Source organism: Aethalodelphis obliquidens, unplaced genomic scaffold (assembly GCF_003676395.1).
Source record: "Aethalodelphis obliquidens isolate GAN/ISIS:26980383/991018 unplaced genomic scaffold, ASM367639v1 scaffold17, whole genome shotgun sequence".
Classification (NCBI taxonomy): Eukaryota; Metazoa; Chordata; class Mammalia; order Artiodactyla; family Delphinidae; genus Aethalodelphis; species Aethalodelphis obliquidens.
Window position 1 is genome coordinate 10,162,368 of NW_020837961.1, and position 72,089 is coordinate 10,234,456.

The window sequence follows — 72,089 nt, forward strand, 5'->3', positions numbered from 1 at the left end:
AAAGAATAAAATACCTTGGAATAAACCTACCTAGGGAGACAAAAGACCTGTATGCAGAAAACTATAAGACACTGATGAAAGAAATTAAAGATCATACCAACAGATGGAGAGATATACCATGTTCTTGGATTGGAAGAATCAATATTGTGAAAGTGACTATACTACCCAAAGCAATCTACAGATTCAATGCAATCCCTATCAAATTACCAATGGCATATTTTATGGAACTAGAACAAATCTTCTTAAAATTTGTATGTAGACACAAAAGACTCCGACTAGCCAAAGCAGTCTTGAGGGAAAAACACGGACTTGAGGAATCAGACTCCCTGACTTCATACTATACTACAAAGCTGTAGTCATCAAGACAATATGATACTGGCACAAAAACACAAACATAGATCAATGGAACAAGATAGAAAGCCCAGAGATAAACCCACACACCTATGGTCAACTAATCTATGACAAAGGAGGCAAATATATACATAGAAAAGACAGTCTCTTCAATTAGTGGTGCTGGGAAAGCTGGACAGCTACATGTAAAAGAATAAATTAGAACACTCCCTAACACCATACACAAAAATAAACTTAAAATGGATTTGAGACCTAAATGTAAGATCGGACACTATAAAACTCTTAGAGGAAAACATAGGAATAACACTCTTTGACATAAATCACAGCAAGATCTTTTTTGATCCACCTCCTAGAGTAATGGAAATAAAAACAAAAATAAACAAATGAGACCTAATGAAACATCAAAGCTTTTGAACAGCAAAGGAAACCATGAACAAGACGAAAAGACAGCTCTCAGAATGGGAGAAAATATTTGCAAACGAATCAGTGGACAAGGATTAATCTCCAAATATATAAACAGATCATGCAGCTCAATGTTAAAGAAACAAACAACCCAATCCAAAAATGGGCAGAAGACCTAAATAGACATTTCTCCAAAGAAGACATACAGATGGCCAAGAAGCACATGAAAAGCTGCTCAACATCACTAATTATTAGAGAAATGCAAATCAAAACTACAATGAGGTATCACCTCACACCAGTTAGAATGGGCATCATCAGAAAATCTACAAACAATTGCTTGAGAGGATGTGGAGAAAATGAACCCTTTTGCACTGTTGGTGGAAATGTAAATTGATACAGCCACTATGGACAACAGTATGGAGATTCCTTAAAAAACTAAAAACAGAATTAGCATATGATCCAGCAATCCAACTACTGGGCATATACCCAGAGAAAACCATAATTCAAAAAGACATATGCACCCCAATGTTCATTGTAGCACTATTTACAATAGCCAGGAGATGGAAGCAACCTAAGTGTCCATCATTGGATGAATGGATAAAGAAGATGTGGCACATATATACAATGGAATATTACTCAGCCATAAAAAGAAACAAAATTGAGTTATTTGTAGTGAGGTGGATGGACCTAGAGTCTGTCATACAGAGTGAAGTAAGTCAGAAAGAGAATAACAAATATCATATATTAACGCATGTATGTGGAACCTAGAAAAATGGTACAGATGAACCAGTTTGCAGGGCAGAAGTTGAGACAGATGTAGGGAACAAATATATGGACACCAAAGTGGGAAAACTGCGGTGGGGTGGGGATGATGGTGTGCTGAATTGGGCAATTGGGATTGACATGTATACACTGATATGTATAAAATTGTTTTTTTATACTGCGGTGTTCTTATTAGTCATCAAACAAACAAAAAAACTTCCTTTGGGTTATTTGTATGGAAATATGTTAATATAAATGTTTCCGACATTACATGAAATTTCTAAAAATCTTATATGTTCTGGTATAATGTTATAAGTCATAATTTTAGTTATTACTTTAAATGTATATCTCAGAAATAACTAAATTTCCTTGTCAATTACATTATTATGAACTTTCATCAAATCTTTAACTGTGGTCATTTTTAAGTCTTTTGTCATTTACAGACAGTCCTCGGTGTACTCTGATGCTTTTGCAAATATGTTCCTATAAAAGGGTTTCATCTTCAAGGAATTCATGGAAAAGACTCTGAGAAGTACAGGTTTCTGGTAACTGACTATACTGCTGAACTGAATGAATAAGCATTTTCAGAACTCTAATGGAAAACTGATGAATTCATAAAAGTGCTAACAAAAGATCAAGATGAAAAAAAATTAATTACATGGGACTGAGTGAACTGATGAGGATGATTATAATTTTTGTGACTTTCTGTTTGAAAAACAAAAAAAATCCCACAAGTACTCAGAGGCAAAAAATGTACAAATCAATTTTCACTGCAAAGTAAAGGAGCTGTTACAGTGGAGGATTACTGGACTGAATGTCAGTATTATAACATAGTATGAGTGTGTTTCGTGTTTGGTAATTGCAATCATTGTTGCTTTTGTTGTGGTCATGCATTTACAATGCTTGGTGTCAGTCTATTTATCTCTTGTAAAAATAAAATACAGTGTGTGTGTGTGCGTGTGTGTGTGTGAAAAAAAAAAGATCCAGGTAGTATATCAGTCCATATAGATCAAAGTAATCAACTCATCAATGAGATAAAAATGTCTAGAGAAAGAACATTTCATATTAGATAAGCTATATCAGTAAGGGTGAAAAACATGGTAGTAGATTCTTCTCTGGACTATATAAATATTAAGGAGCTACTAGTAAATGCCAGGTACTATTGGGAGGAGTGGCTTCAGCGTTAAACAAGACAGGCAATGTCCCTGCCCTTATGAAACTTCTATTTTAGTTGGCTTGGGTGTGGAAGTAAGTATGGGTCAAAGTATCTATTCTTGAACATAAAACATACAGTATTCTGCATTTTATATTCTACTTACTTGATCTAGAGTCTCGTTAGTAAGAAACCATAAACCTTACTCAGGAGGCATGTTTCTTCTCAGTATGAATTACCCAAGAGTTACTACTTAGCTTCTCCTGATAATTCTGGCTCACCTTAACATAATTTCATATACATCTCTTATTTAAATTCAAATTATAATGTTATTTTCAGTAATCTTTATAATTTGTTAAAATACTATTTAATATTAGCCATTTTTCTAATGTAATACCATTTTTGTTCTACTAGCTATTGGAAATTGCTTAAGTATTTCTTTTCCTTTAGGAACAATTCTAGTTGTAAAACAATACTGTTTTTGGTTAAGTGGAGAACATTTGCAAAAAAATATATCTTAAAATCAAATAAAATAACCAATCATGTGCTAACTTCTAATCTATATAAGAAACTAGGAAGTTGTTGCCTGATAACATTTTTGGCAATTACCAGTATAGTTCACACACACGAAATAAAGTTCAGAAAAACATTACGAAATTCATTAAGCAGTGACTGAAACATTGCTCCCCTCCTCATTAATTCTATCATGTCACCCTGCCTTAATGAAAATTGGGCTATGCACATTGGCCTGATTACTGTATATATTCTTTGCATCAGCTATAAGACAATTTTTAAATGTAATAAAACCCCTAAAATCAGGATAAATCTTACAATCAATGTTTTCAACTGTGTTGCAGTTGCAGTGTTTTTACATTGCTCTGTGTGGATTTTATCATAGTTTCATATTGTCCTTTCTTCGATTGAGTTATATGCAGTATTAGCACTACATGTGGTGAGTTACCAATAAGAATATTTTCAAAAAGCTTTTACTATGATTTGGTATTATAGCAAATGTTATTTTGTATATGGAAAGCCAAGGAAAGAAAGAAAGAGTATAACTTTGATATTAATGAAAAAAATTTGTACTTGCATTGCCTTCAATTCCATACTCTCTTCTAAATTAAAAACCAAATGCTTTATGAAATCAAAAGAAGGAATATACCCACACGTACATGAAGCTGTATCATTGAGACAAATGCAAAAATACTATCAAACCTAAGAAAGGGAAGTGAAGACAGAAGAAATTTGAATGAGAGGCTGGTGTGACTGATGAATGGGTCACACCACTGGTAAGGAAAGAATGTGGTTTTTATTTGTTTTTGTTTGTTTGTTTTAGAAGATGTTGGGGGTAGGAGTTTATTAATTAATTTATTTTTGCTACGTTGGGTCTTCGTTTCTGTGCAAGGGCTTTCTCTAGTTGTGGCGAGCGAGGGCCACTCTTCATCGCGGTGCGCGGGCCTCTCACTATCGCGGCCTCTCTTATTGCGGAGCACAGGCTCCACACGCGCAGGCTCAGCAGTTGTGGCTAACGGGCCTAGTTGCTCCGCGGCATGTGGGATCCTCCCAGACCAGGGCTCGAACCCGTGTCCCCTGTATTAGCAGGCAGATTCCCAACGACTGCGCCACCAGGGAAGCCCTGTTTTTAATTAGCATCATAAGTTTTGTTTGTTTTTTCCTTCATAGTGGTATGTAAAATAATAATGTGTTTTAAAATCGTTCATCCTGAATTCAATGAAATGCAGATTATATACTCCAGTGAAGAAATGAGAGGAAAAATAATTATAGGGAAGTAAAGAACTGATTTTATTATAATCTTCAGTTTTGACAGATTAATCACTAAATTTGCCATCCATTCATCTTCTACTAGGAACCCAAAGGATAGGTAATAAAATAACTGTTTGAGGGGCTTCCCTGGTGGCACAGTGGTTGAGAATCTGCCTGCCAATGCAGGGGACACGGGTTTGAACCCTGGTCTGGGAAGATCCCAGATGCCGTGGAGCAACTAGGCCTGTGAGCCACAACTACTGAGCCTGCGCATCTGGAGCCTGTGCCCCGCAACGAGAGGCCGCGACAGTGAAAGGCACACACACCGCAGTGAAGAGTGGCTCCCGCTTGCCGCAACTAGAGAAAGCCCTCGCACAGAAATGGAGACCCAACACAGCCAAAAATAAATAAATTAATTAATTTATAAAAAATAAAAAAAATAACTGTTTGACAACTAAATTGTCTAAAAACTAACAATTATATTAGTTTGTGGAAATTTAATTCCAGCTTTAAGAAAAATGTGGCTAGGTATATGCACTGAAAGTTCCCTCTGGGGAAGTGATGTCAAGAGCTTCAGAAGGAATTAACATCAATTAGCAGCATGATGAAAAACTTATTTCCCTCTGGACTACTGCAACCAAATACAAATTTTGTGTGTGTGTGTATATATATATATATATGCAAAAATATATTTTTACATTTTGAATCAAAGGGATCTTTCCTATATTTGTCTATATAGAATTAAGTACATATTTAAATGTAGACTTTTAGAACTGGAAGATAATTGAATAAATGTTAGAGTTTCTTCAAGATCTAATTTTTATCTTCTATTTTTCTCATCTCTTTCAATAGGCTCGTAAATGAAGCCCAGAGAAATTAATTTCTTCATCAAAGTTCACACAGTTTGATAGCAGCACAGACAAGATTAGAGTCTTTGGCCCAAGGTTCAGTGTTCTTTCCATTATGCCAAATTATCCCCTAATATATTAGGTACATAAGTAGGATAATGAGTGTAGTGGATGCTGTGGTGTGCTCCCCAGTTCTCTCCTCCCCCACCCCAATCACACACACATACACTCACACACACATTTTCACAACTAAAGCCTTCATTTTCCCAGTTGGTAAAAAAGTTGGCAGCTAATAGCATTCAAGTAAGTTCCTTTACAAAAAAAAAAAAAAAAAAAAAAACCTGTTCATTCATGGTTACACCCCCTTCCCAGATATTGCCAATGTCCAATAACTTGTTGATATAAGAGTATAAGGCTCCCAACCACTTGCCTAACTTGGGGACAATTCTGAGGAGTCATCCCAGCTTCCGATTTCCCTGTGTGATTATCTGAGATAGATAGTTTAATTGCATAGAGTTTAACTTCTCCCTCTGACAGACACTGCTTTCTTCATTACTCCATGGGTGTTGACTTGAGAATACACTCTAGTAAACTTTTGTTTATTGTCTCAAATATTTGTCTCAGAATCTGTTCTAGGGAACCAAACCATAAAAATAAATGTAAAATTACTCAAGTATTCTGGAGTAAATTACTGTGCTTTTTTAAGTTGAGATAGAAGTATTCAAAGTGGTTTTACTTCTAAAGGATGAAGCAAGCATCACTCAGAGAAACTTCTAGGTGTATTCACTTTATTTTGTTACTATACTTATTGTTGCTGTCATCAAGATAACTATTCTTCAGGTATAATATTAGGCATTTTATACACAGCAGTTCATTAAGTCTTAAATATAATCCTGTATGTAGATACAGGTATGAATGTAAATCTTCGTTTCCCAGATGAGGAAATTGGAGATTTGGGAAGAGTAATTAACTTGCCATGGTCACTTAGCTAGAAATTGTCTGATTCTGGGTGATTCTCTCATTAGACCTCAAGCTGCCTAAATGCAAGAGCTGGTTCTCTTATGAACAATACTATTTCCTATCACATAATATAGCACCTTGCTGTCAGTAGAGGTCAATAAATATTTATCAAATCAGCAAAGGAACCTTTATTTGTCTGACCCCAAATCCATGCCATTAGCCCCATGTGCTATGCAGTCACCCATGTACACTGTGAGCCCTAGACTTAATGATGAACATCACAAAGAACTAAAAAAAAAAAAGGAAAAGTCTAAGATGTTAAAAGCAAACTATGCTGAACAAACAGGAATGGGTGATTTAAATATGCATTTAAAAAAATAGATCATTTCATTTTGTTTCCTTTTATAGTAGATGCATATGTACCTTGTAGGATCAGATGTTATACCAGAGAACACTGAGTCTGCCTGTGGGATTGAGTCATTTGATCCCTTTCAATATGTCTTATTAAAACTATATTCAATTTAATGTAATATATCCCAGGAGGGTTAAAATGATCGCATAAAGAAAATGATGAACATTTCCCCAAATCTAATGTTAAAGTAATGGAAATGAAGTTTCCACTCATCTCCTCAGCTTTCCTAGGCAGCATGTATATAAATAGAATAGAAAGGTTTATTATCAAGATGAATTTACCAATGGCTCTTCTGTTCTGAAACGAATTTTTTTCTCAGAGTATTTTATACCCATGTTTCTGACATTTGGATGTGATATTAGGCACAGTGTTTGAGGATCTTTCAATAACTGATTTAACAGTTAAGTAAGCATCTTATAGAAGTCAAGTCACAAAGATGAAAAGAAAAGAAAATCTCACATTTCTAAGTAGGTCCAAATACTTAGCCTATTTCTTTTACTCCCAAGAAAGTCCCTGAAACACCTTCTGTAAGTCATACAATGCTTCTTTCATACAAACAGGTAACCAGCCTTACTATCTCTACTGCAAATCAAGGGAAGAGTTAAAATGGCAAATTAGAAGTAATGGAGGGGGTCTGATATATGTAAGCACAAATTAAAAACTAGAATGGCAGCTTACTACAGACATTAAGACAATTTAAAGAAAGAAAACACATGGTTAGCAAAATATCTCAATCTGAAGTCACTGAGTATAAAGACACCCTAGAGATATCCCCTAATAGAACTTAGTTTTACAGAAAATTGGGGATATTCATCTCAGTAATGATAATCTTGAAGCCTCAATTTAAGTTACAGTATGGTTCTGCATGTACTTTATTTTAGAAAAATGTGATACGTTTTAGAAATATTCCCTTGGGAATACTGGGAGGCAGAATGAATCAGTGGTTAATCAAGCAGACTGTCTATCTTACACTATCTGTAGAGTACAAACTCACTGTGTTGTTTTCTAGCCTGTGTAATGGGACTGATAGAAGCTACCTCAAGAGACTCTTGTGAGGGATAAATAAGGGCATTAGAAAAATGCTTGGCATATAATACACACTCAATAAATATATTATCTCAAGCAGATAAGCTATTTTTCATCAAATATTTATCAAATGCTTAATATGTACCAGAGAATTGGGTCAGGAGGTTTAGATTGGAGATAGGAGAAGTAGACGACTTAAGGTTGCCTATTTGCAGTACATCAGCAAGGACTTGATTTAAAGGTATGTGAGGAAAAAGAGAAAGCAAAGGTGATTTATAGATGTTGGCCTGATAGTGGTACCATTAGAGAGAAGGAGGGTATTTGGGGAAGAATAGGTTGCAGACTCAAAATCAAGTTTATTTTTTTGGTTTTGTTTTATGTCAGATTAGGAATGTTAATTAGTCAAAGTGATGATGCCGGGTAAGTAAATTAGGGCTCAAAGTAGAGACCAGGTTTGGAGAAATGGTTTTCTAGGGAACAAACAATGAAAAGTTGGGTATTTAAAAACTATGCCATTTAGATGTCAGGTACACAGAAATTTTCATTGGCCCTTCAGCACATTTTGTACTAGCCTACTGCCATGTGCTCTATTCTCCTCTCTCTTACCTCTTCCCTTTTTTCCTCCTTCTTTGTAACAACAATAAATCCTTCATTTTTTGCCACCAGAGCAATAAGCCAACTAGTTAGTTTCTATCTCAATGTATTTTTCTAAACCAAGACAGTGCACTCTTCAAGAGGAATTCTGGTGCCAGTTTGTAATCTTTGCTTCCTCCACAACATGATTCAATAAGCTATGTCTTGCTCCTGTAATTAGAGTATAAACTTCTTGTGAGAAGGCAGATGGGCCTACACTCATGGACCTGATTTTGATTAATAAAGTGCATCCAAAAGTCTAAATGCTGAAATTTCTTTTAAGTGCCCTGTTCTCTGTAGGTCATTGGAGTGACTTTTTTACTTCCTTAAATTTCTAGGTTACCACTTGGCTGATACAAATCATGATATTGATCATTCTAAAACTCTCTGAGCGTAAACTCAAGTAAATATAGCATATTAAATCCAACAAAAATGTATGGATTCATACATAGATGTTCATTACTTATTAAAATAACATGTATTCTCAGAGAAAATTATAGAATTCAAACTTAGGAAATTAGATAAACACATTTCAAAAATGCCTTTTAATTCAACTCTGAAAAGAAATGAGCTATCAAGCCATGAAAAGACATCAAGAAACCTGAAATGCATATTACTAAGTGAAAGAGGCCAACCTGAAAATACTACGTACTGTATGAGTCCAACTCTGTGACACTCTGAAAAGGCAAAACTATGGAGATAGTAGTTGCCAGTGGTGGGGACAGGAGGGGAGAGATGAGTAGGCCGAGCACAGGGGATTTTTAGGGTAGGGAAAATACTCTGTATGACAATATAATAATGGATAAATGTCATTATTAAGTGTGTCCAAACCCATAGAATGTAGAACTCCAAGAGTGAACCCTGAGGTAAGCTGTGGACTTTGGGTAATTATGATGTGTCAGCATAGGTTCATCCTGGGTAAAAAGTAACACCATTCTGTTGAGTAATGTTGATAATGAGGGAGGTTATGAATGTGTGGAGGCAGGTCTATGAGAAATTTCTGTACCTTCCTCTCAATTTTGTTGCCAACTTAAAACTGCTCTTTAAAAAAGTATTTTAATAAATGCCTTTTAGAGTAAGTTATTCATTTAACTACTCTTTACAGTAGAATTGCACTGGTAAATATAATCTCATGGAAAAGAGAAAATAATTCTATTGGTATTTTTTAAGCCTTGTTGAAAACTTATGATTTTGGACACAAATGCGAAAGCAACACCCTGGTGTGTGTGCTATGAACGTATTTTTTAAAGACATCTTTTCTTTTCCATATCTTTACCTCAGGCTACATATCGAAATCGAATTGTGAACCAAAGTCTCAGCACAAGGGACAGAAAAGCAATGCATACTCCCACCGAGGACCGTTTTAGATACTCAGCAGCGGACCAGACAAGCCCCTACAAAAGCAAGACCTGTCAGCTCTCCAGTCTATGTTTAAGCAATTTTTTGAAGGACAAGGAACTAGTGGAAGTTATCAAACACTCCAGAGGAACTTACGAAACCCTCACGTCAGAGGTCACCCAGAATTTACGGGCCACTGTAGGGCAGAACTCTCTGAAACCAATAGCTAAGACCGAAGGGCTCTCCACGTTCTCAGAGAAACCAAAGGACCAAGCTGCTGTGGCCCGACAGCATTCAACCTTTACAGGCAGGTTTGGACAACCGCCAAGAGGGCCAATCTCTTTACACATGTACAGTAGAAAGAATGTTTTCCTCCATCACAATTTACACACAACTGAGCTGCAGGCTCTAGGCCAGCAGGATGGGTAATTAAATCACCCCATTCCTGTCTCTGGGTAGGATAAGACGGTTAGTGTTTCTCGTGCATAGCTCATGTTTAAATTTTCATGTATTTTTTATTACTTTTTATTTTTAGTTATAAACAAAGAACTTTACTTTTTTTTTTAGAATGAGGGTTCAAGCATGTTAATTGAATTAGGTTTAATAGCTTTGGAGACTTTATTATATATATGTATAATAAATGAGACCATCTTGCTGGTTTATATACAGGCCATAATTTATTTATCTTTTATTTTTATCAGTCACTGATATGCATTGAAGTTTCAGAAGATAATATCAAATAGCACTCTGTTCACTTAATGGTGTTACTGTGAAAATAGATGTGCAGAATAGATAAAGCGATTGTAAGGAATTTTAAATTACATAGTTAATAGAGAGAGAAAAGAGGGATTTTAAAGTCTTGTATTTGGTGGTGTATTTATTTGAAGAATGAAGCTTGCTTGCATATAACCTAGAGATGCGTTTGTCTCTCTGTTACATACAATCAAGCTTATCTTGCCATACGATTAAGGGGGAAAGTGGTATTTCTTTTATCCTCTAAGTGTTTAGTTCACACTAGTTCACAAAGGATTTCAGACTGAGTAATTGCTAGCCAAATAGAGAATGACAGCTCTGATCTTCGAAACAACTTGCTTTTAGTTTTTGCTACTGATGTCGAAGTACTATGACATAACACAGTGAGGTGGTAATGTTGCCTGAATTTTGTCAAATGATGCGTAAAACATGACATGCTACACTCTTTGAGTCACTGTCATGGTTATATCACCATATTTTTTAAAAATTTGAGGAATAGAACATTCTAAGAAAATTATTTTACTTCACTTTCCTTATATTTTTTAATTTTTCACTTCTTTTTTTAATGTATGTCCAATTTTGCTTTATATACATTATTAACCCACATCAATTACTCTACATTATGAATTGAGGAAGAGAAAGTCAGTTTCTTGGTAGCCCAGTTTACACTATTTTGACTATTCAGTCATCTAGATTTAGAGGAAAAAGTAAAATATATGTAAACTTCGGCAGTTTGATCTTAGAAATAAATGTCTAATAGGAATACTTCACTCGTTTGATGGCAAATATTTCTCTTTAACAAACAAGGCCTAATATGTCTTATACATAAGTGCACGTGAGATAAATAATTCCTTTATGTTTAATTAATCATAGAGCTGTATGCAGCTATAGAAATAAATAATTTTAAAATGACCAGTAGGAATCAGGGCTGCAGCTTTCTTATACGAAGATAAAAGCTAATAACTGAATCCATATTAGGCACAGTCCATGCAAATTGAAATTGTCATACCTACTGCATGATCTGTTTCCCTTGTGCTGACAGAATCCATGAAATGAATAAAGGGAAACTGAGATAGCAGTTTTAGCATGATCTGACTAACTCGCTTAAATTAAAGCTATGTGTGAAATGCATCTCCTAAAGCAAAAGTGCATTTGAGCTCTATGCTTTGGGAAAAAGACATTAGATATCCCCCCACTAGCTTTAACTATTAAACTTTAACCACTTTTCAAACTTCGATTAGAATTGATAAGAGTAAAGAGTTTAGTGGATATGCTGGATTTGTAATTTTGGTTTTCCAAAGGAAAACACATGTGCATCAAGACAAATGTTTGCCAAATGTTTTCTTTTTTGTGTGTGTTTGTAATTCTGCCAAAAGAGAATAATGCACACTGCAATTTGCTTCGCTTAATGAGACTGCTATCTAAAATTCCCACTATACTTTAGAAGTTATAATATTCATGCAGACAGACATTTTGGGCTGGATGGTATTTAAGAAATGATAGAAAAATTATGATTATTAATTGTGGTATTCAGCTTCATTTGTCCTAAAAGTTGGTGTGTGTTACTAGAGTATTTGAAGTCTGTAAATAAATCAGAACGGTCAAATAATCAAGGATTTTTTCCCAGGATATGGAAGAACTATGTATCACAAATAATGTTTTTGATTTGGACTTTTGGAGCTTATAGTTTTGCTTTCCTGGAAGATAGACTTTTGAATTATACTTTGTAAAAAATAATCTATTTAAGAAAATCTGTCATTTAATAGACATTTTAAGAGATGTTTTAAATGCTAGTATTTTCTTGAAAAATCTTTTTTAAAGCTGAAACATTCAAAAAGAAAACCTGGGTTAAACAGTTCAATTTTAAAAGGAGGGGTATTTTTTGGAAATATCATCTTAAAGCTGTTTTGTATCAGTATTTTCAGCATTGTTATAATATTATTTGTAATACTAAGTGTAACTCAGGCCTGGAGAAGGTGTAAGCCCACTATGCTAATATACATCAGTAACTGTAAAACAGGGGTTCTTTGTAAGTTCCTCTTGTGTATATAGAGTACTTATGTGGGCATTCTTTCAGCAAATTGATTTCTTTGTACTAAAATCTCTAGTTTTCTAAGACAGTTCCATGTATAAAAATGATTTATACATTTCTCCAAGGCGGTACATATCCAAAGACATGACACCAGGGGGAAAAAGTGCTTGTTTTTCTGATGGAAGCAGTTGTCTTTTCTTTCCCTTCCTGTTTCTTCTGTGCATGTGTATGTGTAGCTAAGCCTAAGTAACTCTGTAAAATTTCTGCTGCAAATCTTCTTTTCTGAATTTAGAACGTGTTTTAAAGGACACTTAAGAAGAGATATTCCTTCAGGAAAAGCTGTTTCCACCTGAAATAAACTGTTCTCATTTTTGTAATTATTGGAACATGCAACTGTATTTCTATGAAGTCATTGATTTTTTTTCAAATAACTTTATATGCTAACAGAGTCACAGCAAAATTACTCTCTCTCCAAACTCTTTTTTTCTTCTTTGGAGCACCATAGTCTTTGTGCAAATGACACCATGAAACTGTAGCTGCAGTGCTAAAGGTGTGAATCTACCAATATCAATATGCTCAGGGTAAGGACCTAGGGCCACATATCATTCAAGTTGTTTTTATTATTTATTGATTGAGATATAAATAAAATAGCCAGCCACTAGTCAACAATAAACATTTGTAGACATGCCCACACTTACTTAAAATGTTTACCAAGATTTTCTTAAGCAATCTGGGTTTATGACCTGTGTTTTACACCCTGTATTTCCCAAGATTTCAACCTAGCCTATTGTCATTAATTTTCTGAGTGTTACTGAATTCAAAGTAATTAACTGAATTCAAAGAAATTTTCACATTTTATTTTATTACCTTGTGTGTGTTTAACAGAGATAACACTTCCCCTAAAAAGAGTTAATATTTTCTTTTTATTATCATGTATTTAAAGATAAGGTAAATGATCAAGATAAATGATCATATTCCACTCGTCCTCCCAAGACCTTTCTTAGTAACTTAGTTGCTGATGAATAGCAGAAGCAGTTTATTGAATGGTGACATTCATTATCACCTTTCTCATTATTAAGAAGTAGTAAGTAACCCACTGTAGTGGGTAACTTGGAATACTGGCTATGGTCTTATAGTCTAAATTTTGTTCTACTTTTCCACTTTTAGAACTTTATATTCCAAATACCTGTAGAAGTAGGAAGTGCTTCAAAACAGCACTGACAACTCCATTAAATCACCTGTAGATCAACGTGGAAAAAGAAAGGGGGATGCCTGTAGAGATGCTGTCTGTGATTGCCATTCTTATCCCTGAATCACATTCCCCACAGCCGGAGGCTTTTCCCTGGTGATGTATCCATTTAAATATAGTACTGATTCATTTGTTCTAAGGATTTTGATTGCATTTTGGAACTTGACTCTATTTAGGCTTTATTATCAAATCCTTTTATATATTTTCTTTTTTTACCCCAAGAAATAATTCACTCACACATAATATTTCTTTGGTAATTTACTCCTCCTGGAATTTAAACTCTTTTTTTCTTGTTCTTTTTCCATGTGCTAATTTTGTCATGCCAACACTAGGCTATATCTATACACATGGCAGGGATGATAGAAAATATCAACTAGTTACGTTCTTACAAAAAGTTGAATTGAGAAAATATAAACTAGTTGGGTTCTTACAAAAAGTTGAATTGCACTGTAGTATAAGAGCAAACAGCCAACTATCAACCAACTAAACAAAGCCCTCTTCTCTAACAATATACATTAGCATTGCCAAATTTTTATTTTTCAAATCTCAATCTGTGCCAAGTTCTTTCACCAATAGAATCACAAACATATCCACCAACTATTTATTGACAATAAATTTGATCTTGCTCAGAACCCACCTGCTCAGTACCAAGTAGTGTAGCCCAAAAATATGTCAGAGATCTCATTTTCCAGGTGTGTTATCTATGGAAAAGGATGAAGGCAGTTCACCCTATTTCAGACCTGAAATTTTTCCCATAGAAATTAAGACAATGAAAATTCTTACTAATACAAAGTGGGTTTCATCTACCTAACTAATCTAGAAGTGGGATATCATGGTTCCTTTTAGAGAACTTTCAATCTAGCCCCATTAACTTCACCACTTTAACAAACATACTTTTCCTCTTGAACATAAAATTCAAGAAAAAGAATTTTCTACATCTTAACATCCTTTCCAAACATTACCTCATTGCTTTGTTAAGCTCAGGTTGCTGTTACAAAATACCATAGAGTGGGTGGCTTAAACAATAGACAGTTATTTTCTACAGCTCTATAAGCTGGAAGTCTAAGATAAAGGTGCCAGCTGATTCAGTTCCTGGTTTAGATAGCTTCGTTATTCTGTTTTCTCACATGGCAGAGAATAAACAAGCTGTGGTCTTATAAGGTTGCTAATCCCATCATGGGGCCCCTCCCTCATCTAAACCTAATTACTTTCCAAAATCCCTACTTCCATGTTCCATCACATTGGGGTTAGGGCTTCAACATATGTTTGGGGGGAACACAAATGTCCAGTCCATAGCATTCATTTTCATCCTAGTAAGTTTGCTATTGTTTTACTCACTTCACAGATGAGATCAGAAACGTTAGGTAACTTGCCAGGGACACACAGCAGGTATGTTTAACTAAACTGGATTTCATATCCCTTGATCTTTCCATTTATACTATGCTTATCTCCAGAGTTAGGCTTCCTCCCAAGGAGGCAGAGTGATTCAAGCAAATATGTGCTGTCTCAATTTGCTATACTCCTCTTAAAATTCTATTGCTATTGCTAGGAAAGAAAATCTGAACAATGATCTATTTTAGCAAACCAGAAAACTACTCATTCCAAAGCTTTTCTTAGAACAATTATTGATGTTTAGATCAATAAGTATAGAATCCTGAGAGGAAAGCACTTACTATATATTTCAAGGTTACTTCTAGAAAATCTGACACCCTAATTTTCTTTCCTTGAAGGCAATTGGGAAAAATAGAAATAATTGCATGCTGTATTTTTTAAAGTAGAGAGCCAATGAAGTGTCTAGCATAAGGAAAACATACAATAAGTGAAAAATAACCTAGTTATCAGATTATCTTACTAATTCTTTCCTTCATTTTCTGAGGATATTGATATAAACATCATTGAATTTGATGTGTTTGTGTTGCCTTATATACATTTTTTAAAAGATAATTACAAAATTGATATTTGTATCTAGGGACAAAAATTACAACTGACTTAAAGTTCCTTAAATATTTGGAAGGAACTGAAATTAAATGGGAAATAGAAATTTATTTGCTCTAAATTTTTAAATACATTTTATTTTGTAGTTAATCATATATACCTAACTAATGTCTAAATAAGATATAATCCCACCATGAATTGTCTCTTCCAAAGTCTTGTTTTCAGGAATGCAAGGGAACTGGAATATTAACGTACCTAGATCCTATTTTTAAGGGAAAAAGAACTATTCAACATATTCTAATATATTTGGGTCTGAGATTATTAACATTTGTAATATTTTCTATTCTCTAAAACTAATGATTTAGTGAGAAAGATAATAAATAGCAAATTACTCTAGAAATTACAATTTTTAGTAATATTGAATGCCATAGTATAATTTCTTTCAAGGCTTTTAATTTCCCAAAGAACAGTGATTTTATTTAATGGAAATTTCACCATTTGACTAGTATTCTGAGAAAAGATTGATACACTTAAGCATGACGATTAGAAAAATATGCATAATCCCTCTGCAAAATAAATTTTAAAACAACAAATACGTTGTGTGCTACTTGACTGCTTTTATTATGACATTAATTTGTTCTGAGCCTGTCTTAGTGATAGATTGGTTTACACATGTATTCACACTGAGCATAAAGCAGTGTGATTTATTTCTAGGTTCTTGAAGTCGTGCTCATTGGGAAGAGGCAAATCAGCCACTTACTCCATCAGCTAGTTGACTTCTATTTCCACATCCTTTGCCACCATGCTTTTTTCTTCATTTCTGATATACGGTAATAAAGTACAATATCACAGAGACCACTGGGGGAATATGATGCTATCATTTCATTTTAATCCATGTGTGGACTCTCTTATTCTGAACTATATTCTTTATCTTCATTTCTTACAACTGGGCAGAATTCAAAATATATCTTAGATTGTTTTGACTTTATAATTCATAAAACTTTATTCTATGTTTTGTAACAATACAAAAAATACGAAATTATTCTAATTTCTCTCTCTCTCTCTCTCACACACACACACACACACCCAGTTTTCTAAAGTGGCTGAAAGATGGAGGATTCAGAAGAGCTACTCAAGAATTTGAAGCAGTGCATGAATATGTATCCATTTGGCATCCATAACAGCCAGTAGGGAAGAACATACACTTAAAATGCCGCTGCAATGCCTTAAAAGCATCATACCTTTAACGTTTTATGTTTCAACTCAGCAGATATTCTCTATAACCTCACAACTTCAGAGTAAATTGTGCTCCTCTGGTGTATGCTTTATATAATGTGATTTCAAAAAGCTGAAATAAACCAGTATGATACATTTTATAATTTATTTGTAATATGACCTTATGTTTAAGATTCAATCAATTTTCCTGACCACAGGAAGAGTTTCTCTTTGATTCTGAACTCTATTTTCTATAAAGAATGTCAAGAATCACTGTAATTTTTAGTTAAATTAGTGAAGGTACTAAATTTTAGGGGTTATTTTGAAGACTTTATGAAAACGTGTAACCTCCACTTCTAAATTCTGTTGGCAATCACTTACAAACCCTTTGGTTATGATTAAAATCAATCGGCACTTTCTTGTGGATGAATTATACAGATATTTCTCTTTAAAATTTCAATTGTAAAACAGTCATTTTAAAATATTTAAAATGGTGGGCTTCCCTGGTGGCGCAGTGGTTGAGAGTCCGCCTGCCGATGCAGGGGACACGGGTTCGTGCCCCGGTCCGGGAAGATCCCACGTGCCGCGGAGTGGCTGGGCCCGTGAGCCATGGCTGCTGAGCCTGCGCGTCCGGAGCCTGTGCTCCGCAACGGGAGAGGCCACAGCAGTGAGAGGCCCACGTACCACAAAAAAAAAAAAAAAAAAAAAAAAAATATTTAAAATGGAATATTGATGTATATAGTGTTTATACATTTTTTCAAAATCTCATTTTAATCTTACTTTAAATGGCTCTTACATATCTCATTCCATTTTACGCTTATTTCTCTAATATAAAAAATGCTTTGACATTTGTAGAGATATTATCAATAGACCAGGCATTACAGCATTAAATGTACAGAAGTGACACAGTAAATATCATGGTTTAAGGACAATTTGAAAATCAAATCACATTTCAGAAGATGACCATGAAAGTAGAAACAACCTTTACACAGAAAGTTAATTTAATTATAATTTAGCCAAGTGAGCACTTTGTTTGGCCTCATTTGTAGGTCTTCCCCATACCCTTAATTTCACAAGAGGAGAGAGTATTGCTTCACTTAAAAGCATTACTTATAATACACTGGTAATCATATGACCAAAAAAATAATAATGATGATGCTAGAAGATGCTTTTGCACGTTGTGATTCATTGCTAGGGTTTGGGTTAATTCTGTTTATTTTTCATTTTACAGATTCTTATACATGAAAACAGAAATATTTAAGTAAAGTTAACTTTTAGTTAGAAACCGTATTGAAGGTATTATTTCTTATGCCAGTTTGGACTCTACATTATTATTTTCTATAAAAGGAGAGCTGGACAGAGGAGGGATATACACGTAAACTCGGTCTTGAAATCTGGTGAACAGTGAAATATAACCACATCCTGGAAATTCACCTATATGGCTGACATTAATGAGTCTAAACTGGATACATTAGGTCAGAGGCTGATAAGAGTTTTATCTTTACACACAGAACAGATGGCTCAAAAGTATGTCCTGGGGACTTCCCTGGTGGTGCAATGGTGAAGAATCCACCTGCCAATACAGGGGACACGGGTTCAATCCCTGGTCTGGGAAGATCCCACATGCCGTGGAGCAACTAAGCCCATGTGCCACAACTACTGAGCCTGCTCTAGAGCCCACAAGTCACAACTACTGAGCCCATGCACCACAACTACTGAAGCCCGCGCACCTAGAGCCTGTGCTCCGCAACAAGAGAAGCCACTGCAATGAGAAGCCCGCTCACCTCAATGAAGAGTAGCCTCTGCGCACAGCAACAAAGGCCCAACACAGACAAAAATAAATTTATTAAAAAAAAAAGTGTGCCCTGATAGCTTTTAGATCCAAATATCACTTGAGTAAATTTGATAAAACTGTAGCACTATCTCACCAGCCATAATTACTGTTTTGTATTTACATTCTAAAATAAGAATATTTATTGGTAAAGAAAACATGGCTAATATGCAGAGACTTCTATGTTGCTAAAAACTGAATTTAAAGATTTTCAACAGTGTACTGAAGGACTGTCTTGTGTGTGGAAACTAAAATGAAGAGCCAGTATTTATAACTGCCTAAGAATAGACATTGGCTAATGAGATTATATTATTACCTGTTGTTGAAATTAAAGTAATAGTTTAATATCTACCTGAATTATAATAGAAAGTCAGAAAGACAATAAAAAGAATTAGTAGAACACAAGAAGTTGATGCAGAATATTTTAAGATCAACTTAAACAACCCAACATCTGATTATTCAGTGAGAGTTACATCAACCTCTACTTTCAGAAATAAGGGTTGAATGTAGAGGTTTCCACAGGAATCTTTCATAGTGAAGTCCAGGAACCAATACAGTCATTCACATCAACTCATTCACATGACAGATAAGCCTATTACATGAATCAAGATAACCATGCTATTACATTAGACATAAAATTGGAGTCACTGGAAACATGCAATTTGTTTTTGTCCCAAAGATGATTATATTCATCTTTCAAAGGAGAGTGTACAAATACTTTAGAAAGGAATTAATCACATTATTAGGAATAGGTTCAAATATTTATAGTCCTTGAACTGTTCAACTGCAGGAGGTGATAAAACACTTTCCCAATATATCTAATGGTAATATATTACGATGAACAGAAAATACTGCCTCTTATGAGTATTGGTTATGGAGTATTGATGCTATACTTAGCTGACAATCAGAGATGGCAGAAAAACGTCACTGCTTAACATTTGAGAAGTATATCATATAGAGGACGGGAACAAATACAAATGGCCAAAGTCTTTGCTATTTTGTTTTGTTTTTGTTATATTGTAAAGAGTCGGGGTGTTCCAATTCTCTCTCTCCAATAATTCCTTAATGAGATAGCAGCCTTATAAATTACCTCCTTTAAGCTTTCTCTTGACACGTGCATGAAAGCCTTAAATCCTAGATTAGTAATAATAGACCCTCAATTTTCCACTGAAATTTTTAATGTTAAAAGACCTTCTCCATGCTTTGGGGCAGGTAGAATAAAAATTGAATATAAGATTTAAAATTAATAGGGTTGCAGTCACTCAAAAAAATTTATCAACACTTTAGAGAATTTTCCTTTTTTAATTTTTGTTAAGGACAATTTTAGTATCCCTGAGTGAAGCTGTTCTGTTAATGTACTACAGTACATGCATAACCAGCTACATTCATGCATATGCAACCCACCTATATGTATGGTTCCCTACCATCTGCCAAATTGTGTGCTCTGCAGTTAGGACATAAAGACAAAATTATAATTTGCCTGTACTCAGGGGTTTAGATTATGTTTCATTTATTCACAGAGAAATAGTGGTTAGGGGCTCTGTCTAGTGACCTGAGATGGATTCTTACTGATTTTAATAATGCCTAACAATTACTGAGTGTTGTCCTATATATATAGGCAGGCACTATATTAATTGGTTAACATAACATATAAATATAAATTTAAATATTAAAAAAACAAAATAAAAACATGGATTTTCTTATTTAATCCTCACAACAAGCCTTGGTAAGTATTCATATTATTATTCCTATTTTTTACCTGTGAGAACAATAAGGGTTATGGATTTGTCCCAAGTCACATAGCCAGTGAGAGGCCTAGATGGCTGCTATAGCGGACAGTGCTGTTCTATATAAACACAGCAAAGAGCAAAATTATTCCTACCAGAGTTATTAAGAAAGGTTTCTAAACTGAGCAGTAGCCTTATATGTTAAACAGAAGTTTGAGATAGAAAAATAGAACCATTTTACCTTATCCTAGTGTTACCATACCTGCATAGCAAAGGGAAAAAGGCCATTGAATACAGACTTTGGAGTGAGAAAGCAGTAACTCTGAACCTTGGCTGCATAGCTTACTTGTTCTACAGACTTGGCAAAATTATCTAATTCTGTAAATCTTAAATTTTCTCATTTGTGAAAATGTGGGTAATAATTCCTACCACAAAAGGTTAAAGACTAAATTAGATAATATATATGAGAAAATCTATCACAATAGCTCACATTTATCATTTAAAAACTTTCTAATTAATTTTATCTACTGTAGTTATCCTACAGAATCTCTGTGAGTTCTTGGGCCATTAGAAAAGCACATGACTTTGGCAAGTCACACAAAGCAGACTTAAAAGGCACCAGTTTTCTTTATATTTGGAATATCATCACTATGAATAAATGTGCAAGCTTTTCATGATATTCACAAACCAACTCTTAGAAATAATTCTCAAGATAATTGCTTAAGATGTGGTTCACGGGAGTGCTAGGAGGAAGGGGTTAGGACTACTGTCACTGGACCAATTCACTTATAATTAAACCTCACAGCTTAGTATTGAAAAGGTACAAATTTCTACCAATCTTGCAAAGAATAGTAAATTCTAAAAGTATATAATCTAGAAATTTGAAAAAAATCCAAAGCTACCAAGGACTGTTAAGATTATTATAAATCTGCTTCCAAATTAAGGACAATATAGACCCATTTTACTTACGAACAGGAAGAAAAAAGAAAATTTTAGATCCATTTTACTTATGAACATGGAAGAAAAATTCCAAATAAAATATTAGACAATTGAACCAACATTAAACAAAATATATCAACCATGAGGGTTCATATCAAGAATGCAAATATACATTTTCAACATTAGAAAAAGTCAATGTAACCCATCATAAAAAATTAGAGGGGAAAAAAATCACATAATTATATCAACAATTAGTGTCTAAAAAAGCTCTTGATGATGATTAACCCATCTTTATGATAAAAAACATAGCTGACTAAAATTGAAGGAAACTTCCTTAAATAAAATATAATTGACAGATTATCTGTTTCAGCTCCAACTTATACAGATCTTGGAAATTACGATTCCAATCCTTACAACAAGGAAAAGCTAAACAAACTGAAAATCAATGATATTTCTTGGACCCAGGTCAAGAGAACTAGGTTGCAAGGCAAATGGCAACCCTGAAATATGAAAACAGTCAAATCCAGAAAATCACAGCCAATATCAGTTTACCTGGAGCAGACACCGCTAGAGATAAGTCAACACAAATACTTAAATTGTAATTTTAATGAGTTGTTGGAGTTTGAGTGTGGATTAGCATAAGTGTAAGAAACTCATAGGAACACAGTCTTGGGAGGACCTCACACTTTCATGAATTTTACATCCAAGAAATCTACCAAGTTCTTATGATAAAGATCCAAGAATGATCTCCTCCTGTCTCAGGCTGGGGAGAAGAAGGACCATCATTGTAAAATATGCCCAGAGCATTCTCACTAACAAAGTCTATTCTGCAGGAAAAAATACTGGCAATTTGTACCATCTGAGGGAAGGGTATTTCTCCTACTCTAGTCCCCTCTAGCTTTTCTGTCTTACTTAAGGGGTAGGGAGAAGCTAAGAAATTCTTGTGAAGGTAACAGCCCAGTGACAGCCCAGGACCAAAGGACAGATTTCAGCTTTCCCTCTCCTACAACTTACCACTGCACCTACAGGGCCCCAATATAACTGTGAATTACAGCTGAAATCACTACAAAGTATAAACTCTCTGAAAAGAATTACTTACAGAAGCCAAAGTCAACAAATGAGACAAAAACAAGGACACTTGAGGAATCTGAAGCCTCTGGCACGTATTGCTACAGAAAATAATAAATACAGGCCAATATTAGCCATAGTAACATAAAACCTCACACTATTTATCGCAATTCTTATTACTCAATACACCGTGTTTGGTGGCTTAGTCAGTTTGGGCTGCTGTAACAAAACTTCATAATCTAGGTAGTTTATTGACAACAGAAATTTATTTCTTACAGTTCTGGAAGCTGGATGTCTGAGATCATGATGCCAGCATAGTCAGGTTCTGGTGAGAATCCTCTTTCTGTTTGCATATGGCTGACTTCTCATTGTATCCTCACATGGTCAAAAGAGCAAAAAAGCTTTGCAGGGGTCTCTTTTATAATGGTGCTAATCCCATTCATGAGGGCTTCTTCACCCTCATAACTTAATTATCTCCCAAAGAACCCTCTCCTTTCCTAATACCATCACATTTGGGATTAAAAATTCAATAAATGAATTGGGGGAGGGGCACAAACATTCAGTCCACAGTATCAACAAAAAATCATAAGGTATGCTAAAGGGAAGGAAAAAGAAAACAGTCTTTTTTTGAAGAGACAAAGCAGCACCAGAAAGAGACTCAGATATAGTATAGACTTCAAAATTATCAGAAAGCAATTTAAAGTAACTACAACTAATATCTTAAGGGCACTAATGGGATAAGAAGACAACCTTCAAAAATAGATGGATAATGTAAACAGAGATATGGAAACTCCAATAAAAGATTCAAAGGGAAATGCTGAAGTATCAAAATCATTGGTATGACATCATCAAGATGGTGACATCAGTTGTTACTGACTTTGCTCCCCCTCACCAGAACAACAACTAACAACTATTCATGGACAGGACAACACTGAGAGAATCCTAGAGCTTAGGAGTGAGGCTGAGGCACCCCCTGCACCACAGAGACCAAGATGGACTACATTAAAGGGTAAGAGGAAGAGCTACATGCCAACCACAATGCCCCTCCCCCAGGCTGGCACAGCACCATGCTGAGAGGCCTTGCCTGAGCCTATGTTTCCTCCAATATTTACCAAGTGAGAAGAGAGAGCCCAGGGATGACATCCAGGCCCCCAGCCTTCTGGGTCACTTTGTGGGAGCCCCTATTATGGCTTCACCCCATGTGTATTGCAAAGGAATCTGCAGGGATCAATCACTGGGAGTCTGATTGAAATGGAGAAGGAAGGAAGGGCTTCTAATAACCAGCACTTGGATCTTTGTGGACTGAATTCCCACCTGTGGAGCCTAAGTAGTAGTCCCAACCAGTGGCTTTGCTTATCTGCAAACGAGGTCAATGGCACAGTCTGACCCAGGAATTTGGCAAGGTGAAGGTCTTTCTAAATTGGGTCCCCAAGTGAGAAGACGTGCCAGACCTGGAGCCTCTTCTGCTCACACTAAGCAGAAGAGCTGAACCATAGCTCCACCTGCTGTGGATCATGGCTCCCTACTCCTCCCAATCAGAAAACTTATTTGGGAAAATTTAGCAGTTGCTTGAAGTGGACCCTCTCAGTTCTGCCTAGGCAGGAGCCAGAAACATAGACCTACACATTGAGAAGTGTGGCCCTCAGCCCCGTCTGACAGGAAGGAGTGGTGAGAACACCTGGAAACTGCATATCCCAGCAACTCTGGAGCTGAGATGTGGGCAGGCAGAGCTGATCACCCCCAGAGCAAAGCCAGTGGCCCTGTTTGGTCAGGGAACTTGGGGCATGGGTTGGCTTGAATCAAAACCACAAACAAAGAGCATTAGTGGCCTGGAGATGCCTTTCCTGCTGTGCATCGGCAAGGAAACTAATTCATAGCCCCACTTATTGCTGAATACAGCCTTCAGCATTCCTGACCAGGGAACCTTATCAGAGCACATGGAAAGCTGTGTAGCCCATGCAACAGCTCTGTTAACAGTGGCACTTGAACAGAAAGCACAGCCCATGGTCTTCCCCATCTGCAGAGCAAGAACAGTGGCCTCATCTTACCAGGAAATTCAATTCAGTCTTTACTGATTAGGGTTCCCAAACAATGAGTCATGCAGACCCTGGGTTCCATCCCACTGCCCCTGGAGAGCAGGCAAGCTAATACATAGGCCCACCTACTGCTGAGTACAGTAAAGAAACAGAGATCCATGATGTGTCAGACAAATAATTCAGAATACACAGACATCAGCGTCATGGCAGCATGAGTTGCTTCTCTTTTCTCTCCCCTTCAATTTACAACTAACCAAACATCCATAACCCAAAAAAGTGCCTCTGTGCAAGCACATCAGGACTCCAGAGAGATCCATCCATCTATGCAACCAAAAGTGGGTGGACTGGACTTTGGAAGAGGCTGCAGAGCCAGAGGAGTGGTGGTGAAGGCAGTGGGAACAGCAAAGGTAGTGGTAGCAGAGGAGGCAGTGGGCCAGCGTGACCTCTCTGGCAGAGGAAGTGGAGGATGAAGATGGTGAATAGGAGTCTATCCAGCTACATGTGCTGCAGCTGAAGGGACCCATTGCTCTCTCTAAGGAGAGATCACAGTGACTTGGGGAAAGGAATGGACAGGGGAAAAGGCTGACAAAGAAAACTGAATAAACACATTACCTTCTATCTGCCCTGGGATTCTGGCAAGAGGACAGCCCACAGACATCTGAGATCCCCACTTAAGGATCCCTCTACCAAGCTGTCAGCACATCCAAAGTCTGAAGTGCTAAATACACAACTCCCCACAGTCTGCCACCAACCTCTTTTTCTTTTTCCTCTCCCCAACTTATTTTATGTGCACTCCCAACCTTAGCAGTGAGTCACCTTTGGTAAGAGAAACCAAAAACTTGTGCTATAGCACAACATTCTGGAAAACAAAAGGAGGACTCCTAACTACCAACTTGTTGAATTCTTAGAATCAAAGGAAACAAAGCCTTACCTAAATAGGAAAGGTATACATTACTTCAAATGTGGTGGCAGAGTCACTTTTAATCAAATGCTATGAAAAAGCACAGTAATGGGTATCACAAAAAGAAATGATAATTCTCTAGTAACCAAACCCAAAGACACGGAATATTGCAATCTAACTGATAAAGAATTCAAAAAATCTGTGTGTATATACAATGGAATATTACTCAGCCATAAAAAGAATGAAATAATGTGGATGGACCATGGATGGATGGATGCAGCAACATGGATGGACCTAGGGATTGTCATACTGAGTGAAGTAAGTCAGACTGAGAATGACAAATATCTTATGATATCACTTATATGTGGAATCTAAAAAACTGGTACAAACGAACCTTTACAAAACAGAAATAGAGTCACAGGTGTAGAAAACAAACTTATAGTTACCAGGGGGGAAAGGGGGAGGAGGGGTAAATTGGGAGGTTAGGAGTGACATATACACATTGTTATATATAAAATAGATAACTAATAAGGACCTACTGTATAACACAGGGAACTCTTCTCAATACTCTTTAATGACCTATATGGGAAAAGAATCTAAAAAAGAGTAGATATATGTATATGTATAACTGATTCACTTTGCTGTACAGCAGAAACTAACACAACATTTTAAATCAACTATACTCCAATAATTTTTTTAAAGTTACTAAAAAATTAGTTGTTGTAAAGAAATTCAATGAACTACAAGAAAACTCAGAAAGGAAATACAATGATCTCAGGAATAAAATTAATGAACAGAAGTACTTTATCAAAGAGACTGAAATTCTAAAAAACAACCAAACAAATTCTGGAGCTGAAGAACTCAATAAACAGGATGAAGAATGCATTAGAAAACATTGGAAATAGAGCAGGTCAGATGGAAGAGAGAATAAGCAAGCTCAAGGATAGGAATCAGGTGAAGAGGAGTGAAAAGTAAGATTTTTTTTAAAAATAAAGAAACTCTATGAGAACCATGACTCACTAGAAGAGTCACATAAAATTAATGGGTATCCCAGAAAAAGAAGGGAGGAAGAAGGGAGCAGAGAGCATATTTAAAGAAATAAGAGCTGAGAACATTCCAAACCTGGGAAAGTAAATGGATATACAAGTCCACAAAGCTAATAAAACACCTTATTATTGCAGTGCAAAGAGCCCCTCTCCAGGAAATATTATATTAAAACTATCAAAAGTCAACAAAAAATAAATTTAAAGGCAGCTGGGGGTAAAAAAGACAATAACCTACACAGGACACCCATTAGGATATCAGCAGATTTCTCAGCTGAAACACTATAGATCAGGAGAGATCAAAGTATTGAAAGATAAAAATTGCCAGCCAAGAATACTCTATCTGGCAAAGTTATCTTTCAGATATGAAGGAAAAATAAACGCTTTCCCAGAAAAAAAACGCTGAGGGAGTTCACCACCAACAGACCTGCCTTACAAGAAATTTTGAAAGGAACTCTCTAAGATGAAAGAAAATCTGAAAGTACACAAAACTCTGACTAATATGAGGAATAATAAACAGTCAGAATTAGAAAACTGTAACTCTTTTTTTAGAACAGTATATAAAACATTCAATTATAATCTAAAGGATAAAGAAAAGATCATTAAAATAACTATAGCTACCAAAAAAACCCAACAAAATCAGAGCATAAAAAGAGATAACTGGTGACATCAGAAATATAAAAGAAGAACAGTAAAAAGATGGCACCTCTACAGGTGAATGAAGATAAATTGCTATCAGGAGAAAAGGGACTATTGTATCTATGAGATGTTCTATGTAAACCTCATGGTAACCACACAGCAAATATCTAGGGCAGAGACACAAAACACAAAGGGGAGATTGAACAAATTGCCATGGAAAAACACCAAGTTATAAAGGTAGACATAAAGCAAAGGAAAAAGAAACAGTAGAGAGACAAAATAACCAGAAGGTAAAAGATAAAATGGCAGTAGAAAATACTTACATATTAATCTCCCTAAATGTAAATGGATTGAACTCACCAAGGCACAGAGTGGCCGCATGGATTTCAAAAAACAAAAACAATCAAAACAAAACAAAAAAACAACACCCAACTATATGCTGCCTATGGGAGACTCATTTCAGCTCTAAAAACACACATAGGCTCAAAGGGAAAGGACTGAACACAATATTTCTAGCAAATGGAACAGCCATACTTTTATCAGACAAAATAGACTTCAAGCCAAAAAGGGTAACAAGATACAAAGAAAGTCATTATATAATTATAATTATAAAGTCAATACATCAAGAAGATATAACAATCCATAAATAAATATATTTCCAACTCCTAAGCACTGAAATATAAAACAAATACTAACAAACCTTAAGGGAGAAATAGACAACAATATAATAATAGTAGGGGACTTCAATGTGCCACTATCAGTAATGGATAGATCATCCAGACAGAAAATAAACAAAGAAATGTTGGAATTGAACCACATGTTAGAACAAGTGAACTTAACGAACATATATAGAACATTCCATCCAAGAGCAGCAGAATACACATTCTTCTCAAGTGCATATAGAACATTCTCCAGGATAGATCATATAATAGGACACAAAACAAATCTTAGCAAATTTAAGAATGTTGAAATTATACCAACTCTCTTCTCTGATGACAGTGGTATGAAACTAGAAATCAACAACAAGAGGAACTTGAGAAGATCTACAAATATATGGAAACTAAACACACTTGTGAACAACCAAAGGGTCAAAGAAGATATCAAAATGAAATAAAAAGCTATCTTGGAACAAATGAATAAAAATACCACATATCAAATATTGTGGGATGTAGCAAAATCACTTTTGAGGAAACAGTTTATAGCAATAAACACATATATTGAGAAATTAGGAAGATCTCACATTAACAAGCTAACTTTATACCTCAAGGAACTAGAAAAAGAATAACAAATTAAGCCTAAAGTTAGCACAAGAAGTAATAAAGATCAGAGCGGAAATAAATGAAATAGAGACCAGAAAAACAATAGAACAGATCAACGAAACTAAGAGCTGGTTATTTGAAAAGATACACAAAACTGTTGAACCTTTAACTAGACTAAGAAAAAAAAATAAAACTCAAATAAAATTAGAAATAAAAACGGAAACATTACAAGTGATACTGCAGAAATACATAGATTCATAAGAGACTACAATGAACAATTATATGCCAAAAATTGCATAATCTAGAAGAAATGGATAAATTTATAGAAATGCACAATCAACCAAAACTGGATCAAGAAGAAATAGAAAATCTGAACAGACCAATAATGAGTAAACAGATGAAATCAGTAATCAAAAAATTTCCAACACAGAAAACTCCAGGATGAGACAGCTTCATTAGAGAATTCTACCAAACATTTAATGAATTAACACCAATACTTCTCAATCTCTTCCAAAATATCAAGGAGGAAGGAATAATTCAAAGTTCATTCTATGATGCCAGCATTGCCTTGACACCAAAACCAGATAAGGATACCACAAAAAAGAAAAACTATAGACCAATATTCCTGAGGAATATAGAAGCAACAATTCTCAACAAAATGTTAGCAAACGGGATTCAAGAACACATCAAAAGAAGTATACACCCTGACCAAGTGGGATTTATCCATACAATGCAAAAGTGGTTCAACACATGCAAATCAATAAATGTTATACATCACATCAATAAAATGAAAGATAAAAATCACATGATGATCTCAATAGACACAGAAAAACATTTGACAAAATACAATATCCTTTTATGATAAAACACCCTTAACAGTTTGGGTATAAAAGAAACATATTTCAACATAATAAAGGCCACAGTAAACACATAGCTAACAGTACGTTCAATGTAGGAAAATTGAAAGTGCTTTTTGAAAGGTCAGGAACAAGGCCAGGATGCCCACTATCACCACACTTAATCAAGATATTACTGGAAGTCTTAGGTAGAGCAATTAAAGCAAGACTAAGTACCATTGTTGCAATTTGCTGATGGGATGATCTTATGTCAAAAATACCAAAGAGTCAGACAAAAAAACTGTTGGAATTAATCAACAATTTCAGTAAAGTACAGGACACAAAATCAACATACAAAAATCAGATGCATTTCCTTATGTTAAAGATGAAGCATCTGAAAAAGAAATAAAGAACACTATACTGTTCACAATAGTATGAAAAAAGTAAACTACTTCGGAATAGATTTAACCAAAGAAGTTTTAAGATTTGTACAGTGAAAATTGTAAGACACTCCTGAAAGAAACCAAAGAAGATACAAACTATGGACAGACATTCCAGTCCCCTTAGCTGGTTTGAAAACTGGTGGGACTGACAGTAGGGCTTCAAGAAACATAAATTCTGACCATAAAGAGCATACTCACACTTGCTTATTCCTGAAACAAGGCAGAGGAAGCCAAGTGAAACTGCAGGGGATTCTTGCCAGTTTCCCACAATGCCCTAGCATACTCCCCAAACTGAACTGAGTGCCTGATCCAGCCTATCTGGCTCCATGGCTCAGCCCTACATTATGGTGAGGGGTGCCATTGCTGAGGAGAGTGTACAGTTGTAGGGGACAGCGTCAGCTTAGACACAGCACAGCATCCAAATGGGGTGAGGACTTCCATTACTGGCATTCATGGAGATGGCAGATTGGGTGTGGAATGGGGCTGATTGTGCCAGGACTCCCCAAGTGTGCACCATGGCCCAAATCAAGGGCATGCTCCAGCCCCTCTTGTTCAAGCACAGCTCCCCACTAGGGTAAGATGCTAATGATGGGAGGGGAAGAGTGCACACTTAGAGGGAATGGAACCAGCTTGAATCCGACCCTCAGGGTTTCTTTTTCCATCACCTTTGGACCTGCCCCTACCCATGATAGGATGGTATCAGCCACTGAGCATAAGAGAAGCCCAGGTTCACTTCTGGCTCTGACTTTAGACCCTCATCTCCATCCGCACCTCCCACTAAGGTGATAGGTGCCAGCACACCCAGGGGGAAGATGTGACCCATGCTCACTTCAGATCCAATTCTCCAGTCAAAGCCACTGGGCAAAGGTATACTGCATAGGAAAGCACCCATACAGAGATACACCTTCATGACAGGGGACCAGGTTACTGTTTCACCTAAATTTATAGAGACAGAGAAATTAAACAAAATAAGAAGATAAAGGGATTTGTTTCAAATGAAAGAACAAGTAAAACTCCTGAAAAAAACTAATCAGAGATGAATACTTTACCAGATAAAGAGTTCAAAGCATTAGTAATAAGAATGATAAATGAACTAGGAAAAAGAAAAGATTAACATAGACAGGATTTTAACAAGAAACTAGAAGATATAAAAAAGAACCAGTCAGACCTGAGGAATACAATAACTAAAATGAAAAACACACTAGAAGGAATTAACAGCAGACTAGGTGATACTGAAGACAGTGTACGTGATCTGGAAGATAGAATAATGGAAATCACTGAACCAGTCACACCCAAGGAATACAATAACTAAAATGAAAAACACACTAGAAGGAATTAACAGCAGACTAGGTGATACCGAAGACAGTGTAAGTGATCTGGAAGATAGAATAATGGAAATCACCCAATTAGAACAGCAACAATTAAAACAAATTAAAAAATTAAAACACTTTAAGGGATCTTTAAGACAACATGAAGCATACGAACATTCACATTATAGGGGTCTCAGAAGGAGAAGAGAGAGAGAAAGGGGGAGAAAATGTATTTGATGAAATTACAGGTGAAAACTTCCTGAGTCTGAAGAAGGAAACAGATATCCAGGTACAGGAAGCACAGAGTCCCAAATGAGATGAACTGAAGAGACCCACATCAAGACATAATTAAAATGGCAAAAATTAAAGATAAAGACAGAATTATAAAATAAGCAATACAAAAACAGAGGGTCATATACAAGGGAACCCCCATAAGGTGATCAGCTTATTTTTCTGCAGAAACTTTGCAGGCCAGAAGGGAGAGGCATGATATATTTAAAGTGATGAAAAGGAAAAACCTACAGCCTAGGATATTCTACACAGCAAGATTATCATTCAGACTTGAAGGAGAGATAAAGAACTTAGACAAACAAAAACTAGAAGAGATCAACCATACTAAGTGACACTATAAGGAGTGTTAAAGTTTATTCTCTAAGTGGAAAAGAAAAGGTTACAACAATAATTTACAGGAAAGGAAAAAATCCAATTAGTGAAGGTAAATATATAGTAAAGGTTGTGGATCAACCATTAAATAACCTAGTAAAAATATTAAGAGAAAAAAATATTGCAAAATGGATAAACAGTTGAGGGATAAAATGAAGATGTAAAATGTGTATCTGTCAAATATACAAAATGTGGGGGAAGGGAGATCTACATCAAAAATGTAGATCTTTTGGTATGTGTTTGAACTTAAATGACCATCAATTTAAAACAAGTGTATATATAGTTATAAGTCAACATATATGAACATCATGTAACCACAAATTAAAAACCTACAATAGATCCACCCACATATATCATATATTAACACATATATGTGGAATCTAGAAAAATGGTACAGATGAACCTACTTGCAGGGCAGAAATAGAAAGGCCTACGTAGATAATGGATGTGTGGACACAGGCGGGAAGAGGAGGGTGGGATGAATTGGGAGATTCGGTTTGACATAAATACACTACCATGTGTAAAACAGATAGCTACTGGGAACCTGCTGTACAGCAGAGGAAGCTCAGCTCAGTGCTCTGTGATGGCCTAGTTGGGTGGGATGCAGGGAGAGGGAGGTCCAAGAGGGAGGGGATGTGTGTATGCATATGGCTGATTCATTTTGCTGTGCGGCAAAAACTAACAAAAAATTGTAAAAAAAATAAGCTCCAAAAAAAAAAAAAAAAAAAACCTACAATAGATATACAAAACTAGAGATAAAGAAACACAAGCACACCATTAAAAGAAACATAAACCACAAAGGAAGTAATAAAAAAAGAAAAAGAACAGAGAAGAAATACAAAAACAACCAGTAAACAAGAAACAAAATGGTAGTAAGGACACAACTATCAATAACCATTTTCAATGTCAAAGGACTAATGCGCCAATGATGAGACACAGGGTGACTGATTGGATTGAAAAAACCAGACCCTTCAATATGCTTCCTATAGGAGATTCATTTCAGGACTAAAGACACACACAGACTGAAAGTAAGGGAATGGAAAAAGATATTTCATGCAGGTGGAAATGACAAGAAAGCAGGGGTAGCAATACTCATAAGACAAAATAGACTTTGAAACAAAGTCTATAACAAAGACAAAGAAGGACATTATACAGTGATAAAGGAATCAATACAAGAAGATGATATTACACTCATAAACATATATGCACCCAACATAAGAGCACATAAATACATAAAGAAAATACATAGAGGGAGAAATTGACAGTATAATAATAGTAGGAGACTTTAACACACCACTGACATCAGTGGACAGAGCATTCAAACAGAAAATCAGTAAGAAAACAGTGGTTTTAAAAGACACAATAGACCAGTTGAACTTAATAGATATCTACAGGTCATTACATCCAAAACCAGTAGAATACTAATCTTTTTCACGTGTACATGGAACATTTTCCAGGATAGATCACATGCTAGGCTACAAAACAAATCTCAACAAATATCAGAGGATAAAAATTATATCAAGACTTTTTTTTTTTTGGGATCACAGTGATACGAAAGTAGAAATCAACGTCAGGAGAAAATGGGAAAAAAAAAAAAAACATATGGAGAATAAACAATACCTACTGAAAAAAATGGGTCAATGAAGAAATCAAAGAGGAAATCAGAAAGTACCTCAAGACAAATGAAAATGGAAACACAACACTCCACAACCTATGAGATGCTACAAACACAGTTCTAAGAGGGAAGTTTATAGCAACAGGCTTTCTTTAAGAAATAAGAAAAATCTCAAATAAACAACCTAAACTACCACTTATAAGAATTGGAAAAAGAAGAACAAAGCTCAAAGTCAGCAGATGGAAGTAAATAATAACAATCAGAGAGGAAATAAATAGAGATTAAAAAAATAATAGAAAAGATCAGTGAAACCAAGTGCTGTTTTTTTGAAAAGATAAACAAAGTTGATAAACCATTAGCCAGAATGATTAAGAAAAAGAGAGGACCCAAGTAAACAATATCAGAAATGAAAGAGGAAAAATAACAACCAGTATTACAAGGATACAAAAAAATCATAAGAGAATACTGCAGTTATATACCTACAAATTAAAAAACTAGAAGAAATTAACAAATTTCTAAAAACATAAAACTTTCCAAGGCTGAATTAAGAAGAAACAGACAATTTGAACAAAATGACCATTAGTAGTAAAATTGAATTTGTAATTTAAAAAAAGCTCTCAGCATATGAAATTTCAGGACTGGATGGCTTCACAGGGGAATTCTACTAAACATATAAAGAACTTACACCTATCCTTCTCAAACTAGTCCAAAAAATCGAAGGGGATGGAACAAGCCCAATTTCATTCCATGAGGCCACCATTACCCAGATTTATTGGATTTAAGTTGGATTTATTCCATGGTCACAAGGATGGTTCAACATTAACAAACCAATCAATGTGATACACTACATTAACAAAGGAAAGGATAAAAATCATATGATCATCTCAATAGACACAGAAAAAGCATCTGACAAAATTCAACATTCATTCATGAGAAGAATTCCCATCAAAGTTGGAGGAAAAGTATAGAGGAAACATAGCTCACCATAATAAAGACCATTATGACAAACCCACAGCCAACATCATACTCAATGCTGAAAACCTTTCCTCTAAATTCAGGAACAAGACAAAGATGCTCACTCTCACTACTTCTACTTAATACAGTATTGGATGGTAGAGCCACGGCAATTATACAGGAAAAAGAAATAAAAGACATCAAAATAAGAAGGGAAGAGGTAAAACTGTCACTACTTGCAGATGACATGATATTTAATATAGAAAACTCTCAAGTCTCTACCTCAAGACTGTTAGAACTAATAAATGAATTTAGCAAGGTTACAGGATACAAGATTAATATACAGAAAACTTGCATTTCTATACACTAATAATGAACTATCAGAAAGAGAAAGTAAAAATAATCCCATTTAAAATCACATCAAAAAGAATAAAACACCTAGGATAAACTTAACAAAGGAGGTGAAGGATCTGTACACTGAAAACTATAAAATAGCAATGAAGGAAAGTGAAGATGATAGAAATGAATGGAAATATATCCTATGCCCTTGGATGAGAAGAGTTAATAAAATGTCCACACTACCCAAAGAAATCTACAGATTTAATGCAATCCATTTCAAAATACCCAAGACATTTTTTCACAGAACTAGAGCAAATAATACTAAAATTCATATATAATCACAAAAGTGCCTGAGTTGCCAAAGCAATCTTGAGAAAAAAGAACAAAGCTGGAGCTATCACCTTCTCAGACTTCAGACTGTATTACATATCTACAGTAATCAAAACAACATGATACTGACACAAATTCGGACACATAGGTCAATGGAAGAGAATAGAGAGCCTGAAAATAAACCCACACACTTATGGTCAATTAATGTACAACAAAGGAAGAATATACAATGAAAAAAGACAGTCTCTTCAACAAATGATGCTGGGAAAACTGGATGGCTACATGTAAAACAATGAGATTAGAACATTACCTCACACCGTATATGAAAATAAACTCAAGATGAATTAAGACATAAATGTAAGACCTGAAACCGTAAAACTCCTAGAAGATAATTTAAACAAAATACTCCTTGACACAAATTATAGCAATATGTTTTGGGTCTATCTCCTAAGACAAAAGAAATAAAAGTAAAAATAAACAAATAGGACCTAAATGAACTTAAAAGCTTTTGCACAGCAAAGGAAACATTTGACAAAACAAAAACACAACCTACAGAATTGGAGAAAGAATTTGCAAATAATATGACCAATATAAAGAGCTCATACAACTCAATATCAAAACACAAACAACCTAAGCAAAAAATGGACAGAAGACCCGAGCAGAAATTATTCCAAAGAAAACATACAGATGACCAACAAACATAGGAGAAGATGCTCAATACTGCTAATTATTAGAGAAATGAAAATCAAAACCACAGGAGGTATCACCTCACACCTGTTAGATGGCTACGTTCAAAAAGTCTACAAATAACAAATGTTGGTGAGGATCAGGAGAAAAGGGAAATCTAGTACACTGTTGGTGGGAAAGTAAGTTGGTGCAGCCAGTATCAAAAACAGTATGAAATTTCCTCAAGAACTAAAAATAAAACTACCATATGGTTCAGCAATTCAACTCCTGGGTATATAACTGGAAAAATTAAAAACACTACTTTGAAAAGATATATGCACTCCAATGTCCATAGCAGCATTATTTACAACAGCCAGGATATGGAACAACGTAAGTGTCCATCAACAGATGAAAGAATAAAGAAAAAATGATGTATATATAAAATGGAATATTACTTAGCCAAAGAATGAATGAAATCTTGTCATTTACAGCTACATGAATGGAAATTAGAAGTATTATGCTTAGTAAAAATGTCAGACAAAGGCAAATATTGTATGTTATAATTTATATGTGGAATCTAAAAAATAAAACAAGTATCACAAAACTGAAGCAGATTGACAGATACAGAAAACAAACTAGTAGCCTCTGCACCTAGAGCCTGTGCTCCACAACAAGAGAAACCACCGCAATGAGAAGCCAACACACCACAAAGAAGAGTAGCCCCCACTCACTGCAACTAGAGAAAGCCTACTCACACCAATGAAGACTGAATGCAGCCAAAATTTGAAAAAAGTAAAAAAAAAAAAAAAAGATACATGCATCCCTATGTTCATAGCAGCACTATTCATAACAGCCAAGACATGGAAGCATCTTAAATGTCCATCGACAGGTGGATGGGCACAGAAGATGTGGTACATATATACAATGGAATATTACTCAGCCATTAAAAAGAGTGAAATTATGCCATTTGCAGCAATGGATGGACCTAGAGATCATCATACTAAGTGAAGTAAGTCAGAGACAGACACGTGCCATATGATACCACAAATACGGAATCTAAAATATGACACAAATGAACTTATCTACAAAACAGAAACAGACTCACAGACATAGAGAAAAGACTTGTGTTGTCAAGGGGGAAGGGGGTGGGAGATGGATGAATTGGGAGTCTGTGATTAGCAGGTGCAAATTATGATACACAGAATGTATAAACAACAAGGTCCTACTGTAGCACAGGGAACTATATTCAATATCCTGTAACAAACCATAATGGAAAGAATGGAAAAAGGATATATATATGTATAACTGAGTCACTTTGCTGTACAGCAGAAATTAACACAACATTGTATACCAACTATACTTCAATAAAATGATACTTTTAAAGAAAAAAAAAAGAAAACAAACTAGTGATTACCAGTGGGGAGAGGGAAATGTGAGGGGCAAGACAGGGGTAGGAGTTTAAGTGGTACAAACTATTATGTATAAAATAAATAAGCTGCAAGAATATATTATGCAGTATAGGATATATAGCTAATATTTTATAATAACTTTAAATGGAGTATAATCTATAAGAAAATATTGAATCCCTATAACACAAATGCCCACCAATAAATGAATGGAATAAAAAGATGTAGTATTTACACATAATAAATTAGTCAGCCTAGAGAAAGGAGGATATTCTTCCATTTGCAATAACATTAATGGAACTTAAATACATTATGCTAAGCAAGATAAGCCAGAAAGAGGAAGACAAGTACTGTATGATATCACTTACATGTGGAATCTAAGAAAACCTAACCTGTAAAAAACTGAGTAAAATGGTGGTTAGCAGGGATGGGGAAAGTGGTAAGATTAACTTGTGGTTAAGGGTACAGGCTTGTAATTAGTACTTTTTAAGCCTAAGCTCTATTGCACAGTATAATAAATATAGAAAATAATATTGTACTATTATTATATAATATAAATATTACTACAAGGGCAATCATATCAAAATATATATCAAGGAAACATGCTGTACACTTTAAACTTACACAATGTTACCTGTCATATTTATTCAATACAAAGAATTTTTTAAAAAGAATTCATGATAATCCTCTTAATTTAGTGAACTACAAGGACAGACAGCAATGTAGGAAAATAATACATAAACAAAATGAGAAGCTCAAAAAAGAAACAGAAACCTTGAAAAAATACAAACAGAAATTCTATAGCTGGAAAATACAATGACTTAACTGACAAGCTCAACGGAGAGCTCCAAAGGCAGACACGACCATGCAGAAAAAAGAATCAGCAACCTGGACAATATGAAAATTGAAATTTTATACAGTCTGAGGAGCAAAAGAGAAGAGTGAAAAAAAAAAAAAAGAAGAAGAAAGCTTACAGGAAATATGGGGCATAATTAAAAGGAATAATATTTGCATTATGGGAATTTCAGAAGAAGAGAAAGAGAAAAGGACAGGAAGGTTATTACTGCAATAACTGTTGAAATCTTCCCACCTGGAATGAGAAATAGACATTGAGGTCCAAGGAACCCAAAGGACCCCAGATAGATTTAACATGAACAGGGCAATACTGAGACAGATTTTAATTAAATTGTCAAATGTCAAAACATAGAAAAGATTTTAAAAGCAGCAAGAGCAAAGACAGGAGTTATATACAAGTGAATCCCCATAAGACTATCTGTGCATTTCTCAACAGAAACTTTACACACCAGAAGAAAATAAAATGGCATATTCAAAATATTGAAAGAAAACTGTCTAATAAAGAATACTATACCTAACAAAGTTGTCCTTCAGAAATGAGGGAAGGACAAAGACTTCCCTGAGCAAAAAAAACCTGAGTGAATTCATTACATGAGACCTGCCTTACAAGCAATGCTAAAAGGAGTTCTTTGAGTGCAAATAAAAGGACACAAATTAACATTATAAAAACATAAGGAGTGTAAAACTTACTGGTAATGGTAAAAATAGTCAAAATTGTAACAGGGTAATGGTAGTGCATAATTCACATACAACAGTAGTACAAAATTTTAAAAATTTAATAGAAATAACCATAACTAAAATAATTTGTTATTAGTTACATAATATAGAAGAATACACACACTGTAATGTTAATAACCTAAAATGTGAAGGGAAGGGGAAATAGAAGTATAAAGCTTAGGGATTCTATTGAAGTTAAGTTGTTATTGGTTTAAAATAGGATTTTAGAATTTTAAGATATTTTATGTAAGCTTCATGGTAACCAAAAGTGTAAGACTGGTAGTAATTACACAAAAGAACAAAGTCAAAGCATACTGATATCACCAGACATCAAAGCACAAGAAAAGACAGCAGGATAAGTAACAGGGAACAATGGATCTACAAAACAACCAGTAAACAGTTAACAAAATGGAAATAGTAAGTCCTTGGTTATCAATAATTACTTTAAATGTAAGTTGATTAAATTATCCAAATAAAAGACATAGAATGACTGAAAGGATTTTAAAAAAAAGATTCAAGGATACACTGCTTGTGAGATATTAAGTTAAAAACACAAATAGACTGAGAGTGAAGGGATGGAGAAAGTTATTTCAAGCAAATGGTAACCAAAAAACTTACATTAAAAATAGACTTTAAATTAAAAGTGGTAAAAAAGGGACAAAGAAGGTCTTTATCTAATGATAAAGGGGTCAATACATCAAGAAGATATAGCAATTGTAAATATGTATGTGCCCAACATCAGAGCACCTAAGTACATAAAACAAAAACTAACTATACTAAGAGGAGAAATAAAGAGCAATACAGTAATAGTTAGGGACCTTAATGTCCCACAGCCAACAATGTTTAGATCATCCAGACAGTGAATCAATAAAGAAACAGTGGAGCTGAACAACATTCTAAACTAAATGGACCTAACAAACACATATAGAATGTTCTATCTGACAACAGCAGAATATACATTTTTCTCAAGTACACATGGAACATTTTCTAGGATAGATCATATGTTAGGCCACAAAACAAGTCTTAGCAAATTCAAGAAGTTTGAACTCATCCCAGTATCTTCTCTGACAACAATGGTATGAAACTAGAAATCAATAAGGAAAGGAAAACTGGAAAATTCACAAATACGTGGAAATTAAACAATAGTCTTCTGAACAACCAATGGATCAAAGAAGAAATTAAAGGGGAAATAAAAAGTATCTTGAAAGAAATGAAAATGGAAACACAATACACCAAAATGTATGAAATGCAGTAACAGTAGTTCTAAGAGGCAACTTTATAGCAATAAATGCCTACATTAAGAAGCAAGAAAGATCCAAAATAAAATACCTACCTCTATGCTTTAAGAAACTGGAAAAAAGAAAAACAAACTGAGCCCAAAGTTAGAACATAAGGAAGGAAAATGTAACTATTAGAGCAGAAGTAAATGAAATAGAGAACAGAAAAACAATAGAAAAATTAATCAAACTAAAAGTTGGATCTTTGAAAAGATAAACAAAATTGATAAACCTTTAGCTAGATTAACCTAGGAAAAAAGAGAGAGGTCTCAAATCAACAAAATTGTAAATTAAAAAAAAAAAAGACATTACCATGGATACCACAGAAATACAAAGAATCAAAAGAGGCTACTATAAAAAACTATATGTTAACAAACTGGCCAATGTAGAAGAAATGGAAAAAGTCTTAGAAACATACAAACAACCAAGACCGAGTTAGGAAGAAATAGGAAGTCTGAATTATCCAATTACCATATGGAGATTGAATCAATAACCGAAAATCTCCCAGTGAAGAAAAGCACAGGATCAGATGGCTTCACTGGTGAATTTTACCATTCATTTAAAGAATTAACACTAATCCTTCTCAAATTCTTCCAAAAAATCAATGGAGAGACAACACTTCCAGACTCCTTTTACAAGACCAGCATAACCATTCTACTAAAGCCAGAAAAGAAAACTACAGACCAATATCCCTGATGAATATACATGCAAAAATTCTCAAAATACTAGCAAACTGAATTCAGAAGCACATTAAAAGTCTTATTCAGCATGATCAAGTAGGATTTTTACCCAGGATTCAAGGATGTTTTGACATATGCAAACTAATCAGTGGGATATATCACATTAATAGAATGAAAGGAAAAAATCATATCATCTCAATAGACGCAGAAAAAGTATTTGATAAAATTAAACATCCATTCGTGATAAAAACTCTTAACTAGTTAGGTATAGAAGGAATGTATGTCAACATAATAAAGCTCATATATGATAAACCCACAGCTAATATCATTCTCAGTGGTGGAAGTTTGAAAGATTTCTCTCTAAGATTGGGAACGATCCAAGGGTGCCCACTCTCACCACTCTTATTCAACATAGAACTGGAAGTGTTTGCCAGTGCACTCAGGAAAGAAAAAGGAAAACAAAAGCCATTAGAATTGGAAAGGAAGAAGTAAAATTTTCTCCATTTGCAGATGACATGATTTTATATGTAGAAAGTACCAAAGTGTCCACCAAAAACCTCTCAGATATAATCAACAGATTCAGTAAAGTTGCAAGATACAAAATTAAAGCACAAAATTAGTAGCATTTCTATATGCTAACAATGAATTTTCTTAAAAAGAAACAAAACTATTCCATTTACAATAGCATCAAAAACAACAAAATTCTTAGGAATAATCTTAAACATAGAAGTGAAAGATCTCTATTCTGAAAACTACAAGACACTGATGAAAGGAACTGAAGAAGACAAAAGTAAGTGGCAAAGTTTCCTATATTCATGGGTTGGAAGAATTAATACTGTTAAATTGTCCATATTACCAAAAGCCATCTATAGATTCAGTTCAGTCCCTATCAAGATTCTCAAGGCATTTTTTTTCAGAAGTAGAAATAACAATCCTAAAATTTATATAGAACTATAAAAGACCCCAGTAATTCTGAGAAAGAACAACAAAGCTGGAGGCATCACAGTTCCTAATTTCAAGCTATACTATAAAGCTATAGTAGTTCAAACATTATGGTACTGGCATAAAAACAAGCAAATAGATCAACGGAACAGAATTGAGAGTCCACAAATAAGTCCAAGTGTACGCGGTCAACAAGTATTTGACAAGGAAGCCAAGAATACTCAATGGAGGAAAGACAGTCTCTTCAATTAATGGTGCTGGGAAAATTGGTAATTCACATGTAAAAGAATAAAACTTGACCTCTCTCTTACCCCACTCACAAAAATTAACTTTAAATTTATTAAAGACTTAAATGTTAGACCTGAAACCATGAAACTCCTGGAAAAAAACATAGGAAAAAACCTCCTTGATGTGGGTCTTGGCAATGATTTTTTTGGATATGACCCCTAAAGCACAAGCAACAAAATCAAAAGAAACAACTGAAGTGAGACTACATCTGCACAGCAAAAGAACACAATCAACAAATGACAACCTATAGAATGAGAAAAATATTTGCAAATCATATATATGATAAGGGGTTAAAATTTAAAATACATAAAGTACTCATAAAACTCAATAGCAAAAAAAGTATCACTGATGAACATAGATGCAAAAATCCTCAAGAAAATACTAGCAAACTGAACCCAGTTAAAAGGATCATACACCATGATCAAGTGGCATTTATTCCAGGGATGTAAGGATTTTTCAATATCCACAAATAAATCAGTGTGATAAAACGTGTTAACAAACTGAAAAATAAAAACCATATGATCACCTCAATAGATGCACAAAAAGCTTTTATCACACCCATTTATGATAAAAACTCTCCAGAAAGTGGGCATAGAGGGAACTTACTTCAACATAATAAAGGCCATATATGACAAACCTATAGCTAACATCATTCTCAATGGTGAAAAGCTGAAGGCATTCTCTCTAAGATTAGGAACAAGACAAGGATGTCCACTGTCACCACTTTTATTCAACACAGTTTTGGAAGTCCTAGCCATGGCAATCATAGAAGAAAAAGAAATAAAAAGAATCAAAATTGGAAAAGAAGAAGTAAAAACTGTCACTGTTTGTAGATGACATGATGCTATGTATAGAAAATCCCAAAGATGTTACCAGAAAACTACTAGAGCTCATCAATGAAGTTGGTAAAGTTGCAGGATACAAAATTAATACATAGCAATCTATTGCATTTTTACACACTAACAACGAAAGAACAGAAAGAGAAATTAAAGCAACAATCCCATTTATCATTGCATCAAAAAGGATAAAATACCTATGGACAAACTTAGCTAAGGAGGCAAAAGACCTGTACTCTGAAAACTAAGATGCTGATGAAAGAAATTAAAGATGACAAAAACACATGGAAAGATATACCATGCTCTTGGATTGGAAGAATCAATATTGTCAAAATGACTATACTCCTCAAGGCAATCTACAGATTGATGCAATCCCTATCAAATTACCAGTGGCATTTTTTATAGAACTAGAAAAAATAATTTTAAATTTGTACAGAAACACAAAAGACCCCGAATAGCCAAAGCAATCCTGAGAAAGGAAAAAAGGAGTTAGAAGAATCAGGCTCCCCAACTTCAGACTATACTACAAAGCTATAGTCTTCAAAACAGCATGGTACTAGCACAAAAACAGAAATATAGATCAACAGAATAAAATAGAAAGCCCAGAAATAAACCCACACACCTATGGTCAATTAATCTACAACAAAGGAAGCAAGAATATACAATGGAGCAAAGACAGTCTCTTCAAAAAGTGGTGGTGGGAAAAATGGACAGCTACATGTAGAAGAACAAAACTAGAACATTCCCTAACACCATACACAAAAATAAACTCAGAATTGATTAAAAACCTAAATTTAAGGCCAGATACGATAAAACACTTAGAGGAAAACATAGGTAGAACACCATTTGACATAAATCACAGCAACATCTTCTTGGATTCACCTCCTAGAGTAATGAAAATAAAAACAGAAATAAACAAATGGGACCTAATTAAACATAAAAGCTTCTGCATAGCAAAGAAAATCATAAACAAAATGAAAAGACAACCCACAGAATGGGAAAAAATATTTGCAAATGAAGCGGCTGACAAAGGATGCACAAATCATTATTAGAGAAATGTAAATCAAAACTACAATGAGATATCACCTCACACCAGTCAGAATGGTCATTATCAAAAAGTCTACAAACAATAAATGCTGGAGAGGGTGTGGAGAAAAGGGAACCCTCCTACACTGTTGGTGGGAATGTAAACTGGTAGAGCCACTACCAGCCACTACTGGTAGAGCCACTACCAGTCCTACACTGTTGGTGGGAATGTAAACTGGTAGAGAACAGTATGGAGGTTCCTTAAAAAACTAAAAATACAACTACCAAATGATCCAGCAATTCCACTCCAGGGCATGTATCTGGAGAAAACCATAATTTGAGAAGATACATGCACCCCAATATTCACTGCAGCACTATTTATAGGAGCCAAGACATAGAAGCAACTTAGATGTCCATCAAGAGAGGAATGGATAAAGAAGATGTGGCACATATATACAATGGAATAATACTCAGCCAAAAACACACACACAAAAAAAAAACAACAAAATAATGCCATTTGTAGCAACATGGATAGACCTAGAGATTGTCATACTGAGTGAAGTAAGTCAGACAGAGAAAGACAAATATCATATCATATCTCTTATACGTGGAATCTAATTTAAAAAATAATACAAATGGACTTATTTACAAAACAGAAACAGACTTACAGATATCAAAAACAAACTTATGGTTACCAAAGGGGGAATGTGGTGGGAAAGAGATAAATCAGGAGCTTGGGATTAACATACACACAGTACTATATATAAGAGAAATAACCAACAAGGGCCTACTATATGGCACAGGGAAATCTACTCAATATTCTGTGATACCATATGAGAAAAGAATATGAAAAAGAATGAATATATATATATATGTATAGCTGAGTCACTTTGCAATTTCACTTCAGGGAATATATCCAAAGGAAATGAAACACTAACTCAAAAAGATATCTGCACCTCCGTGTTCATAGCAGCATTATTTACACTAGTCAAGACATGGAAACAAACTAAGTGTCCAACGATGAATGAATGGATAAAGAAGCTGTGGTATATATTATATACTGGAATATTATTCAATCATAAAGAGACAAGGAAATTCTGCCACTTGGGACAACATGGATGGACGTGGGGACATTCTGCTAAGTGAAATAAGGCAGAGAAAGACAGATATGTATAATCTCACTTGTAAGTAGAACCCTCCCCAAAACAAAACAAAACAACAAACTCAGAAAAAGACATCAGATTTCTGTTCACCAAAGGCAGGGTTTAGGGGTGGAGGAACTGGAGAAAACTGGTCAAAAGGTACAAACTTCGGGCTTCCCTGGTGGCGCAGTGGTTGAGAGTCCGCCTGCCGATGCAGGGGACACGGGTTCGTGCCTAAGTCCAGGAAGATCCCACATGCCGCGGAGCGGCTGGGTCCGTGAGCCATGGCTGCTGAACCTGCGCATCCAGAGCTTGTGCTCTACAACGGGAGAGGCCACAACAGTGAGAGGCCCATGTACCGCAAAAAAAAAAAAAAAAAAAAAAGGTACAAACTTCAAGTTATAAGATAAGTATGAGGGATGTATTGCCCAGCGTGATGACTATATTTAACATGGCCATACGATATAAAAGTTAAGAGTGTAAATCCTAAGACTTATCATCACAAGGAAAACAATGTTTTTCTTTATTGCTTTCTCTTTGTACTCTTTATATGATATGATAATGCTCACTAAACTTATTGCAGTAATCATTTCACTGTAATCATTTCATTTTGACTGTATGTAAGTCAAACCATCATAATGTGCACTGTAAACTTATACACGGATGTATGTCAATTATATCTTAATAAAACTGGAAAAATAAAATCATTGTTATAAAAATGAGTAATACCTTTGACAGATTCATCAGAAACTAGACATAGTTGATAGAGACTCAGTGAGCTTGACAATGTCAACAGAAACTTTGGAAACTGAAATGCAAAGAGGAAGAATAAAATAGATAAAAACAGAACAACACCCAAGAACTGTGGGAAACTTTATAAAGATGTAACATATATATAATTGGGATACCAGAAAAACAGAGAATGGAGCAGAAGAAATATTTGAAATATTAATGGCTGAGAGTTTTCCAAAATTAATGACAAACACTATACTTCATATTCAGGAAATTCAGAGAACACTAAGTATAAACTTATTTAAAAATCTATAACTAGGCATATCATATTCTTAATAGATTTAAAAGATAACTTTTTAAAAAGTAGTCATGGTAATGATATATTGGGTGACACATGACATGGCATTTATTGGTGAAATACGTTGGCTTATCAACCTGGATAGAGCAGCTAGTATTTTTCAGTTTATTACCTAAATTTTCATTAGCATCATGTAATATGTTATCAATATGTTGACCTATCATACTGAGAGAAAACTTTAATTTCATACTTATATCATTCTAGCATTTTATTCACTATAAGTTTATATGCTGACATTATTCATTTCTCACCAACTATTTGGCATCTCTTTTCCTGGGCAATAAGTTCTGCTAGTAAATAACTTATGTTCTGTGTCTTTTCACTGAATTTGATTTTTTTTAAAAAAATAAGAGCTTTACTATGCTTGTTTTGATATTCTAACAGCACCTTAAGAAATAAACACTTATATTTGTCAAATGCCTACGACTTGTAGTGAAGTGTTGTTTCAATTTTTCTGGAGACATTGATGTATTTCTAAGTTGCTTCCCACATACAGCATAGTGAAATAGAACTGTTTGGGTTAGCATTTCAGTCCATACACTGCCCATGCATAAGCAACTGTCACTGTAAACACAGCATCATTAGTATGCAGGTTCCTTGTAGCACTAGTGTGGAGAAATGAATCAGATTATAATTCTTCATTAATATTTCAGACAAAAACTTCATCAAGATATAATTCATATGCCAAAAGTTTCATCCTTTAAAAGTATACAATTCGGTGGATTTTAACATATTTACACAGTTGTGCAATTATCCATCATTAAATTTATCAGATCTACCCCTAGGACAAGACCTAGAATCCACATTCTTCCATATTACAACATGTTTTCACAAATTGAATCATTAGGCACATTTTTGAAATACAAATAATAATAAAATATAAAAAAGACTAGTATAATAATAAATCAGTATACATATATGTAAAAAAATGTAAATAAGGTCTTTCCTGGTGGCACAGTGGTTGAGAGTCCGCCTGCCGATGCAGGGGACATGGGTTCGTGCCCCAGTCTGGGAAGATCCCACATGCCACGGAGCAGCTGGGCCCGTGAGCCATGGCCGCTGAGCCTGCGCGTCCAGAGCCTGTGCTCTGCAATGGGAGAGGCCACAACAGTGCGAGGCCCACGTACCGCAAAAAAGTAAATAACCAGTAAAGAAATGTCACCAAAACATAAAGCCTTCACAAAATGATTCACTTCTGACCTACCCCATCCAAGTCTTGCAAAATTTACAACAATAAAGTAGAAAAGGGCAGGTGACTAGGAGCACATAAAACTTCCATCTTTAGAATGAACCTTTCCCTCTGATTCCTTACTTACACTGAGAGAATCTACTTGTATGTATAAGAGGAGACAGGGAAGGTAATTTATGAGAGAGAAGCTGAGGCCACCAGCCTACACACTCCCCTCTGTGCAATGCAGTGTTACCTCTACATTACATCTGTAATTGTATCTGTATTACATCAACATCTGAGAATGAACTGAACCCAATGATCGTGGCTCTACTGACTACTGCCATAGAAGAGTGAAAAACCTCTATAGAAATTGCTAATGGGGATTCTCACTCACTGTCATCATTACAAGGGCTAGCATCACACAATATGTGAAGATTTTAAAAAATATGTATTTTTTTCAGATGACTATTTCTTGAAGAACCCTTACTGACATCTCACCAAGCTCTCTGGTTCCACAGAAGCTCGGCTGAGTAGCAAGCACTGGAGAGGTAGAGGTAGATTGATGTTCTCTGCTGGGATCTCTTTACATATGTAAAGGGTGTTCTTTGCTGTCCTCTTTTCCTGATTGATTTCCTAAGCTCACTCTCCCCTTCCTCTGTCCCTGTCAACTCACTGGACAATTTGCTCTTCTGTCCTCCAGTCATATAAAAAATCTAAAATGATTGCTTCAACAGTTGGGATGAGGAACAGATGCTGGATATGGTGTCACCCTTAGGAATTCTTCATGATTTGTTAGTCACACTGACAGAATTGTAAATGCTTAAGGACATTCACTGGAAATAGGAGAACCTGTTAGGCAATTATGATGACCATCTCTAATCAACTGTCATATTAGGATGTGTTTATATTCAATCTGGACATTACCATGATTAGGCTGAGAGACTAAGTACTAGAAATTCACTTAACAGATTTTTATGGAGTGTCTACTTGGTAGCAGGCAGTATGTTAAACCCTGGGATATGTATTATGAGTGGTAGTCTACTCTGAAACTCTCTTCTCCCAAAAAGCTTTCATTCCAGAAATGCAGGAAGATCCATATAATATTTTCCTTCATTGAGAAATGCCCTGTCTTAGGCCCCAAATCATGATCTTCATGTTTTCCCTTCTTCCTTATAGCAGGCCACAGGGACTTATCCTACTTTCCTCCTTCTCATTAGCTATCACCGTTTCTATCCCATTCCATTCAATCTAGCTGCAAAAAGGAATGCTTTGTACTTCCAGCACCCCTTTGCTTATATTCTGAATTTTAATATTCAATATTATTTTAAGTTTGGGGATTTTGATAGTATCCCACATGGAGGAGGAATCACTAAAGCTTATTAGTAAGACAATATTATTTTAACAAATAAACTTCAAAATCTCAGTGGTTTATTTCTTGCTCATGCTAAGAAGAAGAAAACAGTACGTCCTAAGAGTGGATGCCTTTCTTCCAAGGGCCGATTCACACAGTGGCTCTTTTCACATAGTGGCTCTATCATCTACAACACTGAGGCTTCCAGTGCCACTGTGCTTCCCTGCATCAATCTGGCAGAAAAGTAAAGACCATGGAGCATCCCTTGTAGGAGGTTTTCATGGATCAGGTTCATAAGTGAACACATGTATTACATCTGTTCATATTCCATCATCTAGAACTTAGTCTATGGCTATGCCTTCTTACAAGAGAATCTGGGAAATATAGTTCAGATATATGCCCAGGAAAAAAGAGTAAAACGGGTTATCTAATGAGGTAGTCAGTCTCTGCCATAAATCATGAGGATTCTAAGATTCTGGAATATTTCTAAGACTACTTATAGTAGTCAATTGATGATTATGGCTTATACATCTCTAGATTTGTGATTTACTTAAATAAAATCTCCATAAGGTGATTTTGTTTGTCTTCTTATACAATCCAGAACGTAAAGATGCTCAGTGTATGAATGAATAAGTGTATAAACGAAAGAGCGAATGAAAAATTATTTTTTGACTCAAGTGGACAACTGGTCATTCTGATATTTGACACTGGTTCAATAGGACCCAATTATACAATTGTTAGTTGTCTATTCTTTCACTTATTCTAAGGAGGGAATAAAATAACTGGGAAAAAAATGAAGTGAAATAATAAATCTTAATTACAACACTCTGGTTTCTCTTCAGATTGAATAAATCTTTTGCCTTTTACTAAAGATTTCCATGGAGAGGAATAACTCTGAGTTTTACACCAATTTTTTGAGGCCTTGCCCTGGCAAGGCTACTTACTGTTTTCCAAATGAAAGAATTATTGCTTTTTTGCTTCTTACAGCAAAGCTACTTGCTCATTTTTGCTAGTTACTTAGTGTATGTGTGCATATTAAAGCAAACAGGATTTTCTGGGAATCTGTGTACAAATAGGGTGCCCAGGTTCAACCGAACTGGATCCTGCATACATACCGCAACTAAGCATCTGCATGCCACAGCTAAGACAACTAAGAAGTCCACATGCCACAACTAAGAAACTAAGACCCAGCGCAGCCTAAATAAATGAATATTTTTTAAAAGGAAAAATCATCATTAAAAAGATCTTAATTACATATCTACTCTCCAGAAGATATTACACCCTGTTCTTTCCTTTAAACCTCTCTATCTAAGTGACAAAGAAACAGGAGGAATTCCAACACAATTATTACACAGCAATTGAACATATACCATATGCCAGGACAATCAAAACATGATCCCCATCAGCTAGGAGAAGCTCCTGTGGTTATTTGTTGCTGTAATGTAAGCCAAGGTTAGCCCAGCATAGTTGTGCCTCATAAAAGACAGTGGATGTAGATCTACCCATCCTTTGCCCTTTGCTGCCACCCCAAAACTGGAGATCCATCTTGGATCCTAATTTTTGATCAGTACATTTTGCAATGTAATTCACAGCTGCATATTCTCAACACTGTCAAATCTCTAGCTGACCACGGACGTAGTCCTTAGCATATCCTCATACAAGAATATATATATACATATATATATCAATCAATATATATCATCAAGGATTACAACATAAAGTGAAGAGTGCCATAATGGAGATATATATAAAATGTAATGGTTGAGCAGGAAAGAGAATAATGTACTATTTTAGAGTTGAAGAAGCCTTTCCAGAGGGACTTCCCTTTGAGCTGAGAATTGCCACGTGAGCCAAAAGCAGGAGGCAGGTGGATATCAAAGACTTGATGCATGCAAAGGTTTATGGGATGAAAGTGAGGAGTATATGTAGCGAGGGCATGAAAACTTGTAGGGGATAAAAAAAGAAAGAAGGTTGGGGTGAGATGCTGAAGGGCCTTTCACGTTATCTTAAGGTAATTACATATTTTGTTCAATGCTAGGGATAAAGAAGCATGGTTTGGAAAAGCAAGGCAAATTATAGCTGTTTTGACACAGAGGATATTTTTCCATATCAGAATTTAAAAGCTATTAACTTTTGTAAACAAATGATATATGCAACAGACATCACTGGCTCTTAATCTCATTCTGACTTCTATCCCTAGGGTATGTTGAAAATTCAGTGAACCTTAGGCATGGGATGAGGAAGGAGGTATAGTTTCAGAATAAGGATGATGAAGGTATGAAGCTCAGGGATGGCATAGGATTACTGCACATTACTTTTTTACAAAGAAAGAGGTATAAGAAAACAAAACACCTGGAACTCTAATGGTGTTGGTTATTTTGGGGGCCATGTCAAGTGTTCCTGAGTAAATATGTCAAGAGTCCTGTGTTAAAATATCTTTAACGAACCATTCCGTGCCTTCCAGGAAATATGGAAAATTGTTTTTTAAAGAAAAGGTTTTCTTAACCAAAGTAAGAAATATAATAGGTTACCTATAATAGAGGGACATTTTAAAGATACACTAAGACCAATATGTTGAAATCATTGGGATCCAGAACCTAGATAACATGTATTTGATAAATGAATAACTGAGACACAAAATAATTTTCTAATAGTTAAGACTGCCTTGGGAAACAGTGGGTCCCAAGAATAAAGTTATTCAAACATAAGCTTAGATGCTATAGAAAAGAATTCTAGTAGCATTAATCATTTATGGCTTCTCCTGAACGCCAAATACAAACTATAATTCAAATTATAAACATTGCCTCAACTCAAATTGGTAGCAAGTTTTTCGTACTGAAATATGAAACAAGATTCCAGATTGAGTAAGGCATAGCCCTTTGTAGAACATAGATTTTGTGATAATGCCAAGATACACATTGAAGAAACTCTACTACCCAAAGTTCATTTAATATTTGTTCAAAATTATTTATTGGGTACCTGCTATGTTCAAGGCATTGTTTATTAGTACTGCTGATATTTTTTTGAACTAAAATCCATAAAATTCCAAATAGAAAGTATATTTTATTAAAAGACAAATAATGAACAAACAAACAAATACATATAAAAATGGCAGGTTACAATGAGTTTGATATTTAAAACAAAAAGCATAGAGAGAGGTACAGAGTGATGAAAGATAATGATGGCTTTTAATAGAGTGAAAGAATCCTTGAGAAAGAAGATAACTGAGTAAAGATCTGTATGAAGCAATGGAGCAAACAAAGAGATGATAGGAAGGAAAGTCTTTCCAGACAGAAGGAAGAGACGATAGATAGGCCCTGAAGAAGTGAACAACTTTATGTGGTTAAAGAGCAGTATTAATACCAGTAGGGGAGAAGCAGAGTAAATTAGGAGAGAGTTATGGGAGAAAAATTTAAAGAGGGTGTGGGGCAAGATGATCTAGGGCTTCAAGGAGTATGGCAAGCATTTCAGATTTTAATCTAATTGTGTAGGGAGGAAGTCTTTGGGAGGTTTAAACAGGGAAATGATATAATCTTATGTGTATATTTTTAAAATACTGTAGGTATTTAAAAATATTTATGGTATTTCAGGAACAGACTGTAGGGGAATAAGAATACAAGTAAGGAAACAGAAGACTTCAGTACTCTATACAAGATGAGGATGGCTTAAACTAGGGTGGTAGCAGTGTTTGGTAACTGGTTTATATTTTGAACTTAGCTCTTTCAGGAATTTTTTGTCTGGATAGGATATGGAGCTGTAGGAAAGAGAGGAATCAAGAACAAATCCTGGATTTGTGGGCTATAAAACCTGGGTAAAGGTGGCAATATTTTCTAAATGGGAAGACCACATGAAGAAAGTTTTTTGTGTGATTATTTATTTGGCAAGTACAACAAGATAATTAAGACTTATCTTTTATTTCTGTTAATTTGGAGAAGCTTATTAGGCATCCAACTGGTAATGTTGAGAAGGTAGTTGGTTCTGTTACTCTGGATGTCAGGACAGAGTCAGAGCTGTAATTATTAATTTTGGAGATCTTACCATGTGGATTCCATTTAAACCATGAGACTTAATGTGATTACCCAGAGTGGCAGTTTGGGAAAAGAGCAGAAAATCAAGGACTGAATGCTGTGGGAGAAAACACTAACAATGAAGTCAATGAGTTAAGAGAAAGAGGAGAAGAGTATGGTAACTTGAAAGCCAACTGAGAAAATGAGAGACTACTTACTATGTATGTCAAATCATACAGAGATAAAGAAATATGATTAATTTTTCTGGCTAGACTGCTTCTAACACACTGGTCAGAAGACATCCATGCACAATTCAGCATGTTCATACTGTTTAACATTACAAAGGACTCTGTCTTCAAAACCAAATGATTAATTCCAACAAGTACGGCTCCCAGTTAGAACAACTGAAAGCAGATGAAAAGCATCCACAATTAGTCAACAGAAAATGCATAATCTTCCATCAGCATAATGCAAGACCCCATGTTTCACTGATGACCAGGCAAAAACCGTTACAGTTTGGCTGGGAAACTCTGATTCAACCACCATATTAACCAGACACTGCACCTTCAGATTTCCATTTACCTTGGTCTTTACAAAATTCTCTTAATGGAAAAAATTTCAATTCCCTGGAAGACTGTAAAAGGCACCTGGAACAGTCCTTTGCTCAGAAAGATAAAATGTTTTGGGGAGATGGAATTATAAAGTTGCCTGGAAAATGGCAGAATGTAGTAGAACAAACAGGTGAATATGCTGTTCAATAACGTTCTTGGTGAAAATGAAAAATGTGTCTTTTATTTTTACTTTAAAAACCAAAGGCATTTTTTTGGCCCACTGAATACTACAGAATAAAACTTGGGCCATATTATTAAGGGTCTTGAATTTCAGGATTTGGGGGGAAATGTTCATTTTATATGAAATTTGAGCTTCAGAGAAATTTTTCTGGAAGTAATAGTGAATTAGAAAAAGAAGACATTAGAGACACAGTAGCAGGCTATTTGATTATTCGACATTTAAAAAACTGAAAAATTGATTTGTATTTGAAGAGCAGGCATGATATACAGAGGAAAATATACAGCAAGGAGGTAAGAATGTATGACCATGGTTCAGTAGGGTCTTTGGAAATAGAGAAATATATTGGAGGCTCCCAGGCTACGAGATACTGGTTGAAATATTGAAGAGAGTAAAAAGAAAGAGAGGAAAAGGAAAGAATGTATCAAACTTGATAATGTCTATATTTAGAGGAGGAAGAGTAACAACTCAAAAGTTGAGAAGGATGGAAGCAAGGATCAAGACAGGGAGATCAGGTAGTAATGTTAAAGAAATAACAAATCCTCACATTTGATTATTTGGGGGTCAAATGAAGGTGTGTTTGTAGCCTGTAAGAGGATGACCTGGGACTTTCCTGGTGGTGCAGTGGTTAAGAATCCACCTGCCAATGCAGGAGACACAGGATTGAGCCATGGTCCAGGAAGATCCCGCATGCCATAGAGTAACTAAGCCCGTACACCACAACTAGTGAGCCTGCACTCTAGAGCCCACAAACGACAACTACTGAGCCCGTGCGCAACAACTACTGAAGCCCGTGTGCCTAGAGCCCATGTTCTGCAATAAGAGAAGCCACTGCAATGAGAAGCCTGCACACTGCAATGAAGAGTAGCCCCCGCTTGCCACTAGAGAAAGCCCGTGTGCAGCAACAAAGACCCAGTGCAGCCAAAAATAAATTAATTAATTTAAAAAAATAATGTATCCTTTGAGAAATTTAAAAAAATAAAGATGACCTTTTTTACAAATTACTATCTAAATTGGGACACTACTGAAAGGAGATACCAACAATAATCATGATAATTGATCTACAACCACTATAAAAGTAAGATTGTCCCTGAAATGCTGGATATACAGTCACTCTGGATAAGAGGCGTGAGTTGGGGAACAATTACAAGCTATATAGCTGCTAACAGGAGAGTAAACACTTGGTGAACTCAGAGAATAGAGAATAAAATCAAGAGCACAAGCAAAGAGAAGCTTCAAGAGGGTAGAGGAATAATACACGGAGATCACCTTCCTCCCCACAAATACATCAAAAATACATCTACACGTGGAATGATTCCTACAGAATAACTACTGAACACTGGCAGAAGACCTCAGACTTCCCAAAAGGCAAGAAACTCCCCACATACCTGGGTAGGGCAAAATAAGAAAGAAAAAACAGAGACAAAAGAATAGGGATGGGACCCACACCTCTGGGAGGGAGCTGTGAAGGAGGAAAAGTTTCCACACACTAGGAAGCCCCTTCACTGGTGGAGACTGGGGGTAGCTGGGTGGGAAGCTTCAGAGACACAGAGGAGAGCACAGCAACAGGGGTGCGGAGGGCAAAGCAGAGAGATTCCCGCACTGAAGATCAGTGCCAACCGGCACTCACCAGCCTGAGATGCTTGTCTGCTCACCCACTGGGGCGGGTAGGGGCTGGGAGCTGAGGCTTGGGCTTCGGAGGTCAGACTCCAGGGAGAGGACTGGGGTTGTCTGCATGAACACAGCCTGCAGGGGGCTAGTGTGCCACAGCTAGCCAGAAGGGAGTCTGGGAAAAAGTCTGGACCTGCCAAAAAGGCAAGAGGCCGTTGTCTCCGGGTGCACAAGGAGAGGGGATTCATTCCCTGTGTGCCCACAGAAGGGAGAGCACCGCCTAAGCAAGCTCCAGAGATGGGTGCAAGCCACAGCTAACAGCTCAGACCCCAGAGATGGGCATGAAACGCTAATGCTGCTGCTGCTTCCAACAAAAATCCTGTGTGCAAGCACAGGTTACTACCCACACTGCACCCCCTGGAGCCTGTGCAGCCCGCCACTGCCACGGTCCTGAGATCCAGGGACAACTTCCCCAGGAGAACACATGGCATGCCGCAGGCTGCTGCAATGTCACGCTGGCCTCTGCCAACACAGGCTTGCCCTGCATTCCAATTATGACCACTGAACCCCTCCCTCTCCCCAGCCTCAGAGAGCAACAGTCATAATCAGCCCCTGCTTTAACCCCCTCCTGGTTGGGCAGGGAACAGACGCCTGAGGGGGGCCTAGACGCAGTGGCAGGGCCAAAACCAAAACCAAAACTAAACCCCAGGAGCTGTGTGAACAAAGAAGGGAAAGGGAAATTTCTCTGTGCAGCCTCAGGAGCAGCAGATTAAATCCCCACAATCAACTTCATAAACAGTGCATCTATGGAATACCTGAATAGACAACAAATATTCCCAAAATTGAGGCGGTGGACTTTGGGAGCAACTGCAGACTTGGGCATTGCTTTCTGTGTCTGATGTCTTTTTGGTTTTATGTTTATCTTAGCGTACTTTTTAGTGTTTGTTATCATTGGTGGATTTGTTTATTGGTGTGATTGCTCTCTTCCATTTTTATTACTTTTTATTTTATTATTATTTTATTATTTTTTCCCTTTCTTCTCTTTTTCTCAGTGTGTACGTGTATGTTTCTTTGTGTGATTTTGTCTGTTTAGTTTTGCTTTTAACATTTGGTTGGAGGTTCTATCTGTTCATTTTTTTGTTTTTGGTTTATTTCTTCCTTTTCTTCCAAGCTATGTGGCCAGCAGGATCTTGGGGCTTCAGCCAGATGTTGGGTCTAAGCCTCCAAGGTGGGAGAGCCGAGACCAGAACATTGGACCACCAGAGACCTCTCGGCCCCACGTAATATCAATAAGTGGGAGCTCTCCTGAGATCTCCATCTGAACACTAAGACCCAGCTCCACACAATGGCCAGCAAGCTGCAGTGCTGTACACCCCATGCCAAACAACTAGCAAGACAGGAACACAACCCCACCCATTAGTACAGAGGCTGCCTAAAGTCATACTAAGCTCACAGACACCCCAAAACACACAACCAGAAACAGCTCTACCCATCAGAAAGACAAGATCCATCCCCTCTCACCAGAGCACTGGCACCAGTCTCGTCCAGCAGGAAGCCTGTACAAGCCACTGAACCAACCTCACCCACTGGGGGCAGACACTAGAAATAATGGGAACTACGACCTGTAGCCTGTGAAAAGGAGACCCCAAACACAGTAAGTTAAACAAAATGAGAAGACAGAGAAATGTACAGCAGATGAAGGAGCAAGTAAAAAACCACAAGACCAAACAAATGAAGAGGAAACAGGCAGTCTACCTGAAAAAGAATTCAGAATGATAGTAAAGATAATCCAAAATCTCGGATATAGAGAGGAGAATATACAAGAAACATTTAACAAGGACCAAGAAGAACTAAAGAGCAAAGAAACAATAATGAACAACACAATAAATGAAATTAAAGACACTCTAGAAGGACTCAGTAGCAGAATAACTGAGGCAGAAGAATGGAAAAGTGACCTGGAAGACAAAATAGTGGAAATAACTGCTGCAGAGTAGAATAGAAGAAAAAGAGTTAAAAGAATTGAGGACAGTCTCAGAGACATCCAGAACAATATTAAACGCACCAATATTCAAATTATAGAGGACCAAGAAGAAGAGAAAAAGAAAGGGTCTGAGAAAATATTTGAAGAGATTATACTCGAAAACTTCCCTAATAGGGGAAAGGAAATAGTCAATCAAGTCCAGGAAGCACAGAAAGTCCCATACAAGATAAATCCAAGAAGAAACATACCAAGTCAGATATTAATCAAACTATCAAAGATTAAATACAAAGAAAAAGTATTAAATGCAGCAAGGGAAAAGCAACAAATAACATGCAAGGGAATCCCCATAAGGTTTAAAGCTGATTTTTCAGCAGAAACTCTGCAAGCCAGAAGGGAGTAGCAGCACATATTTAGAGTGATGAAAGGAAAAAAACTACAACCAAGATTACTCTACCCAGCAAGGATCTCATTCAGATTTGATGGAGAAACTAAAACCTTTACAGACAACCAAAAGTTAAGAGAATTCAGCACCAGCAAACCAGCTTTACAACAAATGCTAAAGGAACTTCTCTAGGCAGGAAACACAGAGAAGGAAAAGATCGACAAAAATAAACCCAAAACCATTAAGAAAATGGTAATAGGAACATACATATCGATAATTACCTTAAATGTAAATGGATTAAATGCTCCAACCAAAGACATAGACTGGCTGAATGGATACAAAAACAAGACCTGTATATGCTGTCTACAAGAGAACCACTTCAGACCTAGGGACACATACAGACTGAAAGTGAGGGGATGAAAAAAGATATTCCATGCAAATGGCAACCAAAAGAAAGCTGGAGTAGCAATTCTCATATCAGACAAAATAGACTTTAAAATCAAGGCTATTACAAGAGATAAAGAAGGACACTACATAATGATCAAGGGATCAATGCAGGACGAAGTTACAATTATAAATATTTATACACCCAATAGAGAAGTTCCTCAATACATAAGGAAAATGCTAACAGCCATAAAAGGGGAAATAGACAGTAACAGAATAATAGTGGGGGCTTTAACACCCCACTTTCAACAATGGACAGAGCATCCAAAATGAAAATAAACATAAGCTTTAAATGACACTTTAGACCGGATGAAATCAATTGATATTTACAGGACATTCCATCCAAAAACAACAGAATAAACTTTCTTCTCAAGTGTTCATGGAACACTTTCCAGGACAGATCATATCCTGGGTCACAAATCAAGCCTTGGTAAATTTAAGAAAATTGAAATCATATCAAGTATCTTTTCTGACAATGCTATGAGACTAGATATCAATTACAGGGAAAAAATCGGTAAAAAATAGAAACACATGGAGGCTAAAAAACACACTACTAAATAATCAAGAGATCATTGAAGAAATCAAAGAGGAAATCAAAAAATACCTAGAAACAAATAACAATGAAAACACAATGCCTCAAAACATATGGGATGCAGCAAAATCTGTTCTAAGAATGAAGTCTATAGCAATACAGTACTACCTCAAGAAACAAGAAAAGTCTCAATTAAACAATGTAACCTTATACCTAAAGCAATTAGAGAAAGAAGAACACACACAAAAAACCCCTCCAAAGTTAGCAGAAGGAAAGAAATCATAAAGATCAGATCAAAAATGAATGAAAAAGAAATGAAGGAAACAATAGCAAGATCAATAAAACTAAAAGTTGGTTCTTTGAGAGTGTAAACAAAATTGATAACACATTAGCCAGACTCATCACGAAAAAAAGGGAGAAGACTCAAATCAACAGAATTAGAAATGAAAAAGAAGTAACAACTAACCCTGCAGAAATACAAAGGATCATGAGAGACTACTACAAGCAACTCTATGCCAATAAAATGGACAATCTGGAAGAAATGGACAAATTCTTAGAAAAGTACACCCTTCCAAGACTGAATCAGGAAGAAACAGAAAATATGAACAGACCAATCACAAGCACTGAAATTGAAACTGTGATTAAAAATCTTCCAACAAACAAAATTCCAGGACCAGATGGCTTCACAGGTGAATTGTATCAAACATGTAGAGAAGAGAAAACATCTATTCTTTTCAAATTCTTCCAAAATATAGTAGAGGAAGGAACACTCCCAAACTCATTCTACGAGGCCACCATCACCCTGATACAAAAAGCAGGCAAAGATGTCACAAAATAAGAAAACTACAGGCCAGTATCACTGATGAACATAGATGCAAAGCCCTGAACAAAACACTAGCAAACAGAATCCAACAGCACATTAAAAGGATCATACACCAAGTGGGGTTTATTCTAGGAATGCAAGGAATATATATACGCAAATCAATGTGATACATCGTATTAACAAAATGAAGGAGAAAAACCATATAATAATTTCAATAGATGTAGAAAAAGCTTTCAACAAAATTCAACACCATTTATGATAAAAACTCTCAAGAAACTGGGCATAGAGGAAAATTACTTCAACATAATAAAGGCCATATATGACAAACCCACAGGCAACATCGTTCTCAAAAGTGAAAAACTGAAACCATTTCCACTAACATCAGAAACAAGACAAGGTTGCCCACTCTCACCACTATTATTCAACATAGTTTTGGAAGTTTTAGCCATGGCAATCAGAGAAGAGAAAGAAATAAAAGGAATGCAAAATGGAAAAGAAGAAGTAAAACTATCACTGTTTGCAGATGACATGATACTATACATAGAAAATCCTAAAGATGTCACCAGAAAACTACTAGAGCTAATCAATGAATTTGGTAAAGTAGCAGGATACAAAATTAATGCAAAGAACTCTCTTGCATTCCTATACACTAATGATGATAAATCTGAAAGTGAAATCAAGAAAACATTCCCATTTACCATTGCAACAAAGAGAATAAAATACCTAGGAATAAACCTACCTAAGGAGACAAAAGACCTGTATGCAGAAAATTATAAGACATTGATGAAAGAAATTAAAGATGATACAAATAGATGGAGAGATATACCATGTTCTTGGATTGGGAGAGTCAACGTTGTGAAAATGACTCTACTACCCAAAGCAATCTACAGATTCAATGCAATCCATATCAAACTACCACTGGTATTTTTCACAGAACTAGAACAAAAAATTTCACAATTTATATGGAAACACAAAGGACCCCAAATAGCCAAAGCAATCTTGAGAAACAAAAATGGAGCTGGAGGAATCAGGCTCCCTGACTTCAGATTATACTACAAAGCTACAGTAATCAAGATGATAGGGTACTGGCACAAAACCAGAAATATAGATCAATGGAACAGGACAGAAAGCCCAGAGATAAACCCATGCAAATATGGTCACCTCATCTTTCATAACGGAGGCAAGAATATACAATGGAGAAAAGAGAGCCTCTTCAATAAGTGGTGCTGGGAAAACCGGACAGCTACATGTAAAAGAATGAAATTAGAACACTTCCTGACACCATACACAAAAATAAACTCAAAATCGATTAAAGACCTAAATGTAAGGCCAGACACTATAAAACTCTTAGAGGAAAACATAGGCAGAACATTCTATGCCACAAATTCTAGCAAGATCCTTTTTGACCCACCTCCTAGAGAAATGGAAATAAAAACAAAAATAAACAAATGGGACCTAATGAAACTTCAAAGCTTTTGCACAGAAAAGGAAACCATAAACAAGACTAAAAGACAACCCTATGAATGGGAGAAAATATTTGCAAATTAAGCAATTGACAAAGGATTAATCTCCAAAATATACAAGCAGCTCGTGCAGCTCCATATTAATAAAAACCAGTCAACCCAATCCAAAAATGGGCAGAAGACCTAAATAGACATTTCTCCAAAGAAGATATACAGATTGCCAACAAAAACATGAAAGGATGCTCAACATCACTAATCATTAGAGAAATGCAAATCAAAACCACAATGAGGTATCACTTCACACTGGTCAGAATGGCCATCATCAAAAAATCTATAAACAATAAATCCTGGAGAGGGTGTGGAGAAAAGGGAACTCTCTTGCACTGTTGGTGGGAATGTAAATTGATACAGCCACTATGGAGAGGTGTATGGAGGTTCCTTAAAAAACTAAAAACAGGACTATCATATGACCCAGCAATCCCACTCCTGGGCATATACCCTGAGAAAAACCATAATTCAAAAAGAGTCATGTACCACAATGTTCATTGCAGCACTATTTACAATAGCTAGGACATGGAAGTAACCTAAGTGTCCATCAACAGATGAATGGATAAAGAAGATGTGGCACATATATACAGTGGAATATTACATAAAAAGAAACGAAATTGAGTTATTTGTAGTGGGGTGGATTGACCTAGAGTCTGTCATATGGAGTGAAGTAAGTCAGAAAGAGAAAAACAAATACTGTATGCTAACACACATATATGGAATAAAAAAAAATGGTTCTGATGAACCTGGGGCAGGATAGGAGTAAAGATGCAGATGTAGAAAATGGACTTGAGGACACATAGAGGAGGAAGCGTAAGCTGGGACGAAGTGAGAGAGTGGCATGTACATATATACACTACCAAAAGTAAAATAGCTAGCTAGCGGGAAAGAGCTGCATAGCACAGGGAGATCAGCTCGGTGCTTTGTGACCACCTAGAGGAGTGGGATAGGGAGGGTGTGAGGGAGGCGCAAAAGGGAGGGAATATGGCGATATGTATATACATATAGCTGATTCACTTTGTTGTACAATGGAAATTAACACAACATTGTAAAGCAATTATAGTTCAATAAAGATGTTAAAATAAATAAAGTAAAATACTACTTTTCATTGACATTGCACCTGGTCACTCCAGAGCTCTGATGGAGATGTGCAATGGGATTTATTTTGTGTTCATGCTTGCTAACGTAACATTCTTTCTGCAGCCCATGGAGCAAGGACTAATTTTAACTTTCAAGTCTTATTATTGAAGAAATACATTGCATAAGGCTATCACTGCCATAGACAGAGATTCTTCTGAGGGATATGGGCAAAGGAAATAGAAAATTTTTTGGAAAGGATTTACCATTCTAGATGTCATTAAGAATATTTATGATTCATGGAGAGAGGTCAAAATATCAACATTAACAGGTGTTTGGAAGAAGTTGATTCCAACCCTTATGGATGACTTTGAGAGTTTCAAGACTTCAGTGGAGGAACTGTTGGCAGCTATGGTGGAAATAGCAAGAAAATTAGACATGAAGCCTGAAGATGTGACTGAATTACTCCAATCTCATGATAAAACTTTACAGATGAGGAGTTGCTACTTACAGATGAGCAAAGAAAGTGGTTTCTTGGATGGAATCCACTCCTGGAGAAGATGCTGTGAAGATTGCTGAAGTGATAGCAAAGATTTAGAAAATTACATAAACTTAGTTGATAAAGCAGTGGCAGGATTTGAGAGGACTGACAACAATTCTGAAAGAAGTTCTGCAGGTAAAATCGAATCAAACTGCACTGCAATGCTACAGATAAATCATTCATGAAAGGAAGAGTCAATTGATGCTGCAAACTTCATTGTTGTCTTATTTTAAGAAATTACCACAGATACCTGCTACCTTCAGCAACCACCACCTGATTAGTCAGCAGCCGTCACCGTGGAGGCAAGATCCTCTACCAGCAAAAGGATTATGACTCACTGAAGGTTCAGATGATGATTAACATTTTTTAGCAATGAAGTATACTTTTATTTATTAAGGTATACATACTGTATTTTTAGCCATAATGCTATTTCACAGTTAATAGACTATAGTATATTGTAAAAATAACTTTTTTTATGCACTGGGAAACCAAAAAATTAGTGTGACTAACTTTATTGCAACATTCACTTTATTGTAGTGGTCTGGAACTGAACCCACAGTATCTCTGAGGTATGCCTGTATATATATTATAAACATAACATTATGAGGCTTCAAAAAAAAAAAAAAAAACCAAGGAGATTAGTTCCTTTTGATAAGAAAGGGGGAGCGAGTGCTCTTCCTAGACACCAATAGAGTAGGAACACAATGGCCCAGAGGCATTAATAAATGGAAAAGAAGGACTTCCTTGTAGGAAGCCTCAATCATTTCAGTAAAGTAGGCCAGGAGATCAACTAATAAAACAGAAAGGTGGAGTTGGCGATTTGAAGACAGCTGAAAACTTTTCAAAGGACCACTCTTGGAAATGGTGCAGGAAGTCATTACACATTTTAAATGCAAGTGCCACCAAGTATGATCAAGGTCCCACTCAGATTTTTGACTCTCCAGAAAGATAAATAATTCTCATAATAATGGCTACAATCTATTGATTATTTGCTGCATGCTCTACTCTAAGTGCTTTACCTGAGCAACTTCATTTTAATCTCAAAACAACCCTATGAAATAAATGGTATCATTATTTCCATTTTACAAATGAGGACACCGAGGTACAGAGTGTTTAATAGTAATCATCAAAGGCTACACAGCTAGGATGTAAGGAGTCATAATTCAAATTTAGCTAATCTGGCTTCAGAACCCAAGGTTTTGACCACTGAGAGCTCTGACTCTGTTTTGAGGTCATAAACAGGTTTCAGAGTGGTATTTATTCTTAGAAGCAAGTAAAAAGAGTTTCACAAGATTATACACATATCTGAGGAAAGCCAAATGGAAAGCACTGACCAGGGGAGTGTCTCTCACTGGCTATATCTATTGAGGCTTCCACCATGATCTGAAATGAATTTGATACCAAATGGGATATAAGTCAGTCTGTCACAGGAAGGTTTATACTATATTGGCCTATAGTTCTACAGATGAAAAGATGATTTTAGTCTGTAGGGTATCATTTACTAGCAGGGTATTTTCAGCACTTCAGAGAATATCATAAATCAGGAATCACTGAAAGCTGAAATGTGCTTTCCTGAAGTGAGCAAGCTGGTACAATAATTCTTAAATCCTTTGTTGTTGGGAGGGAAATTTCTATGGGTTTCATCATAAAAATATTTTATACTACAGCTAGCAAAAAGCCCTATCAATCTAAGATCTAACAGTAGTATTTTATGGTTTGGTTGCTAGGTAATGAATGCACACTGAAAAATGCAGTTTGGAGGAAAAACTCCCTCAATAAAGAGAATTCCCCTAAGGTTTGGGATAACGATCTCAACTAATATTTTACATTAAATAAATCAAATACAGGAGTTCCTAAGAAAATTACAAAATTCATCACAGCTTTCCAGAAAACGTAATCTTTAGCATCTTTACCTTTATTTATTCTAGCACCTTGCACAGTGCTTGACCTATAATAATTTGTCAATAAATAATTATCAAATAATGTCTGTTTCTATTTTGTAAATTCTAAACTGTATATGGACTACTAAATGAACATGGTTTTTGTTATGATTTTTTTTTAAGATTTTTCTTCTTTTCTCATTAAAATTGTATGTATACCTGATAAGGTTATATGTATTTAATCGCCATTTGCATCTGAAAGTAGTGGATTTTTGTATGCAGGTAATGTTATTCAGTCATCAATTGATCAGGCTGACTTTGATACATAATAATTACTTTCTAGACAAATAATAACTTGAGGCCAAATTTCACATTTTAAAAACTCTCTGTAATTTATAGAATTCAAGAGACCACTAGAAAACGTGGTATAGAGAACAGGGGTCACAAAATCAAACAGCTACACGTGCCTGGAGGAAACAACATGAGTAAAGGGATGGGTGTGGAATGGGATAGGAATGGAGTTTCAATGGTTAATTGTAGGAGAGCCTGTCTAAAGAGGGTGGCTATTACTTGTGCCAAAGACCTTTGCCATGAGTGATTATTTTAAGAGGGATTCTAGAAGAGTTAATTTTAATGTTCAATCTCCTGATTTTTAAAAAAATGTTTCAACACATTCAATAAAATTTAAAACAGTATACAAGAAAAAAAAAAAACACTCTTGGGGAACTAAGAGACAGGGCTGACAGTTACTTCTATGTATGAGTTCACAGCCCCTCTAAATTGAGGTCACAGTCTTGGCAGGTGAAGGTGTTGAAACTTACCCTTAAGTTTGTTATGACTTCTTTGTATTTGTTGAATCAACTCCTGTTTTTATAAAATGTTTTAATAAATTTCCTCATTTGCTTCTTATTGTAAATAAACTACACCCTGAAAGCCTCTAAAGAACATTCATAAAGATTGAAGCAGAGTTAAAGAATAAAAGCTATAGTCTTTCTTCTTAAAAAGAAAAACATGATTAATGCAATCCCACTATGGGCATATACAAATATGTGGGCAAATGCAAATATTGAAGAATCCTTGCATCCCTGGGAAAATCCCACTTGATCATGGTGTATGATCCTTTTAACGTGTTGTTGGATTCTGTTTGCTAGTATTTTGTTCAGGATTTTTGCATCTGCATTCATCAGTGATATTGGTCTATAATTTTCTTTTTTGTGATATCTTTTTTTGGTTTTGGTATCAGGGTGATGGTGTTGTCGAATGAATTTGGGAGTGTTCCTCCCTCTGCAATTTTTTTTTAAGAGTTTGAGAAGGATCAGTGTTAGTTCTTCTCTAAATGTTTGACAGAATTTGCCTGTGAAGCCATCTGGTCCTGAACTTTTGTTTGTTGGAAGATTTTTAATTATGGTTTCAATTACATTACTTGTCATAGGTCTGTTTATATTTTCTAATTCCTCCTGGTTCAGTCTTGAACAACTGTACCTTTCCAAGAATTTGTCTATTTCTTCATGGTTGTCCATTTTATTGGCATATAGTTGTTTGTAGTAGTCCCTTATAATCCTTTGTATTTCTGCAGTGTCAGTTGTGATTTCTCCTTTTTCATTACTAATTTTATTGATTTGCATCCTCTCCCTTTTTTTCTTGATGAATCTAGTTAAGGGTTTATCAATTTTGTTAATCTTCTCAAAGAACCAGCTTTTAGTTTTATTAATATTCATTTCTATTTCATTTATTTCTTCTCTGATCTTTATGATTTCTTTCCTTCTACTGACTTTGGGTTTTCTTTGTTCTTCTTTCTCTAGTTGTTTTAAGTGTAGGGTTAGATTGTTTGAGATTTTTCTTGTTTCTTGAGGTGAGATTGAATTGCTATAAACTTCCCTCTTAGAACTGCTTTTGCTGCATCTCATAGGTTTTGGCTCGTCGTGTTTTCATTGTTATTTGTTACTATGTATTTTTTTATTTCTTCTTTTATTTCTTCAGTGATATCTTGGTTATTTAGTAGTGCACTGTTTAGTCTCCATGTATTTGTGCTTTTTACAGTTTTTTTCCTGTAATTTATTTCCAATCTCATAATGCTGTGGTCAGAAAAGATGCTTCATACAATTTCAATTTTCTTAAATTTTCTGAGGCTTGATTTGTGACCCAAGACATGATCTATCTTGGAGAACGTTCCATGTGCCGTTGAGAAGAAAGTGTATTTTGCCACTTTTGGGTGGAATGTTTTATAAATATCAATTAAACCTATCTGGTCTATTGTGTCATTAAAAGCTTGTGTTTATTTACTTTCTGTTTGGATGATCTGTCCATTGGTGTAAGTGGGGTGTTAAAGTCCCCCACTATCATTGTGTTACTGTCAATTTCTCCTTTCATGGTTGTTAGCATTTGCCTTATGTATTGAGGTGCTATGTTGGGTGCATAAACATTTATAATTGTTATATTTTCTTCTTGGGATGATCCTTTGATCATTATGTGGTGTCCCTCCTTATCTCTTGTAAGAGTCTTTATTTTAAAGTCGATTTTATCTGATACGAGTACTGCTACTCCAGATTTCTTTTGATTTCCATTTGCATGGAGAATCTTTTTCCATCCCTTCACTTTCATTCTGTGTGTGCCCCTAGGTCTAAAGTGGGTCTCTTGTAGACAGCATATACATGGGTCTTGTTTTTGTATCCATTCAGTCAGTCCGTGTCTTTTGCTTGGGACATTTAATCCATTTACATGCAAGCTTATTATCAATATATATCTTCCCATTACCATTTTCTTAATTGCTTTGCTTTTGTTTTTGTGGGTCTTTTTCTTCTCCTTGTTTCCCGCCTAGAGAAGTTTCTTTAGCATTTGTTGTAAAGCTGGTTTGGTGGTGCTGAATTCTCTTCGCTTCTACTTGTTTGGAAGGCTTTTGACTTCTCCATCGAATCTGAATGAGATCCTTGCTGGGTAGAGTAATCTTGGTTGTATGTTTTTCTCTTTCATCGCTCTAAGTATATCCTGCCACTCCCTTCTGGCCTGCAGAGTTTCCACTGAAAAATCAGCTGATAACCTTATGGGGATTCCTTTGTGTTATTTTTTGTTTTTCTCTGCTTTTAATATTTTTTCTTTGAATTTAATTTTTGTTAGTTTGATTGGTATGTGTCTTGGTGTGTTCTTCCTAGGGTCTATCTGGTATAGGACTCTCTGTGCTTCCTGGACTTGGGTGACTATTTCCTTTCCCATGTTAGGGAAGTTTTCGCCTATAATCTCTTCAAATATTTTCTCAGACCCTTTCTTTTTCTCTTCTTCTTCTGGGACCCCTATAATTTGAATGGTGGTGCATTTAGTGTTGTCTCAGAGGTCTCTGAGATTGTCTTCAATTCTTTTCATTCTTTTTTCTTTATTCTGTTCCTTGGCAGTTTTTTACACCATTTTGTCTTCCAGCTCGCTTATTCATTCTTCTGCCTCAGTTATTCTATTATTGATTCCTTCTAGTGTATTTTTTATTTGTTATTATGTTGTTCATCTCTGTTTGTTCTTTAGTTCTTTTAGATCTTCATTAAACATTTCCTGTTTTTTCTCAATCTGTGCCTCCATTCTATTTCCAAGATTCTGGATCATCTTTACTATCGTTATTCTGAATTCTTTTTCAGGTAGATTGCTTATTTCCTCTTCATTTATTTGGTCTTGTAGGTTTTTACCTTGCTCCTTCATCTGTGACACAATTTTTTGCCTTTTTTTTTTTTTTTTTAATGAGTGGGATTGTGTTCCTGTTTTACTGGTTGGCCTGAGGCTTCCAACCCTGGAGTTTGTAGGCTATTGGGTAGAGCTGGGTCTTGGTGCTGAGATGAGGAACTCCATGAGACCTCACTCTGATGAATATTCCTTGGGGTCTGAGGTTCTCTGTTAGTCCAGTGGCTCAGACTCAGAGCTCCCACCGCAGGAGCTTTGGCCTGACCCCTGGCTCATGAACCAAGATCCCCCAAACTGTGTAGGGTGGCAAAAAAAAAAAAAAAAAAAAAAGGAAAAAAAAAAAAAAACAAAAAAGTAAAAATAAACAAGAAAAAGAAAAAAAAAAAAAAGAGGAGGGAAAAGGAAAAAGAAAAAGGGGGGGGAAGGCCTTGGCTTTGGAGGGTGGAGCCTAAGCAAGGGTGAGGTTTGCGTGGTGGGCGGGGCCAATGCTCAGGACCCACAGGGCTGGAAAAGGCCCTGGGGGCTGTGTGGTGGGGTGGGGCTTAGGCTCAAGGAACAGAAGGGACCCAGGTGTGCCCCCCATCCCTTGTCTCAGAGGGCAGGGGACCTCACCTGGGAGCCCAGCAGGCTTCCTGGACTAGAATGGGCAGGGCAAACGCCCTCATATTCTCTCCTGCTCCTCCTGGAGGGCCCCTTCCACCAGCCTCTCCTGATCTCCCTGGCCTCCCTCCAGGACCCACATGGCCTGGAGAGGGCTTTGGTGGGCAGGGGATCAGTCTGGGAGCTCAGCAGGCTCCCCGTGCCCGAGTGGGCCAGGCAATCATCCTCCACTCCTCTCCCGCTCTTTCCAGAGAGTCCCTCCTGCCTGCCTCTCCTGATCTCCTGGCCACAGGGGCACTGATCCTGTCTAGCCTCCAATTCTTCTCCCCCCTCAGTCCCCCTATGTCCTACTGGTTCATTTTAGGGTTCCACCCATCTCTTTGGTCATCAGAGTACCCCACCAGCTGCCGGCAGGCACCCTAGCTGTGGGGAGACGCTAACTCCGTGTCTTCCCACACCTCCATCTTGACTCAGCCTCTCAGTTTGTATTTATTTTGATTTAGCTTGGTAGTACTGATCTGGGGATAGATAATAGAGGAAAGGGAATATAAAACAAAAATTTAAAGATCAGAGAGATTGAATTTTGACATTTAGGAGAGTATAAGTTGTTCCAGGTTGAACAAATGGCTTATATGCTTGAATATATAAATTGAACACAGGTTTTTAAAAAATATTTAACAAAATCTAGTCCTCAACAGTGAAACACTTCATTAACCTGTTTACTGAATACCAACAAAATGGAAGGCATGTCTGTATAAGTCATAAGTTAAATATTTGAATTGTAATAGCTCCTCTTATTAGGAAGCCAATGATTCTCCCAGTACTTCCATATCCCCCAAACGGGCTTAATAATTCACAATGTCATACCTTAAAAATTAGTAGTATCATGCTTATGTCTTTTTTCTCTAGTACCAATCATTCAAAGTATGTCACCATACTATTTTTATTGTTACTTTCATTCATTTTAACACTTTGCTGATTTGCATGTAACGCTTTAAGCAAAAACCCTAATAATATCTTCAAGAACTCTCATATAGACATTTTTCAAAAGAAACATTTTTAGAAGTATATGATGTATGGCCATATTCAAAAGCAACACAATATTTTAACATGCAATACACTTGAAAAAGACTATTATATTTGTCACAAACTCTTGAACCAAATTACCTGGTTCAAATCTTGGCTCTATCACCTGTTAGCATAGGGAGAAACAGCCTCTCTCTGTCTCAGTTCACTTTCTGTAGAGATAGTAACAGTTTTAAATGAGAAAATATTTGTAAGGTGTTTGGGACAGGCTATGTTGGCAGAAACAATTGAAGTTTTAAAACAAATCCCAAATCTAAACACTAATACACACAGAGTCCTGAATTGGAGAACAACACTACAATGGTATTTAAATAAAATGAAATTAAATAGTAATATTTCAATCCTGATATGCTAGTTTTAAATTAAACCTTTATCTGTAATAGGTAAAATAACAATATACATAAAGTCTTAGAAAAATTAGAGGGGTTACAGGAATTTAAATTAGTCAGGAAAGTACTGAGTAGTGATCAGCTTTAAAATTCAGAATTGGATTTTTCCTTTGGTATATGAGGTCTGTGTTGGTCTGTTCCCATCAACTATGATGGAGTTTGGGAAGGGCACTGAGAGAGTCAAAGAAATTAAGTGCTAAATGTTTTTACAGCTGTAAAATAATAATAGTATCAGTAATGTATACAGGTGAAATTACATTATAATTTATGTTTTACTTTGATAATGTAAAATATAAGGCTGATAGCAAGGTTTTCTACGTCACGTGATGGTGCTTACCTCCATGTGCTCAGACACTCTACATTAAATAAAGAAAATAATGTCTGAAAGCTTCCAAACGCCAATGAGATACAAAATGATCTGTGCACAGGTTTGAAACCCAGTGTGATTTAACAAACAAGCCAACTCTACTTTACACATCTGATTATACTTTGGGGGAGAAAAATATGCATATGTATTTACAAGTAATGTAATTTGATGGTTATTTTCCTATTTCAGAGATATGGAATTTTTCCTTAAGCTAATTAAGAAAGATTGACAGGCTCTGCTCAGACTTTGAAATGATCAGTTTTCCTTTGAATTCAGTTATTGGTAGAAAAAAATGGTTTTAATAAACTCACTGTGACTCTTAATTATAAGGGATGCTCTGCAGGTACGTTTCCATTCCGAGGGTAGGATTCCTCTAGAGCACAGAGGGCAGATGTGTCTTTACAGAACAAAACCCCATAGATTAGTTTTCTCTTCTAATGCTTACTCAAGTCTGCTGCCTAGGACTTGGGAGCAAGTAGGGTCCTATGTAGGTTTGCTTGGTATTCATGTGCACTATATGAAGCAGTCATCTATTTTACAGCTGCATAAAACAGTACATGGATTTCATGATGCAGAAAAGCAGTAGTTTATTCCTCATTTTCCATCATGTAAATTTTTACTGAATAGATTTGCATGAAGAGTCACCCTCTCTTTAAAATACAAATGAAAAATGCCATCATTATACACTTTTCTCTTTCTAAGCCTTTCTTTGTCAGAAACAAACATTTAAAGGAGAAAAGATGGAAGAACATTCTTTAGGGTAAAATTGCCAGGCAGCACTACAGCTAATTTTACATGCTGCAATAGTAAGGTTTATAGCAGGAATAGAGGAAACAGGTACAGTTTGAAAATAGACCCTTTGTATTCATTCGAAAATGGAGAGAAAAATATTCCTTTTCCCTATAAACTAAGAATTGTGTATAAAATGGTTGGAGCATCCTCAACCTATAAAGATAGTTTATATATTCAAATCAAAGTAAAACTTTGTGAAAGAATCATAAAATACTTTCCTCAGAAGCAATAAATAGAAAAAGATCTGCAACAGACCAAAAACTGAAAGAAAAACCAATTGTCATATATATTAACTGAAATACTTTTTCCTTTTTTTAATTAATTTTTTAAGTTGGAGTATAGTTGATTTACAATGTTGTGTTAGTTTCTGCTGTATCTTTTTCCTTTTATTATCAACTCTACTACTTTATATTAATTCATTTCCATCATTAGAGTCATTAATATTAGTGAAAAATGAATCCGATTTTGAGAAATATGTTAGAATTTCACACTTTTATTTCCTAGCAGGATGAAATTACAGAATACCTGTAATCAAAAAAAGACTTATTTTTTAAGCTGGCTTGGCTACAGGTGTTTGGAATATAATATTCAAAGATACATATCACACATAAAAGTTTGAATTTTACATACTAACATAGTATGTGATCAGTGCCAAATGATCTGACAAAAATATGTGGTTATGGGATATACAAGATAGTGCTTTGAGATTATTTTAATGTTTTCAAAGACAACCTCTTAAAGAACTTGTATTAAACTTTGAAGAAGAGATACGGAGCAAATAAAAAAGGTGCATTTAAAAAAGAAAGTATGCTAAGACTTAAGTTTCTCAACCATTTGGGACGGGATAATTATGTATTATGGGTGGCTGTCCTGTGTGTTATAGGATGATTAGCTGCATTTCTATACTTTACATCCAAGATGCTGGTAGCACATTTCCTTCTTTGCAGTGACAACCAAAACTATCTCCAGATATTGCTAAATGTCCCTGGGGGAGAGGAGAATCATCCCTTGTTGAGAACCCCTGAATAATGGGGATACAAAGTTACATAATGGGATAAAGGATAAGGAAACCAATATTGAAGCACCAAGTTTAGGATAGATTTATGGAGGGCCTACATTATCAGGCTAAGGAGTTTGCAAATCTTATAAACAGTGGGAAACTCTGAAAGTTTCTAAGTAATAAACTAACATAATGTACATTAAACTGTAAGAATATAGAATTTATACTTGTGTGCATAACGGCATATTGTAGGGATAATAGAACATTAGGAGATCAGTGAGCAGGTTAGACAGTTATCTTAATATGGAATAACAAGAACAGGAACTAAGATGACAACAATGAAAAGAAGTAGGGGACTTGGAAGCATTGCAATAAAACATTGCAAGGAACAAATGATATAGCCT

The 72,089-nt window shown here is 35.7% G+C and overlaps 1 protein-coding gene and 1 non-coding gene across 3 annotated transcripts in view; both read left to right on the forward strand.

Moving 5' to 3' along the window:
* CCSER1 (coiled-coil serine rich protein 1) overlaps positions 1-16,181 on the forward strand; it is a 1,259,722-nt gene extending 1,243,541 nt beyond the window's left edge. For both annotated transcript variants that reach the window (XM_027116919.1, XM_027116920.1), the window contains one exon: positions 9,593-16,181. In XM_027116919.1, the coding sequence (XP_026972720.1) occupies positions 9,593-10,078 (486 nt within the window). In that variant the 3' untranslated portion in view covers positions 10,079-16,181. The remainder of the gene's footprint in view (positions 1-9,592) is intronic.
* A 32,854-nt stretch (positions 16,182-49,035) lies between these two features.
* Positions 49,036-49,151, forward strand: LOC113626152 (U5 spliceosomal RNA). The gene has a single exon (XR_003435060.1). It is a non-coding gene; the product is annotated as a U5 spliceosomal RNA (small nuclear RNA).
* The last annotated feature ends 22,938 nt before the right edge of the window (positions 49,152-72,089 follow it).